General features: G+C 41.1%; 2 protein-coding genes and 2 long non-coding RNA genes across 4 annotated transcripts; 2 read left to right on the top strand and 2 right to left on the bottom strand.

Annotated features, from left to right (window-relative positions):
• The first annotated feature begins 5,756 nt into the window (after positions 1–5,756).
• Positions 5,757–7,760, top strand: LOC105920569 (frizzled-7-A). Its single transcript, XM_036124979.1, has one exon. The coding sequence runs from the start codon at positions 5,763–5,765 to the stop codon at positions 7,536–7,538; it is 1,776 nt and encodes a 591-aa protein (XP_035980872.1). The 5' UTR covers positions 5,757–5,762; the 3' UTR covers positions 7,539–7,760.
• A 1,576-nt stretch (positions 7,761–9,336) lies between these two features.
• Positions 9,337–11,917, bottom strand: LOC118556772. Its single transcript, XR_004927354.1, has 3 exons — positions 11,883–11,917; positions 9,731–9,836; positions 9,337–9,398 (listed from the first exon to the last, which is right to left on the bottom strand). It is a non-coding gene; the product is annotated as an uncharacterized LOC118556772 (long non-coding RNA).
• Positions 11,918–30,201: 18,284 nt separating this feature from the next.
• LOC118556773 lies at positions 30,202–31,902 on the top strand. The gene is made up of 3 exons (XR_004927355.1): positions 30,202–30,853; positions 30,936–30,998; positions 31,266–31,902. It is a non-coding gene; the product is annotated as an uncharacterized LOC118556773 (long non-coding RNA).
• An 8,981-nt stretch (positions 31,903–40,883) lies between these two features.
• LOC118556802 (protein NLRC3-like) lies at positions 40,884–55,463 on the bottom strand (the record flags this gene model as incomplete). Its single annotated transcript, XM_036125137.1, has 5 exons — positions 40,884–40,913; positions 43,316–43,436; positions 45,657–45,833; positions 51,492–51,680; positions 53,689–55,463. Coding segments are annotated over 5 exons (2,292 nt in total), but the record flags the coding sequence as incomplete, so codon positions are not given.
• Between the last annotated feature and the right edge of the window lie 16,626 nt (positions 55,464–72,089).

Below are 72,089 nucleotides of genomic sequence, written 5' to 3'. Positions count from 1 at the left end.
AGAGCTACAATTGAAAGCATTTTGCGTTTCAGATTGACAGTGTTGTACAGAGACTGCACGGCACAGGAGGGAAGGATTTAACATGGTTTTGGGGGACACCACAAGGCATTGTGGGATGCTGTCTACGGTTTATGTTACAAGAGTCCAGAAAAGTCCAGACGTATTGCCAGAAATCCCAGCAACCTGGCAACACATTGTCTGTCCCACTTCCATCAGGGAAACGATTCCGGAACATTAAATGAAGAACTAATAGAACGAAAAGAGCTTCTTTCCCAAAGCTGTGAGGGCTATCACCCCCTGCTGAGAATCAAATAAACCACCAGCCCAGTTCATAGTCTGTTACACGTATACAAACACAATACAGGTTACACAGGTTCTTGATTCTATTAAGAATTATTTACACTGTCGCTCACATCCTAATGTCTATTTACACACTTGAGTCTCTAAGGAAGAGTTTGTTTGGTCATCCATACAAACTGTCCAGTTTATATACCTGAACCCTTTCTGCCCTCTCACCGCTCCCTTATATAGAGTTCCCCTCTACAGCGCCACCAATGTGGAGGATGTCAACCTGCATGTAAACAAAACACTCCCACCAAAAGCAAATAAACCAGACCCAAACACCAAGAACTATACATGGTTCCTACAGGCTTGTAAACAGGAATTAGTTGAGGCAACCTGGACTTCCTTTGTGCAGTGCATAACTAACAGTGTCCTGCCAACACATTCCTGAATCTCTGCAGATCCTCCAGAGTCACCGTGAACGCTTGGCTTCTTCTCTGGTTATTGCTCTCCTTGCTGTCAGTCCAGGTGGACGTCCATGTGCAGGTGGGTCTGCAGGTCGTCCATCCTCTCTCCAGGTCCAGATGATGGATTGATCAGAGCTTTGGGAGATGTTGCTGTGGAACCTGATCTTGTTTTAAACTGGAACAGAACTTGCCTGAACCGTCTGCTGGGTTCCTTGGTTTCCATGGTTGTTCTCTGATGTTCTCTAAAGAACTTATGTGGCCCGACACAGAACACCCGGATTTATTCTAAGAACAAAATACACAGAGTTGGGACTTTGTCTACTAAGTTGGTGACTTCTGAGGCAATTGACCGCTCTGGATTTTATTTAGGGGCGTCAGAATTGATTAAATTATATTTATGCTTTCAGATTGTGTCCATTTCTATTACTTTTCTTATACAATTTAATTCACCACTTTCTGTTGGTCTAAGAACATAAAATACATAGCTTGCAGTTGTAAGATGGCAAATACGGAAACATTTTAAAGTGCACGGACACTTTTGTCCTAAAGGTCATGACACCCTTCACCCTCTCGTCCTCGCTATAGAAATGAGTTGCAACTGATTTAAAAAAGTTGAAAACCATCCTGATTCTGCCAACCTTTTATGTACAGATGATTCCTGGGAACAGGCCCTCCTAAAATGGTCACAACCTGATCAGTGTGTATTATTTGATCTAAATCAGGTTATTTTCTGATTTATACATGTAACTTAAGTCCACTGATCAGGTTCGCTTCTTGGTGGAGTTTGTCTCCCCCTGGCGTGTAAAAAGTGAAAGTGCTCACAGATGACTGCCTTTATATTGTTTCCAATTATTTTATTATACTATTATACTTTGTAATATTTTACAGAAATATTGGACTGGCACCAGCAGTGATGAGGTCCTGGGGTTCCACGTCCCCAGAGCTAACCTGTAGGTAGAGGGTTATTTATCTTTAAAGTCCAGGGGGAAGGTAAAACCCTCCCCTGCTGCCTGGCCGGATCGCAGCAGCAGACCAAACTGTTCAAGTCAGACCACCAGCCTTTATCCTTAGTTAATTTTCAATATGCAACAATATGCTAAATAATAATAAAAAAATGAAAGTTGGAGAAGAAGAGGCGCGAGAAAATAAGTTAAGAGAAAAATGGTGATGTTGAGTTTACGTGAAAAAATGTGGAACAAGTTATATATTTCCTTTCAATAATATTTACATTTTTACAAATAATATGATACATTACATTGACATTCAACAAAAAAAACTACTACCAACACAGCATGAATAATAATATCTATTCATTATCCCCTTTTTTAAAAGTGTGATTTAAACTGTAACCACTGCCTGAACTCCTCGTCAGCCGGTCCAAAGCTGCAGCCCAAACCACAGAAGTACAGAAAGTTTCCCTTATTCTGAGGGATGTTTTGATACTAATTAAACCTCTTATCTCCTGAGCTTTCTTTTCTGAAACAGTTTTTGAATAATTTTGCAGTACTGTTATTTTTGTGCTCTAAACATATTTTGTGCTGTTGTTAGATCAGCTAAATCAGGGGATTTGAATTCTGATAAAATAAATATTAGGTTAGCTACTGACTAATTGTGTCCCAAATCTCTGCACGGTAACTGAAAAAATGGTAAAACACGAAGCGCTATATGATCTAATACATGTCTGGGCTTTTTGATTGGTTGTTTTGAACACATTTGATATGAGTATTTCAGTTTTGTTCATAATCAATAATAATATCAATAATGTATCCTCATGTTCATTTTGACCCCCATTTATCTGTATTTTTAGCTTTGCAATTTCCAGGCACATTATTTTTGTTTGGTTCAGATTTAAGGATAATGTATTACTATCACCGTATGTATTTAATTCTTCTACATTATTTAACAGTTATTCTTGGTTATTTCCAACACCGCCTGAGCAGCCAAGCTCAGGGCAAAGCAGCCCTTCACACAGCCGAAGACAAAATGCTGATAGATGTTCCTCATCTCCATCTGCTGCTTGCTGTTGGATGTAAATCTGCTCTCTTGTTGATGTAAATATTAGAAATCCCTCTGGTCTGGTGTTTGCCTGTTAGGATTTATTAGCATGCCAGCAGACTAACGAGGGTTGTTTGTTCTCTGAAAGGACTCATGAATAAATAGCGCAGCTTTATTAAAGCTCCCTACAGACGCTCAATAACTTGACAGAACAGAGTTTTTTACCTCGCTGAATTTAAACTTTTAAACTTTTTTGAAGCCTCTGAAACAGAAACAAGCCTGATGTGTTAAAAACATCTGATCTGATCTGAGACCAGCCTCCACGGTTCCCATCTACAGACAATAAGCTTCAGACTCTTTTAGCTGAATTAATTTGTAATACTTCACGGTAGACTCTACTTGTCTTCTGATTAATGAAGACCTCGTGTTTCCTGATAATTGCTGCAGGAATTAGAAAAGTTTTCAGTGCGGGACCAAACTGATTTGTGTTCATGTTGCAGGGTGTAACGATCCTTTGAGTTTTATATTTCTGGTTTTCAGTTTAGAGTTTCTCTCCATTATCTTATATATAATCATATTTACGGTGTGTCTCTGATCCCAGCTTCATTTCTATCTGTTTCTCTGGTTTATTTCCCTGCATTCGGTGTGACCTAAACTCACCTCCTCCTGGTGTCAGTAAGCACTTTCCTCAGTTTAGATGCTCAGCCGGTACCTTCACAGATCCTTTTAGTCACCTACCTGATTCCAAGTACTTGAAATTTTGGTGAAAATGCTTGGTGCCTCCTTGGTGTTTATTCATTTTTTTGTCCTTTCTTGAACTAAATAAGCCAAACCATGAGGCCGTTATTTGTTCTGCCTCCGGCTGTGTCCAACTCCACCAAAATGAAACATGTCAGAATTCTTGACAGAAAGTTTGTCCGATTCTTGATTTATCTGAAAATGAAACTCTAGTTTAAAACACAACCAGCCTACAGATTACAGTTCATTCAGGACAATGATAAAATTTCCAAACTAGCTACAGTCTGTTTTGGAGTACCACAGGGCTCAGTGCTCGGACCACATGTCTTTACTTTATCTATGCTCCCAACTTTGTTACAGAGACATTTCTGTGATAATGATGATACCTATATTTACCCATAGACCCCAAAGGCCCAATCAGTTAAGGACAAAATAACTATGTTACAAAAATAAAAAAATGCAAATAAGTCTTTGTGCATTTCTTATTTCTAAGTTTGGATTCTGTAATTCTTTGTTTTCAGTAAATCCTATGAGTTTCCTGAAAGTAATTTAACTTTTCCAACTCTGGAAGTTTAATCCTTCAGGCAGTGATGTTGGGCTTGTCTCATATCTTTATTTATTTTTATTAGCTGTTGCGATGTCTCAGCTCTCTTGCGTAGAAACATCACCATCTAACATATTAAACCTTTTGTTTGATGCTTTTTGTTTATAACAACTGATTTTATAATTAATCAGTTTTTCTCTAATTTCTTTGTGGTTTTTATTTATCAAAGGAGTCAAATTATCATGTCTGCGCTCAAAAACAAAACTTTCAGAAGTTTGTTTTTGTTCTTTTGTTTTGAACAGTTCATGCATAATAAATATGTCATTGTGAATCTGACAGCGCCGCTCTTAGATCCTCATGACTGACAGGAAATCGAATCTACTGACGATGTTTGATTGATCGCTGAGATGAAAGAGACCCAACAAGTTTGGTGCATATTTAAATCTGTTTGTGTTTTTCTATGTTTCTGGGGAGAAAATGCATTCAAAGGATGGAGTAATTAATAAATGAAAAAGCTCTGAAGGCTCCGATTTCAGTGTTTGATTAGTTTTTAGAGTTGAGGACTTTGAGATGCTAATTTTATTTTAAACAACAGTTTTTTCTCCGCAGTTGTTTTTGTATATTTTACAAACTTTAGCTCTAAAGTTCATGAACATCCATCAGGAATCGAGCTTGTATAAAACCCAAATTAATCACATAAATTTCAATGTTAAAATAAGCAAAGATTAAGATAAGATGGTGCTGGTGTGTAAAAGTGAAGGATCCAAACATTCGGTTCACTTCACAAATCAGCAGCAACAAAGCAGATGGAAAACAGAAAACAGGTGGATGTAAATTAATCAATAATCAATCAAAAATCTCTTGTTTATTATTTCCATGGATATGTTTTTTGTCAGTTTAGTGTTTGCACAGATACGCTTCATGATTAATTAACTAACTGAATTGAAATAAAAAACATATTTATAAAAAACACAAATATAAAACTACACAGAAAGATAAAAAAATATATATGAATTTGGGTTTTAATAATAAGGCCATTAAAAAACTGAACCAAAGAGGAGTTCAGTTTTAATGAAAATATTTTGCTGATTTTATTTCAGCATATTATTTCAGCATTCCGAGAAGGGTTTTAGTTTTACTTTTTACTGTTTTCCTTCAGATTAATGTTAATTAATATTTTTAAGATAAAAGCAAACTAAATTGTATTTGTTTTTTAAGTTTAAAACATATTTACCATTTTTAATAAAAAAATATAAGTTTCAGTTTTTTTTCCATCAATCAGAATTTCCACATTTTTTGTGCTCTGTTAAGATGTAATTTTATATTTTTACTGCATCAAACGTCTTTTTGCAGTGACACACCTACTAGAATAATCGGCCTGTGATGCACCTGAAGACAGACGTTCAGTGGAGAAGCTCTGAGGTTGTAGAGAGGAGAGAATCATTCATCAGCAGGAAAATTCTGCAGCTCTCAGAGATTTTCAATCAGCAATTTCTCACCTCTGCACTCCACATGGACCAATCAGAGAAGAGACAGACTTGCAAAAACTTTCGGATTGGATGAGGATCCAGGAGACCCTGTCTACCCGCTCCTCCCATGTTGAAGCAGCTGATATATGGACCTTTGATCCTGATTCTGTCTTTCAGGATAAACTGGGAATGAATCAGGAAGAATGACAGTCAGCTGTGTCTCTGGCTGCTCCTCTGCTGTATGTCAGCGTCTCCCTGGAAGCTGAAATGATCCCAGTTCCTGGCCTCCGACCAGGACAGACTGCAGCCCACCTTTCTCTGGAGGAGCATCACAGGAAGAAGGTGCTCCTCGCTCAGTGGAAGAAGAGCTGCAGCTCCCTGAACGCCTCTCCTTCTAACTCGTCTGTGATGAGAACCTGCTGCTGGTTCTGGAGGACCGCCTTCGCTCTGGTGCTCCTCATCCTCTCCGGAACGGCTCAGTACGACGGGGGGAATTCTGTCCCGCGGCCCAGCGTCTGCCAGCCCATCTCCATCCCGCTCTGCACGGACATCGCCTACAACCAGACCATCATGCCCAACCTGCTGGGTCACACCAGCCAGGAGGACGCCGGCCTGGAGGTCCACCAGTTTTACCCTCTGGTCCAGGTCCAGTGCTCCGCAGAGCTGCAGTTCTTCCTGTGCACCATGTACGCGCCGGTGTGTACGGTGCTGGACCGGCCCATCCCGCCCTGCCGGTCCCTGTGTGAGCAGGCGCGGCAGGGCTGCGAGGAGCTCATGAACAAGTTCGGCTTCCAGTGGCCGGCCAGGCTGCGCTGCCAGAACTTCCCGGTTCACGGAGCCGGAGAGATCTGCGTGGGTCAGAACACGAGCGACGCCGAAGGTCCCGCCTCTGAGCTGATCCCGACCACGCTGCCTCCCTTCATGCGGAGCGAACGTCCCTTCTCCTGTCCCCCGCAGCTTCAGGTGCCCTCCTACCTGAGCTACACCTTCCTGGGGGACAAGGACTGCGGCGCCCCCTGTGAGCCCTCCAAGCCCGGCGGACTCATGTACTTCAGCGAGGAGGAGTTACAGTTCAGCCGGCTCTGGGTCGGAACCTGGTCCATCTTGTGCTGCGTCAGCACGCTCTTCACCATTCTGACGTATTTACTGGACCGGAGGAGGTTCCTCTACCCAGAGAGGCCCGTCATCTTCCTGTCTGGCTGCTACTTCATGGTGGGCCTGGCGTACGGCGCCGGCTTCCTGCTGCAGGACAAGGCGGCGTGTGTGGACAGGTTCAAGGAGGGAGGCTACAGGATGGTGGTCCAGGGCACAGAGAAGGACGTCTGCACTGGTGTCTTCATGGTCCTCTACTTCTTCAGCGTGTCCAGCTGCATGTGGTGGCTCGTCCTGTCCCTCAGCTGGTTCCTGTCTGCAGCGATGAAGTGGGGCCACGAGGCCATCGAAGCCAACTCTCAGTACTTCCACCTGGCCGCCTGGGTGGTTCCGGCGCTGAAGACCATCATGGTGCTGGCCGTCCGGCAGGTGGAGGGCGATCCGCTCAGCGGTGTTTGTTCTGTAGGCGTCTACGGCGTGGACGGCCTGCGAGGCTTCGTCCTGGCACCGCTCCTCGTTTACCTCCTCATCGGCACCGCCTTCCTGCTGACCGGCTTTGTCTCGCTGTTCCACGTCCGATCCATCATGAAGCACAACGGCACCAAGACGGAGAAGCTGGACAGGCTGATGGTGCGGATCGGCGCCTTCAGCTTGCTCTACACGGTCTCCCAGGCGGTCGCCATCGCCTGCCTGGTATATGAGCAGGCGTTCCGGCCGCAGTGGGACGCCGCCTGGCGCGCCCAGACCTGCGGACACTTCGCCGTGCCCTGCCCAGCCGGACACCCTCCTCCCGCCTCGCCCAGCTTCACAGTCTTCATGATCAAGTACCTGATGACCTTAATGACGGGGGTCACGTCCGGTCTCTGGGTCTGGTCGGGTAAGACGATGCGGTCTTGGCGGCGTTTTTCTAAGAGAGCGAACATCAGAGAGCAGCAGGTGGGAAGAAGCTGAAGCATCATCTGGGAACGGATTCAAACCCAAAGGGACAGGAACCCAAACTCAGTCTGACCTGCAGAGTCCAAACAAGCTGATGCAGCTTTTTACTGTAGTTTTTAGACGTTAAATCATGGATGGCAGAAAATATCTTGTGTTAAATCAGGACAAACTGACGATTTTAGTTATTTGCAGAGACTCTCAAAGGGAAAAACTTGCATTACAACTTTAAACTCTGGAAACAAGCCTTGAGATCAGATTTAAAACCATTTAAAGTCTTGGCAGAAAATCAACTTGGTATATCTGTGCTAATGTAACATTTATTAACTGTGTAACCCTGTTTGTGTGAAGCTTTGGGTGCTTATATATGTGCGTTCAAATGCACACACAATTACACATTCAACAAGACTCTTATGCATCTCAATAATTAAATACCACTAAAACACGCAGACAAAACTACATTTAACCACAGATCAGTTTAAACTCATTCATACTTCCAGGAGCTTCAGAGGTTCATGCAAACTCGGTGCTTTTAAATGCTGGTAGAAAGCCGGAGCATTTGCATTTTCTTCAGTCTAGTGTAATTTTCCTCTATAGTTGTGGACTGACTAGAAATTCATCTTTACTGTTATGTGTTTTTCTCTAATGTATTTTCCCGTGGGATTCTTTAAATCATCTTGATACTGAAAAGTGCTTTATAAATAAACTTGCGTCTCCTTTACTGAACAGAGAACCTTTGCTTGGACACATCTAAAATAATTAATTTTCACATGAAGTCTTATTGTCATGGTTTGTGGTGACGGACCAAAGCGGCAGCGGGACATCGATAGGCGCATAGTGGGAGGAACCATCTCACAGAATCTGGTAACTCAGAAAGAAGGATGGAAAACAGACGACGTGGGAAGAACGGAACCAAAACCTAGAATTTAAATACAACAGGGAAGTAAAACACAGGTGAGTGGGATTTACTAAGTCATGCTGGCTCAGGCTGAGGGAGAGTAATTAAAGACGACATGATCCTGGAACATAAGATTAAAAACCAAAAACACCCAAGGATCATGACACTGATTCTGTTTTAGTTCCTTTAAGGGTGGACATATTCAGTCTCTCAGCCTGATGAATACCTTTAAAACTCTTCTGGTCCACTTCATTAGTATCTTCTCTCATATTTGTTCCAAGGTGAGCTCATTTTAAAGCTTTAAAGCAAACTTTTCTTCTAAAAGTTAGGTGGTGATTAACGTTAATGTTTAAAAGCTTTTTAGAGTTGTACACATCTATGATAATGCCATCATTAAATGCAAAGATCATTGGATAGCTCATGTTGTCTTTGTTTTTTTCAACAGTTTGTCTGAAAACCCGATAATGTTTCAATGCAGAAATCCACGGAAACCTAATTCTACCTAAAAACATTTAATTTAGTAGCGGACACAAGTGGACAGACGGCTGTTCTGCTCCACAGGTAGTTGCTCCAGCATCACCTTTCCATCAGTCTTTCACAAACATATTTATGAAGCTTTCACACCTTTAAACTGTGCATCAGAAAATCCCAGTGAGATCTATGTTCTCCGGTTGGGCTACCTAGAGATGCTCTGCAGATGTGATGTTAGGGAGGTGCAGCCATGAGGTGGACCTGACTCTTTAGATGAGATGGAGGACGGAGGAGAGTCAGAATCAGAAATACTTTAATAATCCCAGAGGGAAATTATTTTGTTACATGCTCAAGATATACAAACAACACACACACAAACATACATATATATATATATATATATATATATATATATATATATATATATATATATAAACATTTACAAATCTAAAATATAGGAGGGAGGAGGAAGGTCAGGACATCTCGGCTGAAGTCCTTGGTAAATGGTCCTGTGGGTGAGAATAAAGATATATGTGATGTTATTTTTTAACGTAATAACTGTAAACTTATATTGACTTCTATATCGCTTGGAGTTTCAAGAAAAAAAATTCTCACAGAAATTCAGATGGAGCTACTTAATCTACCAAAAATCAACAGGAAGACAAGGAGCAGGTCATGGACTTGAACTCTTTTTATTTGATCGTTCCCACATTACTCCACATGTTTATATGTGGGGCAAAGTTAGCTTAAAGTTAGCTTTGCATTTTGAATTGTTTTGCCCTTCATTGCATATTAGTATATCTTACATCACAGCATGATGAGAGGAAAAAAAATGTATTACCTTTATTGTTTCATGAAACGCATGAACAAAAAGGCAGCTGTGCCTCCCAACAAAATGATTCCAACCATAACGGCCACAGCAGCAGGAGGAGGAATCCATTGATCCCCTGAAATGGAAACATGTTTGTTAAAGAAGAACATTTTATTTAATTATTTCTGATGTGCACTTTCTGGTCAGAAGTTTACATACTCTCATCATGTTTGTGAAAATTGACATGATGCTTTTATAAGGTTATGGTTTTATCATAATTTTGGTTTTATCATAATTTTGTGTTTAGTTTCTAAGTTTATTCCTGGTTCAGTTCCCTCTGTATTCCAGTTTATTCCCTTAGGTTAGCATTTGTTGTTTTTGCTTGATTAAGTGTTTCCTTTTGTCTTAATCAAGCTTGTTAGAGCTAATTAGTCTCCCTCGCTGCTTACTTTCTGCCCCAGCTGCTCCATTTTGTCTCCTGATTAAAACATCGGCTCCTTATGTTATTCTCCACACATCCCTCAGGTTATAAACTCTCTGTTTGTAATTCTGCCTTGCTGGACCCTTTTCTGTTACTTAAATGGTTTTCTTCCCCATGTTATCATTTGCTTTCTCCATCCATACTTGATGATCCGTTCCCCTCCTGGCACGTGTTAAGTTTATTCATTTTGTTGTAATTAAATCCTTTAATTCATCATGCCGCTCTCAAAATCCTGTCTGCCTTTTTGTCCAGCTCTCAATCCACAAACCATGACAAAGTATTTATCTATTCTATTCTATTCTATTCTATTCTATTCTATTCTACCAGAAGTTTGTTGAAGCATGGTTGAGGTGCAATGTGCTGTCGGTCACCAAATACTAGCGTGGCCACATGTTTATATTTGAGCCTGTATATCTCATGTTCTGAGAAGTTACTGCCGGACCAAAACGCAAACAGGAACTCTGGAGCCTCATGGTGAGTCAAAGGATTTAATGATAATGAAAAGATAAGTAACAGTGGAGGAAGAGGCGGGAAACCAGGGGCATGGATGGAATGGGCTAGTACAACAGACAATCCAGCAAAAACAGTGACAACCAGAAAGTATAAAGACAGAGGAAGAGAGACAAGGTGAACAGGTGGAGACGAGCAACAGCTGAAATTAATGAGAGCTGAGAACTGGAGAGGTAGAATAATAATTAAGGCAAGATAAAATTATTTGTATAGCACATTTCAGTACAAAGACAATGCAAAGTGCTTTACATAATTAACAGCATAGGAAAATAAAAATAGAACAAAAGTAAGTTGGTATTAAATGTAGAAAAATTTAAACAAAATGAAACATGGGAAAATGGAAACTTAAAGTAAATATTAAAAACAGCTGGACTCCAGCATTCTGGATCAGCTGCAGCGTTCTGATCCACTTTTTAGGCAGACATGTGAAAACACCGTTGCAGTAATCAGTTCTACTAAAGATAAACATGGATTAGTTTTTCCAGATTCTTCTGAGACATCAGTCCTTTAATCCTAGAAATGTTCTTCAGGTTCTAGAAGGTCCACTTTGTCTTTAGATTGAGGTTCAGGTCTGAGTCCATCACTACTCCCAGGTTTCAGGCCTGATCAGTGGTTCCTAGCTGAAGCAGCTGAAGCTGTGAGCTAACTCTGGATCTCTCCTCTATTGGTCCGGATATTATTACTTCTGTTTTGTTTTTATTCAATTGAAGAAACTTTTGACACATCCAGGCATTGATTTTTTCTAGACATTTCCTCAGTGCTTGAACTGGTTCATAGTCACCTGGTGACATGGTGATGTAGAGCTGTGTGTCGTCTGCATAGTTATGGTAGCTGATGATGTTATTTATTATCTGAGCTAGAGGAGCATGTAGATATTGAAGAGGAGGGGACCCAAGAATGGACCCTTGGGGAACCCCACATGTGATTTTTGTCATCTCTGATGTAAAGTTACCCAAAGAGGTCCCTAATTAACGGAGGCAGACAGGGAGACAACGCTAACAGAATATATTACAAAATGAACTTAAGAGTCAAGAACCTAATCAACCTAATTGTGACCGTTTCAACGGTTTTGACCTTGTGTGGATCAGAGAGGATCAGCTGTTCTGTTTTTTTTTAATTAATTTGATCAGGTTACTTATTTAAACATAGCGGTTCTATCCTGAAAACAACCCCACAATAACTCAGAGTTACCTTGATTTTTCTCTATGGTCAGCAGGATGCTACTCATCACCACCTCCTCGGTGTTACTGAGCTCACAGGTGTAGAGACCCTCCTGGTTGGAGGATAGATCCCTCAGCGTGAGGCTGCCTGACTCTGACACGCCCTTCACGTGTTTCCTCCAGTCCTCCGCCACGCTGTGGTTGGCGTCGGTCCTGTATTTGCTCAGGAGCACCCAGCTGTGGTTGAACCTCCAGACGAGGCTGGTCACTGTGAGGTTCCAGTCTGAGCAGTTGATCGTTGCCTCAGCTTTCGGCACGCTGACGGAAACTAAAGCAGGCAATGCAGGAATGTATATAAAAAGCATCTCATCAGGCCTGCAAGATAAAGCCATCACTAGTTGCTCTTTAAGGTGATTCTAACCTACAAAGGTTGTGCAGCATTTATCTGATAGACAATCTTACTTGGTCTGAACAAGGTGACCTTCCTCTTGCTTCTCCTGGTGCTGAAGCTGCAGCTGTAGACCAGGTAGGAAACAGCTTCTGAAACCGTCAGGGAGCTGTTGATGTTGTAAAGATGCTCTTCAGTCCGGCTGACTGTGATGGAGCTCTGGACGCCGGTCCTAGCCGAGGCTTTAAAGGACCAGCTGTGCTCAGGGTTGGGGTAGATCCCCTCTGAGCTGCAGCTGATTGTGTTTTCCACCTGTTCGATCTTTAATTTACGGACTGGAGCTGTGAAAAGGGAGGAAAGTGGCACGTTTTCAAATGTGCTGAGAGCTTTTGGGGATTTCTGCAGCAGTGTGTGCTTCTCATACCGTCCACGGTCACGCTGATGAACGAGTGACTGATTGCACCAGAACTGTTTGTGAAACACTCGTATCTTCCCTCATCCTCAACCTTCACGCCTGTCAGCAGCAGCGAGGCGTTTCCTCCAGAGATCTGATCCCTGAACAGAGACGACCTGCCTCTGAATCGCCGGTCCTGGAGACGCGGCTCGTTCTGATCGTTGTGAAAAGAGTGGACCCGAATCGGTCCGTCTGTCAGCTGGATCCAGTGGATGTGGACCTCACTGCTGCTCTGGAAGCTGCACGGCAAAAGGCAGCTCTCCATGAAGACACAGGACACGTCGGTGTCTGAGACACAAAGCATAGAGACACCAAGTTAAGATGTGAGATGAAATTATTGTGACAGACAATCTATAACAAAGCAATGTACAGAACATGTTCAAGGTTCAAGAAGGAGGATATAATGTGAGGAGTAATTTAAATTTTAAGGTATTACCAGCATGTACTACAAGGAGAACGTTCTGTGTCTCCATATGTAGAGTTTGGCTGTGGAATAATTTAAATACGCATAGCCAGGTTATTTACCTTTTTTATTTATTTATATGTCAGTAGCTCACTCTGGTTGCATACAAAGCTTATATATATATATATATATATACAAAGTTTATATATATATATATATATATATATATATACATATATATATATATAAACTTTGTATATATATATATATATATATATACAAAGTTTATATATATATATATATATAAACTTTGTATATATATATATATATATATATATACAAAGTTTATATATATATATATATATATATATATATATATATATATATATATATATATATATATATATATATAGAGAGAGAGAGAGAGAGAGAGAGAGAGAGTTTATTAATTAAACCATAAAAATGTGTGTTTACTTTTGTTCATTCCTTTTCAGACAAGAGAGGGGTAAATACTGGGCATAGAAGATGTCACTTATTAATTCATGTTATTATTTTGCTGATCCTGCTTCATTGTGTTTCTATCTGATTATTTGTTCTTGCGAAGGTCTAAAATAAACCAAAAATAACCTAAAAAAAGGAAATCCCATCACTGTACACAGGAACTATACATCTGTTTCCCGTTTAAGCTAATCAAACTTTATTTAACTACAACCTTAGAACGCAAGAACAACAAAGCAAAGCCTGATATAAAAACCCAAAACACACACGGACCATCAAACACGTTTAAATGCAGGGAACGAGGTTTTAATCCACTAACAGCAGCAGAACCGCTGAGGAGGAAACATCTCCCTGCAGCTCCATGTTTGGGACTGTTGTGGTTCTGTTTATCTGACATTTTTCAGGGATGTCTCTCAAGTTGATGGAAAATTACAGCTTAGGTTCGAAGACTACCTTTGACCCTCTCTGAGCAGCTGCAGAAGGGAGGGAGCGGAGGAGGCCAGGGCAGTGGCAGATACGGTGCCCTGCTACCAGGCGCCTCTCTCCCCTCATCCATCAAGGTCAGTGTCTGCATATTTTCTGCTGTGGGACTATCAGTGTCTGGGTTACATTCTGTAGTCTGATTTAGCAAAGTTTAAGATGTGGAGAGCAGAACAGAGCTGGGGGAAGTAGGGTGCTGGCTGTGCCCGAGCCGGGGGTGTGATTACTTTATCTTCGCTCTGTTTCTAAAAAAAGTGCTAAATCTTGATCCAATCACAGTTTCCTTTTATTTAATAAGTAACTCAGGAATAGGTTAATACTATTTCTTCGATCCCAGTTATTTTAAGGGCAGGGATTTAAGCTAAAAATTAACTGTTCATTCAGCTACATAAATATAGTAAAAAGGGCTAAACTACTTATACTAATCATAAAATGTAAATGATAATTAACTAACATTGAACCTGGGTCTGCTGCTCCTGCTTCGTGTCCTAAGTATAGGTCAGATCACAGGGTCCTGACCTAAATCATCCTTTGTGTTTTTATCTGAAAGAGGTAATTTTCAGCGACAACAAAGCTCATCTGCAGCTGCAAATTTCCCACATTTAACTAAAAAGCTGTTTACTGTCAGCTAAGATAATGTTGCTGTAATAATTCTAATAAAAAAATAATTACGATGGTGAAAAACCACAGATTAGCTGTCTCCATTAATCAGAAAGAGATCAAATCAAGCGTTTACTCACCTCCTCTGGAAAGAGCCCACATCAACAGAACCAAGAGAACCACCAATAACCCAGAACAGTTCTCCCAGAACATGTTCCTGCTGCATTTCATGTGACGGCAAACAGCTTATTGGGAGAGATGTATCCAGATTCAGTGTGAAGAGACGGTTCGTGGCAGGAGGACTGGTTTTTCTTGATCAGTATCAAATATATGATGTTTGCGTAAAATCGTTCCTTATGGGAAACCCCTGAGGAGAAACTAAAGGAAAGTCAATAATCAGCGGCTCTGTGACGCTGGTTGCCTCAGCAAACACACCATATGGGCCCGTTTTCCCAGAAACATCCTCCCTGCTCAGTACCTGAACGGTTATTTGATCCGTTAAATTACATTAGTCTTGTTAAGTGAACCTACATGTTAACAGCAATGATTTTTAGAAAAAAAGCCTCTGGAGTTTGATGATTTGTTTGTATATGTTAAATGTTTCAGATCTATGTTTGTTTAATGTTTCTACCCATCATCCACATTTATTGAATTAATTCACAGAACTGCTGAACTTTTTGTTTCACTTTGAAATCCAAGCTACAGGAATAGACAAGATAAAGAAATGTTTATCTTGACTTTCCACCTTTAACAGGAAAAGATGCACTAATGTGATCTGGGCTCAGATGATGTAAAACACTATCATCAGATAATAAAACAACTTTTTATCCTGCTTCTTCATCTCTTCACTCACTGGTTTTGGTTCTAAGGAACAAAAAATTATCTTTCGAGTGATTTTACTATAGTTGAAAACAGAAAACGATTAAAAAGAGTTAGAGTGGAGAGTCTGTGTGTGAAAATACTATGGTTTATTGCGGTGAAAAAACTGGAGAGACCAACATATGGAACAACATAAGATATCCAACAAAATATTTTACAAAACAGAAAACTAAGGCGGTTTAAAAGGGAACAGGAAGGAGGAATCACTTATCCTGTCCTGTCCCTGAATCTATACATCTGCAGATAAATGGTAATTGGACTGAACTTATATAACACTTTTCCAGTCATGTTGACCACCCAAAGCGCTGTACACTACAGCCACATTCACCCAGTCGCTCTCACTAACGCACACACATTTATACACTGAGACGCAGCTCAGTAGGCAATTTGGGGTTAAGTGCCTTGCCCAGGGGCACATTGACATGTGGCAGGGGGAAGCTGGAATTGAACCCACAACCCTCAGATTGCCAGACGACTACTCAACCCACCAAGCCACAGTCGCCCCTCAAATGTAGCCATTTATTTCGAAGGGTATTATATGTTCTTCATTTTATAAATATTACTTATGCAATCCTTTATATTTTCTCACATAAATGCTCATATGTAGTTGTAGACACATACATATGCATGTATAGATACATACATATTAGTCCTATAGCTCATATCACTCGTCTGATACAAACCCTTTTTAAAAAAAGGTTTGTATCAGACGAGTGATAAAAAACAACAATAAAGAAGGAAAAAAATAATCTGCTGTGCATGACTGTCATGTTACTTGCTAATTTTTCCTTTTTTGGTAACATATAGTAACAGATGGTAACATTAAAGTGCTTTTTAATTCTTGATTCCTACACATACATCTATGCAACTGCAGAAAAATGTAATCATTTAGTTGACATGATATGTTATTCATTTTTATACACATTATTAATGCGCTCTTTATATTTTCTCTTGAAATGTGCAATATGTTTACTTTGCTTAATTCCATCGCCTAAGGCAGCAGTTCTGTGTTCCAACCGGGTTGACGCACCCCCAGTCTTCCAAAAAAGAAAAAAATCAACAAGCCTGTTTAATCATTCTCAAATGACCAGAAGACACATAACAAAAACAAAGAAAAAAATTGCAGTTGTACTTACAATAACACCACCATCATAACAAAGGTCATGAAAAAAAAATTAGAACATAATTTGAATTAAATTGCGTGGAGCCAGAGCAAGAAAGAGGCAGAGACGCTCAGATTGGTTACACCTCCACATCCTGAAAGTCTCTAAAGCAGAGGACTAAACACTGATCATCTACCTGTGTGTGTGTTCTCACCTTATTTATTTCATGTAGCAGCTTCTAAATCTGAGTAAGACTCACAATTTTACGCATCAAAATACAAACACGCAGAAGTTTTGTTTGATTTGTGTCCGATGACCAGCGAGCGAGAGAGAGAGAATACACGTTGGTAGAGCAGCAAAGAGTAACAATAACGGAGCGCTGGCCACGAAAAAGCAGTTATTAATCAGAGAAATAAAAAGTTATTTCCTGATTGTTTCACAGCAGGTAAACACGCGGCGTAGTATGAACTACATGAGGTTATCTATGTGTAGGATGAGTTTAGTGGCACTACAATGCTCTATAGTGTAGTTATTGGCTATTAATACTTATAATAACAATGAAAAAATCTCCAAAAATAGAGTTTGGCCTATCTTCCCGAAGAGTTGTAGTATGAACTACATGAGGTTATCTATGTGTTTGGTGGAACTACAATGATATATAGTGTCGTTATTGGCTATTAATACTGCTTTGTTCTGATGCTTGTTCTCATAGCTGCTGTGATTACAGAACCTCTTCTGGTGTGAATTTTTACATCAGTCAGTGTTCAGCCTGACACCATTGCTCATGTTTATCAGCCTGTAGCTTATGCTGGACTTTTGAGTCCAGACACAGCGCTACTGGTTGCTGTATCTCACTGTTAGTTTCCAGCCCAAAACAGCATAAAACCTGCCAAATTTAAAAGAATAAAATAAGCCCAAATCTCAAACTCTCTCATGTTAAAAGCACAGAACTGTTAAACACATAAGAACATGCCATTAGCACACAACTGAGCTGAAGCAACGAAAAAACTTTGCACATACGGGCTCTGCACAAAATGTACAATCAGACAACCAACCAAATAACACACAAGATCACTTTAACAATTATGATATATCAACTGGAAAAAAAACTTTTATCAATAGATTCTCAACATGAGCTGTAAATCTACCATAATATAAACTTCATTTCTCTTACAGAGTAAAGCTCAACCAAACATTTCTCTTTCACAGCCATTAAATATTTTGATCAGTAGAACTCAACGCCTCTTGGGGTGTTTACATTGACAAATACAATTTCATAGTGACACTTAATTAACCATTATTCTTTTCTTGTTTTATTATAACAATCAATATTATTCATTATAACTATTATTCACTGATGATGTCAGATTCGACAGATTCGGCTCATATAAAAAAAATAAATTGACCAGTAAAATGAGTTCAAGGAGATGGCATTTTATTAAAATAGTTTTAGTTTTCTTCCAGACCTAGATGACTATTTTGATATATTTTGTAAATAAATCTTTCTAAAAGCTCAACAAATGTTGTGAAAAGCTTTCCAATTTTTCATAACCTGCCCATAAGATATTTTTGTTCCAGTTCAATGTGTTCAAAAGAATCGTAATTGGGTGGAAACCTGCCTAATTTGGCAACAATGAATACACTATTGCTTTTTGTTTGTTCGATTTTTTAGATTTTGGGATTTTATTGAGAATTTTTTTTTTCTCAGCACTGTAGGAATAGTCACAAATGTTCTTTTGAAAAAGTGTGCCCGCCTGGAAAAATGGAATGCCCCCCCTGTAATTTGTTTCTGTTGCCGGGTCTGCACCAGACCGATGTTTTGCTGCTAAAACTTTATTTTAGGACCCCTAGTGACAGGCCATGCACCCCTCTGGGAATCCCTGGTCTAAGGTATTCCACGAAAGTCTAAGGTATTCCACAAAATCACTTCACAAACTGATTTGCTTTGAAGAGTGCTGCAAACACATGGTTGCTTTAAATTACATTTCCCCCTAAGGTACCACCTTCCCTCTCTATTGTTGAACAGGTTTTGAATTTTTTTTGGAAGCTTATTATTTCTAGCTTTGAAAATAACCTGTGCAGTTTAAAATTGTACCAAATCCATAACTTTCATCAGTAGTGATTGGAAAAAAAAGTTGCTTCACGATACCAAACATTGTGTACCAGCCTTATAGTTCCTTTATGGATTGTGCATATTTTTTCTAGAGAGGTTTTGTATGTAGTAACCCAGACTTCAACACAATAATCCATCCAATAAAAGTTTTGTTATTCAAGATATGTCTTGTTTTTCCACCATTCTTACTGGTTTTAGCCATCTTATTAAATACATGTAAACAGACCTTATGGTCCAAAAATCATACCTAGAAACATATTTTCAAAGATATTAAGGATAAAAAAAAATACTGTTTTCAACATTCATAAACATTATTAATTAAAATGCTTGGAACCTTTAGATTTAGTGATTTAGAGAAATTAACCAACTGCTGTATTTTAAGATCCTGAACAAAATCCTAAATACAGACCCTAAAACATTTTGAAAGAAAACAAAAAAGGCTGATTAGTAAACAGCTTCAGTCACAAAACAACAAAAACAAATTCTAAAATAAACACCTAAATCCAAGGTGACACAATGAAAATAATGAAAGAAATCATGCAAACTTTAGTTATATTGTCCATTGAAACTATAAACGTTTTTTCTTTCAAACTTTGAGGCATGTGTGTAGAACGGTCAGCAGGAACAAAGCTAAAGCATCATGTTAGACAGTAAAAAACACATGGTGCTGGTAGATCTGTTGTCCAGGTGCATCCTTTAAGGCCTGCATCAATTGATCTGTTTAAAGGCAAAAATGTCTTGGTTCAAAACATGAGCTGAAAAACCTTCAGGCTCAAGGAAGAAATACAAAAAATTAACAGAAGACACTTTCTTGAGAATATCATGGTCTAAATATATATTTTTTGTAAACAGATAAAAGATGGAATAAAAACATTGATCACAGAAGCAAAGACAAACTGAACATAAAGCGTCCAGAGTCTCACTGCAACATTTCCTGTTAAAAGTGCTGGAGGAATCTGCGAGACTTCAAGTCATTTTAGGCAAAGGTTTTTTTATGCAATCACTGATTATAAAGGCATGCAGCAGCTTGAAATATGTGAGATAAAGCTCGGCGTGATAAAGCCTGCCTCACTGAGTCAGTTTCACTGCTGCTGCCAACATGACTGAGACTAAAACCATGAAGATAAAACAGAAAAAGAGCCTTTTCTGTGTAACAATCATGAATCTATGAGCCCCGATGAAAGCTTTAGAAGCCAAGAAGTTTTTAATGCTTTACATTTTCTCTACAAGATCCTAAAAATAAAGAACTTAGCTATTAATGTCACTTTCTCTCAGATATCTTTTCAAAACTGTTTCAAATGCATTATTCTGCTGTTTCTCTATAATGTTAAGGGGACATGTTTTTTCCAATGTGGGACAATAAAGGTATTTCTATTCTATTCTAAAACATGGCTCCATTTACGTAACCTGACTTCTGCCAGATGTATGTCGCTCCGCCTAGCTCCACTCACATACATCTGGGACACCGCCATAGGAATTGCCTTTATTGAAGGCTGGGCCTTATTAAAAATCCTTGCATATGATTGGATAAGCCACTTGTCTGTCATCTTTATTGACGTGCTATTTCAACCACTCACATCGAAGCCAACCCGTGACGCTGATGAGAGCGACGCAGGAAAAAAGGTCAGCGGCTCTAGTGGCACGCATTTTATTGACAGTGAGCTGACAGGAAGAGGGGGGGAGACAGGCGGCAAAGCGCTGCGGGTCGGAGTCGATCCCGGGCCGACCACGTCGAGGACTAAAGGCCTCCTAACATGGTTCACGCTAACCGCTAACCAACAAGATGTCCGCTGTGGACGTGCCCCGAAAAACAAAACTTGCCAAATCCGGTCGGGAGAAGGGCGAAAACATGGTTTCCACCAACAAAAGCCTTCAGAGCCGTTCTCTGATGTTCTTTTAATGAAACAATATTAGGTAGATTGGACAACACGGAAGAAATAGCAGCATCAATGTTAACGCTTGCTTCCTCGGCGAGCCGCCATTGCTATCAAAACAGTGTCACGTCATGGTCGCGTCTCCACTACGTCACATCTATGAAACTCCAGCCCTGCGTCCTGAAAGAGATCACTTTCTGTGGAAGATGTTCTAGATGGATGTAAGTGAAGCTGGGCGGAGCGACATACAGCTGGCGGAAGTCAGGTTACCGTTTACGGCCAACCTCCTCAAAGAAGCTGTATGAACAATTGATGATATAAATCCACTTTAAAAACGTTTAACTGAAAAAGTATTTAGTACATAACATCCTTGGCTGCTTTGAACTGTTATAATTTTAACATATATTGAAATACTACTACTTTTGCTTGGGTACATGTCGTGGCTACTCTTTTCTGCCTTGCTCTCAGGTAGCATCTCAGACATGAAAATAAACTCTTTTAAACAAACAAAATCTTTTTCCTCTACCTGCTTGATTCTTAAAGGTCTGTCTCCGTTCGACCCGAGGCGGCTACTTGCAGTCCAGTTTCAGCTTCCCTTGCTGTGGGAATGAAAAATAAAATAATAATATAGGTGAGAATACAGGCACCAAAATACAGGAAGTCAGTCAGTTTGTTATTTTACCGTTTTTCCTGCGTTTCCGAATGACAATGATGGCTATTATTATTCCTGCTATGATGACCAACCCGATAATCACTCCACTGATGATGCCCCCAACACTAGCTGGATTTTCTGAAATATAAAATAGTGAAGCATTACTAGAGAAATATTCTATATAAATGTGATGTTTGTCAATTTTATTTCAGAGAGTTGTGACCTTTGGGCTCACCTGGACTGATCCTCACAGAGATGTTTGTAATTATGGTCTCCTCTTCGTTGCTGACTTCACAGGTGTAAACCCCCTCCTGATCTGACGTTATATCCTGTAACGTGAGGCTTCCTGTCTTTGATACGTCCTTCACATGTTTCCTCCACTCCTCTGAAACTATCAGGGTGAGGTTGGCCTTCGTCTGGTTCAGAATGATCTGAGTTTGGTTGAACCTCCAAATGAGGCCTGTTGTAAAAATGTTGGAGCCGGGGCAATGGATTGTTGTTACACTGCTGGTGGTCTTGGTTGCTGTTGAAAGGAAGCAAACACATTTTTCATGCAGTATCAGGTGACAGTATCAATCCAGCACTCACTGCAGCATGCTTTGCTTCCAATTTAACATCCTGATCAACTTATTTTGAAGAATCTTGCTTTAAAATCAAGGCTAACATGGACTATTTTACAAAACACTCACATAGTTGCCTCAAAGTAGCTGTCTTCTTTTTCCACAGAGTGCTGACGGTGCAGCTGTAGGTCAAATCAGAACCATTGCCTGAAACCATCAGGGAGCTGCTGATGTTATAAAGCTGCTTATCAGTCTGCTGGACTGTGGTTCTGTTCTGCAGAGCAGTGGATGGAGGGTTTATGGACCAGGTGAGTTCAGGTTCAGGGTAGATGCCGTCTGAGCTGCAGGTAATCCTGTTTTCTACCTGGGAGAGGCTGACTTTAGAGACGGGAGCTGCAGGAGAACAAATGAAGAATGAGTAGAATAAAAGAGTCTGTATTTGATAAAAACTCTTTACAGCACTTTACAACATCAGTTCAATCATATAATAACGGCAAATTAGTACAAAAACGTTCTCTAATTAAATCCAGCAGGTTGCATCGAGTCATTAGCTATGTTGACATGAACAAAAGTAATTGGAATAAAAGGCGATCGGAATAAAAAAGCGTCATGTAAGCACGGCAATCGTAATATTATTATCGGATCAAACTCAATAGGAATAAAATTGTATTCCGAATCATAGTAGTTTAGGCCGATTGATAATCCGATCAACATGCATGTATAAACTTGTCAGCTTCAAGTTATTCTGAATGATGTAAACCTGACATATTTCCACCACTCAACAACACAGAAATACAGTAAAACTGTCGGCTTCCCGATACAGCTTTCTATTGAACATTAAAACATTAACATGAAAAGAGCTCAAAATTATTGTTTATTCAGTAATGTTTCAACCATAATTAGAACCTGATGCAAGTCCATTGTGGGAACGCAGAAGACAAGCAAACTTGTACAAAAGTGCTTTATTTGCTATTTTTTGTTGTTCAGTAAAGATGGAAGTTTTTCTTCTATTTTTTTTTTTTTGGGGGGGGTTGATAACTGTGCATGTCAGCACAGTGGTTCTATTCTGAATACAGCCAGGTGCATATACACACACATTATGATTAGATTATTTGATTTATATACTAGAAGTTTATATTACTGCCCATATAAACAGTAAAATCCAATTATTTTTGGGTTTTTAATAGGACTCATTTTTATCCGATCGTGAAATTCTGTGTATGTAAACATAGCAATGGACTTGCAGCATTCACTTCTCCTGGATGAGTATGGACCCTCAATGTTACAGTAACCTATGTTACTGTAATATTGAGGAAAGATCACTTGTTACTGTAACAAATGTATCTCAAACTAAACCAGGCTGCCAGTCCCTGTGCTGCAGCTTGGATAGAGACACGTCTCAGTAAATCCAAGTATCATCAAAAAGTATCCAAAACTTATATGTAATCAAGATCAATTTAAAACAGAGTTATACATTTCAAGCATTTATTTCTGTTGATTGAATTCAGTTTGACGTACCTTCAACTTTGAGGTTGATAAATAATTCCTTGTTTCCAGTGGTGGTGCTCATGAAGCACTTGTATCTGCCCTCATCCTGAATCCTCACCTCGGTAAGTTTAAGTGAATAGTTATGTCTGGGAAACTGGTCCTTGAACAGGGAGGTTCTGTCTCTAAAGCGCTGGTCTTGGGTTCCCAGCTGGTCTTGGCTTTGGTAGAAGGAGTGGACATTAAGTTCTCCTTCTGTATAAAACCAGTGGAGGACTAATTCATCTCCATTATTAAAGTTACAGGGCAGGATGCAGCTCTCCATGAAATGGCAGACAACCTCTAGAAGAAAAAGCAAAGAACTGCATCAACGGGGAAACCTTCCTTCTAAAAATCTAAAATCAATCAGAGGAAGATCTGATGCTAAAATAGCTCTACCAATAAATAACATCTAGCTGCACCAACAAATGTTTCTCACATTTAAATAATAAGCAATGCCATCTTCTGAAAGCTGGTTCTAACTTTGATGATTAAGAATAAAAATATATATAAAAAATGCAAATTGGTGGCGCTGCTTCTTTTTTAAATCATAAAATCATGAATTTGAAACAGATGCATCACATGTCAAGTTCAATAAACAGAATATGAATAACTTTATACTGCAGATAATCCAATGGACAACCTCACTGAGGAATATATGAAGGCAAACCTTTTTCCTACTCTCTGTTGTTTCTTCTTTTAGATTCAGTAAGGATTACCAAATCACTTTTATTCACGAAATGCTAGAATCTGTTTCTACATGTATTGTGTGTGTATAACACTTTTTCAGCCTCACTGTCATACTGTGAGAATGCTGTTTCTGTGTGGTGGGAAAAAATGCTGTTTTCCAGAAGTAATGGAGGACCCTCACTGCCAGTCTACCTGGTTGAAAAACTATTTCAATTTAACTCATAGTTATAGTTGGTAATTCTGTTCAAAAACACTTTTTGTAATTCTGGGTAAAATCATCCTTCCATCCTGAAAGTAATTAAGATATTATGTATTCAAAAAAGGAGATTATAGATTTGTTCTCTGTGAGACCTGGAGGCCTGTAAAAACTAAATATTTGTTGTTCGGTCCCAAGGGCCTGGCTTTGTCAGAATGTTACTGCTGTTCCTGTTCCTGTTCTCATCCATAGACGTTATATATTCGCCCCCCTCTGTCCCTCAAGTTCTGGATGTATCATCTTATCTACTGGTTGCCCCACATACCATCATTCTGACACGCTCATGTAACACCAGTGTCCGTGCTCATTCCTTCTGAGTTTCCACTTGCTGTCTGTGCATGCACACGTCTAGTGTTTATGTATCCAGTTAGCTTAGTGGCTAGCTTAGTTCATTTTAGTTCCGCTGCTCTCACCATAGACTTTGAACATGGCTGAGAGTCACAAGAAGCAAACCGCATCATGTTTATGAGAAGAAGAGGAAACCCTCAGTAGAAAAATAAGACCAGAGTGGATTAGGGAGATTTTTCATACGATCCCTTTGAAGAGCGGAAGACCAAGATAAGACGATCTTGTGCATGCACAGTTATAAAAAAAGGGACTTCAGGAAACTTCCGGAAGAATCAATGACATGCAGTACTTTGTAGAACCTAAAACTGATAACCCTAACAAAATGAGGTTATAATGAGTAAAACTTAAATACATGAACTACAAATGCCAAAGGTTTCCATTTCTATTAATAATATTTGATGGTATTTAATGAATCTCACCAGGTTTCAAACTTGTGCTCCTCTTGTTTTCATGCTTGATGATGGTGCATTTATGGATTTGATCAGAACCACGGTCTGAAACCTTATTAACTCCATGGACAGGAGCTAAAAGCAAACACAGACAAACAACATTAGGTAACTAGTTACCCGTGATCAATAAATGTTGGGTTTGACACACAAGCACCTGCTAACACAGTTGGCTGCACCAAGAAGCTTCGTGATTCAAAGTGTCAGCTGAGATGTTTCATTATTTATTTTGGATTTTCTGCCTGTGTTTAACTAGGATTTCTTCATCTACTTTGGTTTCCTCCCACTACCCAAAAACATGCAAGTTGGGTTAACTAACCCTAACCCTTAGCAGTTCTTTGGAACGCTGACTCACTGGCTGTGGTAAGCTGCCCAGAGGATATTTCACATTACCCCTCATGACACTCAATTGCAAACAGATGAACAAATGGATGAATCATTGGTGGAGGGATGAGCCCCCCCATTCTGCTCATGCTCAACACATGCAGGGTCATGGAAGCTGGTCTGTGGGAGGAAGAGTAGCACATACAGACAGAGAGCATGCAAACACAAATGCAATCAAAGTTACTAGAGCCCAGTTTTATATATTAGGTCTAAAATATGAATAAAATAGAGCTGATACCCTTCGTGTTCAACCCCCAAATCTTCATAAAGAGCTTATAAAAGTTGCCAAAGAAGAAAAAGAAAATCGTTTTGTATGAGGTGAAAAGCTTAACAGCTTAAAAGGATGTTATGTGTTTTCTGTATTGTTTCTCCAAACATCAACTTTCAGGTTATTAAATGATTTATTTTGTCCACTGTTGGAGCTGGTTAAACACTCATATCTCCCCTGATCCTCAGCTTTAACCCCCCGTAAGGAGCAGTGAGACGTTCCCTGTGGAGACGTCCTGCCTCTGAAACGCATGTCCTGGAAACTAAAATGGTCTTGGCCGTAAAAATATAGGTGGACGTTTGCTCCAGATGTTAGGTGGGTCCACTCAATGATAACAGCACACTCCTACAAGCTACATGGCAAAATGCAGCTTTCTACAGAGTCACATGACACCTCAATGCCTGAAAGAAACACATTAACTCTTGGCTTAGGAACATAATACTCTAAATCTAGAAGTAGAACAGAAAAACTTACCTAAAGACGACACAATAGAGTAAAGAGACATTGTGATCTGTAGAATCACAATGATTTTAAGCCCATAATGTTCTTGATGCATTTCATGTGCTGGTAGAAAGCTCCTGTGCCAAACTAAATCCTGCGGTTCTCATCGTCTACTCCCCTGTTTCTGACACATGTTGAGACAGCGGTGAAATCTGAGATTGGAATGAAAACACAAACGTTAAAGCTGCAGGGCAAAGAAAAGTCCCACCCATTACACTGTACTAGCGACAACATTCCAACATGTTGATGCTTGCTTACAGACAAAGTAGTTTCACACTTTCATTTCTTTCACACAGAGAATAAACAGGGGTTCATTTAAAGTATCGTTTAGCAAAAAGGGGATATTGTTCCAGCATAGATGTTTATTCAGAATAAAGGGGTCTTTATAGAAATACTCACCACACTTTGTTGATTTTAGTGCAAAAGAAACTAACAAAAACACTGAACACATAAAGTTTCAATATTTTGCATAATTAGCAGTGCATAACTCTGTAATAATTATACCCTTCTTTGTAGTCATCTATCAATGTTGCCACAAAGAAGGTAAAAATATTTAGCTAAAACAGGGAAATTCTGTTGAAAAGTTCTTAGGCAACCATCATTGGTCATATTTACCCCACTTATTAACGATAAACTCCGCTGTGGTATCATAGAAGTCAGAGATGCTCAATGGTTTTACCAGACATTTCATTGGCTCTGGATCCTTATTTGATGTTGTCTCTGATGATCAACCTCTCACTCCATCTATGAATCACTCCTTCAACAGAAACACTTTCTCTTTTTCAAATGTATCTGTCAGTGAAGTTTAAAAAAAGCTGAAGGGTTTCCATCCTCATAAATGTGCAGGACCTGGTAACCTTTCTCCTTATTTTTGACATTTAGCAGCGAATAATATAGCTAAATCAGTCTCTCATACTCTCAATCTTTCTTTGCAAACTAATGTCATCCCAGGTATGTGGAAAGCAGCTTTTGTTCTCCCCCTATTAAAAGGAGGTTATCCTAGCGTGGCCAATTATTGTCCCATTTCAAAATCTTGTGTTTTAGCCAATAATTTTGAAAACCTATGCAGAAATACAGGGGGTCCCGCCAGACCCCACCCCCCAGACGTTGCCCAGCCCCGTCTTCCCATCAACCTCTAGGCTTCTAAACCCACTCTGTAGTATGTGGTTACATGGAAAATAAGATAATTGGTGATAATATTCTTCTTATTCCCATGTTTGAGTTGTTCATATGAGTAAACACGTATTTAGTCAGTTTCTTTACACTGTACGCCGTTAGCTAAGTAATCACTTTAACATTTCTCTCTCTTTTTCACAAGTGTGAATGTCTCACTGTACTAGATGTTTTTGTATGAATATAATAGCTGGTAAAGATGGACACTTTATTTGCTTATCTTCAGTCCCCATGTAAAAGAAGGAGCAAAATCCCCTGCAAATGGCGTGAGGGATATTATCTTCTGGTCCAAACCCTGACTGATGATAGCCAATTATTGCTGTATTATTTCCGCCTTTTTCCATTTAATTGGAATTGGGCCAACATGTCAATCCTAAGATCTTTCAGCAACTTTCCTAGCATGTTGCCCTAAAACATGTTGCTCCATCATGATGATCATCACCAGATTTTCTCTGGATAATTTGACTCCATTCATGTTTCAGCAGATTTGTATTACAGCACGAGAATCTGGTCTACTATGGCCTGCCATACATCCACATATTGATTGTATCAAGTTTGCATCACCAAGAACTCATAGTGTTCTCCTTTTCAGTTCTGCTCACAAACTTTCTATGAAATTAACATCCATGCTTGACTCCATTATTCAAGGGAGTCCCAGAACCTGAAGATCAATTCTCTGTGAAGATGAAACTATCCACTTTGTTTCCTCTGGGAAAATTTAAATGTATGTTAAGACAGAAAGACAAATCTTATTTTGCAACTTGTTCCTGTTTTAAAGTCATATTTCATTAGCTCTTTTTGTTGTTTTGTTTTATCAAACAGGTCTCTCTTGAAAATATGATCTTGGATCTTAATGAAAATGTCTGTATAAATAAAGGTTAAATAAAAACAATTTACAATTCTGATAAAATACACTGAAGTTGGTGATTGTGATGTGAGAATAAGTTAGAGGGGTCTGAATATTTTTGCACAACACTGGAAGAGAAATGTTTGATTTCCTGTAGTCTCTTTTATTTTTTTCCACTTCTGCTTTTCTTAGTTTATCTTCTTGTCTCAAAATGCATTTTATGTGTAAAGTTTGTTTAGTTCAGCTGCCATATATCAGTCACCACAAGGGGGTGCTCCAACACTGACGGTTTGATTTATCTTGATCCTTACCTAAGTGATCAAGTTTGAACTGAAAATTAGTTAAAAGCAAAAAAAGGAAAAGTTTAAAGATCCAATTTAAATGGCTAGAAGTAAATATGCCAAAGAGAAACAAACTAACCCTAATGGTTTACTCCCTTATCTCCAGCTTTCACTGGCTGAGAGGCGACATACACCCTGGACAGGTTGGACAAAACACACACACAGGACTACAACCCTGTGTGTGTGTGTGTTAGTAGAGCTCTGAATGCCAGATGGTCTCTGTGGTCCCTAGGACTCAAATTGTGACCAGAGGAGACCCTTTTCAGCTACAGCTCCTGAATTCTGGGTCGGGTTAGTTTTACCTCTTCCGGTGAGCTCTGCCAGAATGCTTAGTAAATTTAAATCTCTTTAAAAAAACTCATCTTTTTACACTGGTCATTAACCTAACATTAACATTAACACGACCAGTAAGCCAGCTTTTAGACTGACTTGCAGTTTTATTCTTTATTCTTGATTATTTGTTTTTAATTATGGTATTATTCCTTACTTTCTCAAAACAAGGTAATGTCTTACAGCATATACAATTATTTGAACTACTGGACTTCTTTGGTTTCAGAGAATCTGGTGATTTCTGGACTCATCAGACGGACATTGGTTCGTGTTCTGAATGCAGCAACAACTGGATTCATTGTTTTCTTCAGGAGGAAAAAAAGGAAGGAAAATGATGCTGTGCACGCTTCACCACTTAACTTGATGGGGCCCATCTGCAGCAGTCATGGGGAATGAGGCAAAGTACACCTTGGGCAGGTCACCAGTCCATCACTTAGACACACTCACACATGAGGGTCATTTAGAGAGACAAGTTAACCTAACAGAATGTTATTGGGCTCTGAACTTCTGAATTCCTGAGCTGTGATGTAATTTTAGCTATGTCATGCATTTTTAGATATTTCTAAGATGTTTTTGTTCTAGACTGGAATTTTAAAACTATGGATCCTTGCATTTCAAAGCCACCTTTCTAATGAGGATTTCTTGAGATCTATCACATCAAATTATACTTTGCAATCATTTGTTGTTCTTAAAGTTAAATATGTATTAATAATAATAGAACTTTATTGATCTCACAACGGAGAAATTCACTTCTGCATCTTAACCCATCCCCTTGGGGAGTAGTGGGCTGCCACTGTGCGGCGCCTGGGGTGATTTAAATTGATGAGTGCACTCAAGGGTAATTCTTTTTTGTTAAATAACACCCAATATATTTGCCTTTTTTTTCTTAGATCTCAGATATTTGTTTTTATTTCGGTTTGTCGATTTGTGAATCTGAGAGTTTTCTGACCACTAGACATGTACATGACCAACCTCCTAGATTTAGAGATCTCATACCTCAGTGTCTTATGATTCACACTGAACAAGGTTGAGGTGGTGGGAGCTATGGATTTACATATTATCCCTATGCAAAATGTTAGGTCAGGAGCGGTGGCACGGCACACTGTCACTGGTTAGAGCGGAGTGGTGAATTTCACAGGATTTCAAATAATGCAACTTACCTTTCAAATCACGTCGCTGCAACTAATCACGGCCTGGTTGTTGTTGTGACACATGGTGAAGGAGCGCAGTGGGAGAAAGAAAAATTAATGTTGACATAACATGAAGTAAGGCATCCTCTTGAGAGTTTTTTGAGTGGCTTTAAAAAAAGTTGTTTTATTTAGCCCTTAAAAGGACTGTTAAATCATTCATCTCTCGTCTTCCTTTTGTAGCTCCTTAACTACCCCTACCCCAAGGGGTAATCTGTCTGTCGGCTTCTTTCTCTACTCTCTCCCGCTGCTCTGCCAGTGCTTCTGTCTGAGCTCCACAGCAGCCACGGTGTCGTGCCAAACGAGTTATCCAAGCCAGTGTTGGGAGCGTGCATTCAGAGCGAATCCAATCAACTCCGCCTCATTTTCAACCAACTAGATGAAGAAATAGAGATGTTTAACTTTTGTTGACGAAGTAAAATGTTAAAAAATTATGGGATCACAGAGGCTGGAGCTGCAGAAAGCAGATAACAGTAAAACAGCAGCTAACTCACATATGCCAAAGACTTCACAGTTGTGGCGCGGATAAATGTAACCTAGAGTATAAACTGCCTTTAATCCCGCCTTGCTGCTCCATTGGCTAGAATGACAATTGGTCACATGGTGCATTCAGCCAATCACTGCATCTGGAGTGGTTATTCAGGCCTGCTCCAGCTTTCCCAGTCAGGTGTGAGGGGGAGAGCTGGAGACAAAGGAGCTACAGGTTTGTGCTTTCAAACAATTAGTTCGACTCTTTGTTTATTAAGCACTTTTAAAAACTCACAGTATTTAAAAAAATCATACAGATCTGCATACCCAGTGAGCTTGAAGCCAAGAAGTTGCCTTTCACTGAACTATTTATGGAATTGGTGAGTAGTGAACAATGTTTGTTTGTTTGTTTAGCATGTTGGTGGTAGTAGCCAATGCTAATTGTTTGTTTTATCAATTGTCACAGTTTAACTTCTTTAATTCAAAATATGTGTTTAAGATGACATATGACATGATGATATAAATGCTGATATCTTTATTTTTTCTGAAAGACTAGATGTGGATGTAATGGCATTTATTTATGTAAGTAAAAAGTCTAGTTAACTAGCAGACTGGTATTTCACTGGTCCTGTTTTATTTTAATACAGGCCAGGTGATCCTTTTTAGGGTTAAAAGGATGGCAAGCTTTTCACAACTGGCTGGGCCAGGAGAACCTGATATTCCCTCCATGCTGATCTAGTAGGGGGCTGATGGTCTGTAGCATTTTTCCTTTCCTTCTCATCATACCGACACACAATTCATGATTCATCTCTTCTCCGTTGGACACAATTTGCGCTTAGGCATTTTTCACCTCAAATAACTGGACAATCAAACTATGGACTTTTGAAATGTGTGTCAGTCAGACATGGTGCTGACTGGTGGGGAAATGCAGGAGTTTTGTGCACATTCATGAAGATCTACTGCAGTGTTGTATGTATTTATATTGTTTGGGTCTATGTATGTTTTGTGGTGTTTTATTTTTTTCCCTTGCTTTAAAAATACATATTAAAAGCAGTTATTCTTTTGTATTGGTTTTTCATTAATCACTGACAACAGCTCCTGCAGACAAATTTAGACTTCTGATGTCATATGCGTTCTAGTCTTTAATATCTAAATTAGTGTTACATAAACAAATGGACAGTCATCTCGGGACAGAATGGACACGTGGATATCCCTTGAGCCAGGCTAACAGTGACACGTAAACCAAAAGACAACATGGGAGGAATCAACCAATCCTGGAGCAGGTCTTTGCTGAGCCATATAAACTGGTGTAACTGTGAGTCTGGCACGCTCGCTTCTGGATCTTAACCTGTCTACATGGTTTTATGTATCAGAGTCTACAAAAGCTGTGAACATCCCTCTGCCTTGTTAAAGGAGAAGTCCGGTCAAAATCAGAATTCAAACTGCTGAAAGTACTTTAAATATAAAACTAATACATACTGTGCAAAAAATTATATGTTTTTTTTAATTATGAATAATTTTCATTTAATCATGTTTATGCGGAGGAATCCATCTTGGTCAAGAATAGTACTGTCACCTCCCATTTTTTGACGTCACTCGGCGGACCCGCAGTTGAGCAAGTTTCAACGCTCTGTTTGTCACGGCGCACTATTTTCCAACATGGTGACCACTGGTGTTCTGTACGAAGCAGAGAGTGATGAAGTACTTAGTGACAGTGATGGGAGTTCTGTGGAGCTATCATCATCTGATAGCGATATGGATTTTTTTAGAAGAGTTTCTTGACAGAAACAGGACTTTTGGCGGAATCCAGCCTACCTATTTCCAGTGCAAACTCAGTCGGGTCCTACAGTATATATGTATACACGCGTGTGCGTGTGTGTGCGCGCGCTCCGCCGCAGCACGGCTTTGCCGGCGCTGCGGCGGAGCGCACACAACCACACACACAGCGGAGGAGAGATCGCTGAAGTGACTTAAGTCAAGGGAAAATCAAAAAGTAGAACTCTGAAAAATGAGCCTGAGCTGAACAGAAAATGAGAGAACAAAGATGTTTGAAAGGCCATATGACTTGGAGAACATTCACGCTTCACTGCCAAAATTAAAATACAATCAATAGTACACGTCTGACTTTAACATCTTTGTACTGTCATTACAAATATGTAAATTTTTTTGAATTATGGATCCATTTCTGTAGAACTTAGATCTTTGTTTGCAGTAGATTTGGAGGTTAAGATGAGCATCAGCAATGCCTCAGGTACACATTTTTGTAACAACCCGGATCAGCTAGGTCTCCAGAACCAGAACTTCAGTGGCAGGACGTTCCTTTTTAATGATCATATCTCCAGAGAAAATGCCTCCCTGCTGCTTAAAGATGTTCAGAGTCAAGATAGGGGACATTTCAGTTCTACACCCTCACCGATGAAGGAATCACTGTGTTGGATATGGAGCGCACTGTGTACGGATACGAGCTACAGATCATTAAAAGAAGAGTGACCTTGGTGTTACTTTGTTGTTTATGTGCTGTACTTTAATTTTCTTAACCTTTACCAGCTCCAGTCTCTGAAGTCATCATCTCTTGAGAAGAAAACAGGATCACCTGCAGCTCAGGCAGGATCTATCCTGAACCCAGTTTCACCTGGTCCACCATCCCTCCATCCAGTTCTGCTCTGCAGAGCAGAACCACAGTTCAGCAGACTGAGAAGCAGCTTAACCTCCATGATGGTTTCAGGCGATGATCCTGATCTGACCTACAGCTGCATAATCAAAACCTGGAGGAGATCCACATTCTGGCAGCTTCGTAAGTATCAGACTCCACAAGAAAACATCCAAGGAGATTAAACTGGTACTTTCCTCTGTTCCATATTAGTTGTGTATTTCTTGTAGTGACTAATATAGTGAAAGTTGATCATATGATCAATTACTGATGTAAAGAAAGAAGGTGGTTCAGCAGTGAGGGCTTGTTCACGTTTGACTAATAGAATCTGGGATAATTTCTAAGATTACACTTGAACATCTTTTATAGATTCAGTTACCAGGACGACAGTTGAAACAATACCCCCCTGTCTGGCATTGAAGATGTCGTTGAAGAAACTGGATTTTGGGTTTTCATTCTCTGTTAACCAGAATTAAAAAAATTACAAGAAACAAAGGTTTAAGATATTTTACTTTGTCTATCATATCTGAGTTTCACTTTCTGAAATGAGCGATGGATAAAAGTTTTTCCCAATATTATTCTTTTAAATGTACTTGTAAATAAGTGTATTTTATTTTTATAGAATTCTAATTATTCATATATTTTCTCAAAGGATTTTCTTTAAATGAAAGGTGTTTCAACAAAATGAAAACTGAAATTTTCAGATGTAGTGCAAATTATATGGTGAATATTATTAATATTCAGATATGTGGACTAACTCAAGGAAACTAAAGTCCTGTTGCAATTCAATTTTATTTATATAGTGCCAATTCATGAAACATGTCATCTCGAGGCACTTTACAAAGTCAAAATCAATCATATTATACAGATTGGTCAAAACATTCCTATATAAGGGAACCAGTTGATTGCATCAAAGTCCCGACAAGCAGCATTCACTCCTGGAGAAGCGAAGAGCCACAGGGAGAGTCGTCTGCATTGTCCATGGCTTTGCAGCAATTCCTCATACTGAGCAAGCATGAAGCGACAGTGGGAAGAAAAACCACCCAAAAACCACCTGGGAAGGAAAACCTCCAGCAGAACCAGGCTCAGTATGAATGGTCATCTGCCTTGACCGACAGGTGGTTACAGAAGACAGAGCAGAGACACAACAAGAGAGACAAAAAGGCACAGAAGCAGACATTGATCCAGTAATCTGTTGTACATTAAATGGTATCTGCCTGGATCTGGCCTAACAGTTTGGATCCATTTAAGATTCTGCTAATGTGGCTCCATAGAAACCTGTAGCTGCTCAGCAGCACCACCTGCTGGTCTCCTATCCTGATAGAAACACAATGAAGGCTGAAAAAAGAGAAAACAAGCAAAGAGAATAAATGTTTCAGAACAAATGAACAGAAAGAGAAATGTTCCTCTAAGGTTCCCACATCAGATGAATGTTCTCTAAAGCTGCTCTGACTGAATCACACTGGCAATCCAGCTTTTCATTTCCACTCAGGGATTTTAATGGGGATCAAGTGAGGCAGGACCTGCTGATGTTTGATTCTAATGAATGTTTTAAAGCCATAAACTGTACCAAAGGATCCAAATAGCTTGTTAAACTTCTGGTTTAAACTCAGTGTTGACTAAATTTAGTAATCCGTGTTTGATGCATGAATCATTCTAATAATTTCTCATTTTAACCCCAGCTTTAACTTAAAAATTCAACACATCAAACATTCTGCTGTCCATCTACACCTTAAAGACAAAGGAAACTCTTTTAAGGACCAAAATGTTCACATTTTGGACAAAGAAGACAGTTGGTTTGAAAGGGGCGTGAAGGAAGCCATCTATGTTAAGAGAGAAAAACAACCTTAAACAGAGGAAGAAAACTTACAATACAGCTATAGGGTTGACTCCTCACCTCCATACGGGTAATCAACATAGCTCTTGTAAGCCAGGCAAATAACTATCCTAACGACTCCCCATTGCAGAGGCGTGGACCAGTTTGGGTTCAATTTGCATGTTAACTAAGCCATTACAAAGTCTTTGTTGGGCAGTAGTGTAAAGCTTGGAACTCCACACTACTCCAGAGTTTTTGAATTGAGAAAGCTTTCTGCATAGGAAAGCAAAACATCTTCATAACTTCTGAAAAAGTTCAGTTGTTTTATTTTTTAACTTTTTTGGAATGACCATGACCTGGATGACTGAGAAATTTCACCAGCAACACATCAAAAAATAATTTTCTCTCTTTCTGCCTGTCTGCTTGGATGCCAGATGTCGTCTTTCTCATGTTATAAAGTTATATTTGTAACAGGGAGACGATCTAATGATCCAGGTTCTGTAGAGCAGCTTCTGGTTCTGGTCCGTCTGAAATGTCCGGACAGGAAAGGAGAAAAAAAGGAAATGATTCATGTTTGAATTTATGATGAAAAGAGAAAATCTCTTTTCCTTCTTCAAAATCCACAGTGGACTTAATGGGGAGCTGCAGGTGAAGGTTTTACCCCCACAGTCCCTAAACAGGATTAAAATCTATGTTCTGACCTCAGCAGAGCAGAGCTGCATGATGAGCCACAGATCCAACAGAACCAGAACCGTTCTGCAGGAAGAACAGAGAAAATCCTCCAAACAAGATCTGAAATTCTCTGAGCTGCTGCAGAAAGTGTTTCCATGCTCACCAAAGGAGAAGCTAGAGCAGATCAAACTTTATCTTAACTCAGTTTTAGATTTTACCTTCAGAAAGAAGGAAAAAAAAAGATTTGATTTAAAATCATGAAGAAAAGCTTCATCCTCTGATTGAAGAAACCATCATTTACTCACTGAGGTGTTTGCAGCAACAGATAAAATGACCATAGCTGCCTAAACATTTGCAGAAAACAGCTAAAATATCATTAAAAAACTCCAGAAACTGCATCACAACGAAGCAAACATGCAGCCTGAAAACTTTAGAGTTGAGCTTTATTTCAGATTTCTTGGTTACAGGCTGAAAATGAACCAGAGAGAAAAAATATCAACTTTCCAGTTTCATCAGTTTCAGATCAAAACTACATGGAGCCACTAAATGCAGCTTAGTTTTCATTTCATCCTCATTGGTCCACAGAGACAAACAATATCAGACACTAAATGACAGACATGATCAGATAAACAGGATCAACATCTCTAAAGTCAGAGTTCATCATCAGGATCCAGTCAGTCTCTTTAAACTCAAACTGCTGCAGCTTCAACCTCTGGATCATCAGGACAGCTCAGCTTCTCTCCTCTACTAACGTCATCACCTCCACCTCCTGCAGTGAGAAGAAGGAGCAACAGAGGAGATCAGTGAGTGTTTCCAGCCTCTGCAAGCTGAACATGGACATCTCATCTGTTTGTGAAACATCAGCTGACTAAGAAACATGGAGGCTGTCCCTGAACACATCTGGATAAAACTACTGAGAGAAGGACACATGTCCAGATGTGCTGAGTGGACTTCAGCAGAGCTTCTGCTCTGTAGAAAGACCACATGGTGACTAAACGTAATGATGGGCTGTGAAATCAGTGATTTGCAGGCTGCAGTCAGACTGATCTCAGAGCTGTGACTAAGATGAAACTGATCAGCTGTTTCCTGTTGAAATGAGAGAACAAAGAGTCTGAGATCAGATCTGATGAAAGCTGCAGCTTTACTGGAAACACTGGATCTTTGCTTTGGTACCAACTGGGTTCAGAACGGTTCTGCTGACAGCAGCTGGACTCACTCCAACCATCTACTTACACAGATTTCAGTTTGTAGTCTGGACTCTTTACAAGATCCTCCAGTTGCTGAACATCTGACTCCTTCAGGCTGTTGTACTTCAGGTCCAGTTCTGTCAGCTGGGACAGGTTGGACTTCAGAGCTGAACACAGAGAATCACAGCTGATCTTCGACAACCTGCAGCTCTTTAGTCTGAGAAAAGAAAAAAACAAGATGTGAGCTGAAGCCACCAGGATGCAGGTTCTAACAGTCCAAAAGAACCAGTTAAAGAACTCTCATTAATATTAATGAAAACAAGCTGCTGCTCAATAGAGACCTGCTGACTTTAGCTCTTCAACAATCAACAATATTAGAACTTTCAATAGTTAAAATTTGTTTAGCAATTTTTACAGTATTGGAGTCACAGCACTGATCTCTATTTATTCACTAGATTGCTGATGGGCCGTTGGTAGTACACACCGCTGTGAAGCCACCAGTTGTCATATTGGTACTCCCCATTTACCTCCAGTAACAAGGAAAAACGTGTTAGTACATCCACCGAATGTAAAATTACCTGTGAAACGTTTTCAAACATCCAGAAAACTGCTTGTTGTTGCAACCAAAGCTATGGGGTTTGGAGAGATTAGGAAGTAGTAAGATGCCAGACAGTGACTTCAGTTTTTCGGGCAAATCAGCAATCTAGTAAATAGAGTGGGTCCCAGCTGTACCTGTACAAGGTTCTGGCTCAGGTTCTGCCCTCTACACGCCCAGATTCAACCAGAAATGGTCGATGCAAAGCACCTCATGAATATCAATGTGTATAAAATGTGTCAGCTGATCATTTTTTCATTATAGTGATGTGGCAGCCACAGAGAAAAAGAAAATAATATCTCACAGAGATGTTTATTAAATTTAGAAATCAGAGGTAAAAGCACAGTTGTGCTTCCGTATTTTAGTTAGTAAAAAGCTTCTAAACGTGCTGAAGCATCAATCAGGGATTATATATTTGTTCCTGTCAGACAGATTCCAGGAGCTGAAATTCACTTTTCTAAACTGGGTTAAATTCCCTCTGACCCGCTTCACATGAGGGAGATTTATACACACTGGGGGTCCAAATGCTGTCCGGTTCTGACCTGAGATCAGGGCTCAGACTCAGCTACACAGAGAGACAACATTAAAAACTGGCTCCAAGTCCATGAACAAAGTCAGGAAATATTTTTTAGGATAAAAGATCTGAACTTTGATTTTCAACTTAATTTATCCAATTCACATAAATATAAAGTCAGCTTTTTAAAAAATCGTCATCAATTTAGAAAAACTAATCTGAAGAAAGTTTAGAAACATTAGAAAACCTTCAGAAAATCTGTTTTTCATTTCTATCTTCCTCTCTCTCAGTTCTGGATAAAAGCTGTAATTCTAAACTGAAATTGAGCTCATAGTTTCATATTTTCTGTTGATTATTAAATAAATCCTGGCAGGAAGTTGGAAAATGAAAGAACATCTAACTAGACCAAAGCAGTGAAGAAGAAAGCAGACTTTACCATGAAGATCCTCAGTTTGGATCAGTAGAATATCAGCCAGATGTCTGCAGTTTAGGGTCAACACAACTTTCACATCACAGATATCAGAACTAAAACATGGAGTCTGACCTCAATCTCTGTAGTTTGCAGAGGGGAGTCTGGAGAAAACCACAGAGCTCCTTCACTCCAGCATCTTCCAGGTTGTTGTAGCTCAGGTCCAGTTCTGTCAGATGGGAGGGGTTGGACTTCAGAGCCAAAACCAGAGAAGAACAGCTGATCTCTGACAAACTGCAGCTCATCAATCTGAATAAAGAATAAAAGATGTGAGCTGAAACCAACAGGATGCAGGTTAAAACTGAAATATGAACAGATAAATCATAAAATGTCAAAAATTAATTTCTCTGAATGTAAAAGTCCCAGAAACATGATGAACTGATGTCTGATATTTGATCCAGTAGAACTGATTTAAAGTGTTAAAACCCAGCAGAACCAGAATATGTTATCATGACGTGTTGTTAGAATATTTCTGTTGGGTCTTCAGTGGTTCTGAGCTGGAACCAAACTGGACTTCAATAACCAAACTGTGACTTCAGAGCTGTTAATTGAATGGAAGAAGCTCAGATTTCTTCATCCAACCATCCAAGCTGAGATTTAACTGGAGGCCAACAGTTCAGAGCTCAATGTTGCTTCAGTCCAGAAGGTGGAGCCCATAATAAATGGACCTTTTCCAGTTTTTACTCTGCAGAACATCTGGACCACATTCAGACTCTTCAGGAAAAATCCTGGTAATTTTTTCCTGGACTTTCCTGCTTGTGTCTATGACTCCTTTATTGTCGGCTATATTAGATGATGCTGGATTCATGGTGAGAATATTTACAGAGAGTCTGCAGTCATTTCAACAAGTCCTCCCATTGTTTAGATCCTGGCTCACTGAAAAAGGGTTCCTAGAAAGTAGAGCTGAACAATATCAGGAGAACATGGCTGTACAACGAGCAGACAGGACCCACCGGACTCCAGTTAGGAACATTTTTACTTCAACTGCCCAGAAACCCCTACACCACTCCCATATCTGTCATGGTGGTTCATCTGGACCTTTTCTCTCCATGGTTCTGACCTCCTCAACCCTCTTTCTCCTAGAACTCCATCATCCTGCCTGTCTGGATCATCGTGGGGTTCTGGGACCTCCTGTAGTTTGGCTGCTGGGCCGAACCAACAAAATCCGGCAAGAAGCTCCATCTAACAGCTCCAGCACTGAACATATCTAGCTGGGCAGTCTTTCCATGAAGCTTTCTTCCTTCAGCCACATCCACCACACTCTTTTCCTCCCAGCTCCTCTGGCTTTGGTCCCGTTCTGACTGCTGCCGGGTCTGGCTCTTTATTTTTCTCATCTTGGTCCTTCTGGCGTCCATGTTGGAGCTGCTCCCCTCTGCTGTGTTGCTGAGCAGAACTGTTTTTGGTACTTCACAGTTTCCCTCTGCTGGACTTTTCCTTTGGCCTTTGTGAGCGTTAACTCAGAGACCATTTGTACCGGTTCAGACAGCTTTATGTCCTTTTATCCCAGCTACAGTTCTGGCCCATATGAGTTCTTCTTCCAGTTCTCCAGAACCACAGTTTCCTGCCAGTTTGTGTCCAGCTGTAATAAATGCAGTCATGACATCTGGAACTGAACTGGGCTCTTTTAAAGATGATGGAGTATTTCCCCACATAGTGCTGCTCAAACACAGATTTTCCAGCTCCAGTTATCTTTTCTCTGCTCTAGTCAAAGGTCAAACAGCTAAAATGTCATCTGCAGCTTCTCCCACAGCAAACAGGAGTGAACTAACTTTATCTTCCTCACATTTCTCATCTAGAGCTTTTGATGTCTGAGACCTCTCCAATCTTCTGGCCCACCTCGCCCGTTCTGCAGGACAGGAGAAGTCCAACGGTTCTGGAGGGGTTACTTGTACTGCCGTCTCCATCTTTGTTCTTCTATCCCTGGTTTCCTCACCTTCAGGATGTAAACCTCTGGATGTGTTGTCTCTTGGTACCTCTCCCTCAGCCCACATGGGCCTGTCAGGACCACATCCTAGCAACACCAGCAGCTATAGTGAGGTGGTCAGCTTAGCGATGGCTTTCAGTAGTGATGGTCTGCTTGAAGCTGAAGCTCTGGAGCATTTGTCAGACACAGCAACACAGTCCTTCAGAAGAACTTTGTTGGGGCTTGATTCATGGGGCCGGGTCATGGGTCAATGAAGTCCAAAGCTTCATTTGGGATGCCATTGATCTGGTGGTTCAGCACCTGCTTCATGGCTTTCAGCAGAAGTCCATCATGTGTAACAGCTGCTCCATGTAGCTCTATAATGAACCAGCAGGTTAAATAGGGATGTAGTACTATGGACCGGGCCCTGGAACCTTTAATCATGGCTCAGCGTACCACCTATTCACAGGTGGTGCTGTCTTCTGCTACCTAAAGAAGAAATATACCGGATGCCTCATTATGTGCTGGAGCACATCCTGTATCACCGTCATATTGGCTGGGTCTTTTCTACTCTTGGCTCTCATAGGAGCTGACTGCAGTAAAGGCAGAGGGAGCAAATTTGCCTGTATTTTATGCAGCTTATGGTTGCAATAACCAACAATAACTGCTGGAAGTAGAGTATGTGTTGTAGATCACTATTTTTGGGCTAATATTCTGAAAATGAGACATTACACACTGATAATATTGCAGAAATGTAGCCCATAAAACATACTTTAATGTTTATCAATTTGTTGTCTCTGTATTTGACAAACTAAGGCTGAATCACATTGCCACATGAAGTACCCTGGAGTTACAGGGTCAGCACATCCAACAAGCTGTGCCAAACGGTTCTCTTTAAAGGATATTAAGCTCCTGCCTCAGTTGCAAACAAAGTGTAAGATGTGATTCACCTAGAAAGTTATAAACCCTTTTCCAGGCCTTTTTTTAGAACTGTGTGCATGTGTATATAAACAGCAATCTGAAGAAATTATTGATGCTGGAGTACAGAAAGGTCAGGATTGGATGATTCAATTTAGGATCAGATTTGTTAGACAGACAGTGAAAAAAGAACAATAAAAATTTAAACAATAATTAACCCATGTATGAAAAAAGTATTTGGGCATGAGAACACATTTATTTACACATAGTGTTTACATCATGGAGTGACGTGTCTATGCATACTACGTCTGAATCCTCCCCTTGCCACCTGCTTTGGCCGTGTTTTTATAGCTGGTTGCTTGTTTGTCTCACAAAATCTGGCAACACTGTTCATCAGGAGAGGAGTATATCAGCAGTCTGCTGCTAGCACTTCTTCTCCTGAGCCACTATTGAGGTCTTTTCAGACTCTAGTTCAGACTCCTTCGTGACCTTGTGTGTGCGTCTACTTCCCAGGTTGCTCCTGAGTTCTGGATTCTGCTCCAGTTTTGTTCCTGGCTCCAGTCATTTAAAATAATTCAAGTTGTCTCTGGACTGATGCTCCTAGCAGGCAGCGTATGGGCTCCAACTCCCCTGGACTCTCCTGTGATCAAACCTAGCTCACCCTCAGTCGTGCTCTTCTGATCAGCTCCACGTCACATAAACCAACTGGACTCCCAGACCTCACTCATTCCTCCCTGGTGGTTTCAATTTCCCCTTAGGTATGCAAACTTAACCAAACAATTCTCCAAATTCTTCAGCATCTTCATTAACTTAACTGTCCTGTCTGTGAGCAGTTGAGGATCCACCCAGTGTTCCTGGTTCCAGAAAACAAGTTCTCAAACCTATTTCAATAAAACTTTTAATCTTCACCAGTCTTCTGAGTGTGTTTGGCATGTGGGTCACAGCTGTTAAAACCATGACACACCAAATGTGATCTCAGCAGTGCCACAATAGTTTATAACAACATTCACCTCTCAGCTTTATCAGGTCAAACTGCTCTCAGTCTAAAACATCACTTATCAGCTCAGGTAATGGGGGATCCCTTTAATGTGCAGCTGATCCAGATAAGGAGGCAGGTGGGGGCAGAAATATGTGAAGCTAAATCAGCTGAATATCCAATGTATGCTCTTCCAGTTGGTTGAATTATTTACAAGACTAATTATCTTCTCATATTTTGTAATTAAGAGTTTAACTGGCCAGCAAAGTTAGAAATATTAATCCATCCATCCATTTTCTAACCCGCTTAATCCCTCATTGGGTGACCAGGGGTGCTGGCGCCTATCTCCAGCGTTCAATGGGCGAGAGGTGGGGTACACCCTGGACAGGTCCCAGTCTGTCACAGAGCAACACAGAGACAGACATGACAAACAATCATTTGCAACTAATATAGCAACCAACTTTAACTTTAGTAGTAGACAGCTTTGATCTGTCATTGTCATAATTCTACTCCACACTGGGCCCTTTGATTTGTCTGCTCAAGCCTTGAATATTCTCAAACATCAGTCAAAGCAACTTTATAAGGATTAAATCTAAGGTTAGCAGATTTTCACAAAGTTTCTGTGAAAACGTCCCAACACCTGATTCAGAGGTCTATATTTTTTATCTATATTATTTTATTTATCCAGAGGTCTTTGACAATCGTGGAGGCTCTCAGTTGAGCAACATGGGTTTTAGGAGTTGCTGGTTCTAGGCAATAAATCCCGGCAGGAAGTTGGAAACAGAAAGAAACTTTAAGTGGAGCAAAGCAGTGAAGAAGAAAGCAGACTTTACCATGAAGATCCTCAGTGTGGATCAGTAGAATATCAGCCAGATGTCTGCAGTTTAGTGTCAACACAACTTTCACATCACAAATATCTGAACTAAAACATGGAGTCTGACCTCAATATCTGTAGTTTGCAGAGGGGAGTCTGGAGAAAACCACAGAGCTCCTTCACTCCAGCATCTTTCAGGTCTTCATTCTCGCTCATGTCCAGTTCTGTCAGATGGGAGGGGTTGGACTTCAGGGCCAATACCACAGAAGAACAGCTGATCTCTGACAAACTGCAACTCCTCAATCTGAATAAAGAATACAAAATGTGAGCTTGATTGGATGCAGGTTAAAACTAAAATATGAACAAATAATTAATAAAATGTAGAAAATTTATTTCCCTGAATTTAAAAGTCCCAGAAACATGATGAACTGATGTCTCATATTTGATCCACTAGAACTGATTTAAAGAGTTAAACCCAGCAGAACCAGAACATGTTATCATGACATGGAGATTACCACACAACAGTAATCTCTACTTAAACACAAATCCTTCAATGATAACCTGCCACTTGTGGACATTTAAGTTTAATCCATCTGCCATCCGTTGAAAATGCTGCTGTGTTCTAATCTTGTCAGGGTTCTGGTAGAACAGTGGTTCTCAGACCCATAATGTTCTAAATATGGATCATTTAACAGAGTTTCAGCTCAGATTGTTCTGGATTTATCTTCAACCTAAACCAGCAGCCTGCATGGAAGGTTTTATCTAAGGAAACATGGCATCTGTTTAAAGTTCTGCTCATTCAGTCCCTGATCACTGAACTTTGGTCTGATGTTCTGCTGCTGGGCTCAGATGTTCCCCATCATACTGGGTCAGTTGTTCTTAGTGGGTCTCTGTGTGTCTGTTGGGTCATTCTGAGAAGTAAAACATACGATGAGGAGACTTTATCCACCTTCGGCCTTCAGCTGTAGATCAGACTTTCTGAAGACCTGATGGCAGCTCAATCATCTTGATTTTTTATTACATCTTTTTACAAACCAATGAAATAAGAGTCATTCCTTTATTCTTTTGTATTGGTTTTCATTAATCACTGACAACAGCTCCTGCAGATGAATTTAGACTTCTAAAATATCATATGCCTTCTAGTCTTTAATACCTAAACTAGTGTTACACACATAATATAAGATGAGATAATCTGGCAGTGAGCAGGGGAATGAGGTAGGTCTAAATAGGCAGGGGGACAGGTAAGCAGAGTTGGCACTAATTTACTGCAACAGCTGGAACAGATAAGGTGAAAAGCAGGGGCTGGTAAGTGGCTGAGCTGACTGGAGGATGAGTGGTGGCTTGATGGAGTGGAGTCCAAATAACACAATCAAACAACTATTTATGACAGTATTCCTCTTTGCAGCGTATAATAAATCCAGAGTTTTATTATGTCTTGTTTTGCATGTAACATACAGTTTAAATGTGGGCAGGGTGGAGGACAGAGTCACATAATTAAAATCTCCTGAAATGAGGATGAGTGCCTGGGGGTGCTTTGTCTGCAATCTAATCACTGGCTGCGGATGACGTCACAGGCTGCCTATGCATTTACAGACAGGGGTGAAGGCTGTTAACTTGCTATAATATGTACTCTGAATTTTACCTGTCTCTTGGAGAGCATTGAGCTGCCATTTGGCAGCACCAGGGTAGCATTGTTGGTCTAAGGGTCTTGTTCAGGGACCAGGGGCAACAGTCTGTGGGATTTAAACCAGCAAACTTGCAGCCTTCCCAAAAGTCAAACACCCAACTCTAACCATTAGGCCATCACGCCCCATATATAAATATAAATATGATGCACATAAAAATTGGGTGTTTATTTTCTCTTGTTTATTTAATTCTTAAATATTTTGGCAACTTTAATATTTTCTATATAGGGTTTATATTGTTGCTGTTTTAAGTTAAAAATCAGGGCATGAATCGTCCTGTTTTCATTCGGCATGCAAGTTATCAACTAAAGATTAATTGATGAGAGGACATTTTCTCATAAATCCAAGTTTATTTTATATCAAGAGATTCTTTCCATAATATAAACGGCTAATTTATTTTACAATATGCTGAATTTTAAAATAGGCACATCATTAAATTTTAATTTTTTTGATGCACCTGTATGGAAAAAAACAATAGAATAAACAAAAAAAAAATTGGTTTTCTCACACATTTTTAAACTTGAACATATTTATAAATTCTAACAAATCATGAACCTGTTGGGTTACTAAATAGAAAAAAATAAGTTGAATAGAATAAAACATAAGAAACACTAACAATTCCCACAAAATCCCTCACCATCAACTGAGCTTTTAGAATTATGTTTTTTTCTAACATGTTAAACATTTGTTTTGTAATGCCCTCCACTTCTATGTTATCACAATATTTTGGTTGAGAAGTTGAATGGTTTAAGTTGCCTCCACCATGAAATGTTTCTCTTAGTATTCTAGAAAAGCAATTTTCACATCACAAATATCTGAACTAAAACATGGAGTCTGACCTCAATATCTGTAGTTTGAAGAGGGGATTCTGGAGAAAACCACAGAGCTCCTTCACTCCAGCATCTTTCAGGTCTTGGTTTCCGCTCAAGTCCAGTTCTGTCAGATGGGAGGGGTTGGACTTCAAAGCAAAGACCAAATGCGTACAGCTGATCTCTGACAACCTGCAGCTCCTCAGTCTGAATAAAGAATAATTAAAAGATGTGGGGTGAAGTCAACATGATGCAGGTTAAAATTGAAATATGAGCAAATAAATTATAAAATGTAGAAAATTAATTTCCTTGAATGTAAAAGTCCCAGAAACATGATGAACTGATGTCTGATATTTAATCCAGAAGAACTGATCTAAAGAGTTAAACCCAGCAGAACCAGAACATGTTATGTTGCGTTAAGGTCCAGAACAAGGTGTATTTCTCAGCAGTGGTGGCTGGTGATGAAGATGTTCTGGGGTTGGGTTGGGGCGGGGTTCATTAGGAGATGGAGATTACCAGCCAACAATAAACTCAACTTGAACATAAATCCATCCATGATCACTTGCTGCTGCTGCTGGATATTTAAGTCTGATTGCTCTGGCGTCTGTTTAAAATGCTGCTGTCTTCTAGTCTGGGTCAGGGTTCCTGTAGAACAGTGGTTCTTAGACCCATAACGTACTAAACATGGATCATTTAACAGAGTTTTAGCTTAGATTGTTCTGGATTTATTTTCAACTTAAACCAGCAGCCTGCATGGAGGGTTTTCTCTAAGGAAACATGGCGTCTATTTAAAGTTTTGCTCAATTGTGTCACAGATCACTGAACATTGGGTTGATGTTCTGCTGCTGGGCTCAGATGTTCTCCATCATACTTGGTAATTTGTTTTCAGAGGGTCTATGTGTGTCTGGTGGGTCATTCTGAGAACTAAAACCTACGATGAGGAGACTTTCTCCACCTCAGCTGTGGATCAGTATTCCTGAAGACCCGAGGGCAGCTCAGAGGTTTGAGCTAAATAAAAATCATATTGACTTTTGATTACATCTTTGTACAAACCAATGATATGTGTCCTCTGCATTTAACCCCCTCAGGGAGTTGTGGGCTGCCACTGGGTGGCACCAGAGAGGTCTTGCTCAGGGACCCAGGCCAGAAGTCTGTGGGATGTAAAGCACCAAAGTTGCAGCCTTCCCAGGACACATGCGTCTTGGTGTATTTACCAGGGCACCGTTCCCCCTTCAATAAATAAATGTAACTAAATATGATGTAGCCCTTTAATACTCACAAATTAAATAAGTGGGCTCCAGGTTCTATCAATCTCTTCAATGTTTACTTAAAAGTATTATTTGGGATCTATGCACAGTATTAGGTTTAAGCACTAAACACTGAGCACTGGAATAGTCGGGCACAGAGCAAATCACCACTTGACACAAGGTATAAAGTGTTAAAAATACCCCCTCCCCTTTATTCAGGAAAATAAAAAGGCGTATAAAATAGATGTACTTTAGGACCTTTGAATAAAGACAAGTAAAATCCATCTATCCATTTTCTATCCCGCTTAATCCTTCATGGGGTCGTGGCGAAGACAAGTAACAGTTAAATAATATTTGCTTAATTAGATGGCAGCCTATAGTCCATTAGCGAGATTGTTAGCATCAGCTAGTTACTATCCAAAACACAGTCCAGAAGGTTAGAGTGTAAACTACACTATCTTCTACCTTGGACTAAAGCACACTTACTCACTGTGGATTATCATGGTGTGAACTACGGCACAAATTACTGTTTATAGTACAAAGACAAGCCAACTTAACATGGGAGATGTTGACTTATGGCCACCAAACCGGATGCCTTGGCTTTTCGAGCTGTGCTCTCTCACCCAAACTCACTCGACATTCAATGACTACCTCTGCGTTGGAAAATACACTTCTCACATGTACCATTATTTAAATAAAGTCCAACTATGCAAAAAGAAGTTTAAAAACGTTGTAAAACACAGGTGGATCTGCCTACAATCTGTGTTCCCAAGTCCTGTGAGGAGGGCGTTCAGATGAGACCGCTTACAGACTGCAAGGAGGGGATCCAGGGGGATCCATTTCCTGTCTGCAACTATGGGTCTCGTCAAGAAGCCAACCATCAGGGGTCTCGTCGAGACACCAAGCATCGAAGGTCTCGTCAAGATGCCAAGCATCAGGGGTTTCTTCGAGATGACAAGCATCAGGGGCCTCGTCGAGGAGCCAGGCACCCAGGGCCCCATGGAGACTTTGAGATCCCCGGGTGTTGTGAGAAGCTCCTACCCCCACACCTTTTTCTAGACAGTCAACTTTCTAAGTGGTTGCACAGGCTGTCTTTGTCAGAAGTGCTGGAGGGGTTGTTGCTCTCGAAATTTAGCCAGAAGTGTCAAAGGCCAGTAGCCAGGTGCCGTCAGAGGACAGTAGCCAGACGCTTTTAGACGGCAAGCTTCAGATTAGCAACTGTGGTAACTTAAGGGGTGGTCAGCTCTGTTGTTGATGCCCGACATGGGCCTGCATTGATGTCGACGCCCGTCAAGGACCCTGCTCCGCTGACGCCGTCCATCAGGGGCCCTGTTCCATTGCCGGCCGCCAAGGGCCCTGTTCCGTCGCCTGCCGACAAGAGTTCTGCAGCGTCTCAGTCGTCAGTGACGCCCACTAGACATCCTGACACACCGGTGTCATCCTATGGGATGCCCGCCGGACATCCTGAAACACCAGGGTCGTCCTCTGGGACGCCCACCAGACACGTTGGGGTCTACCCCCGGATGTCCGCCAGACTATCTGCCACACTGGGGTCTATCCCTGGGATGCCCCCATAGACTGAGTTCGCTCTATTTGGGTTGTTTTTTGTTTGAACATTTTTTGGACTCTTGCCCTCCATCCTGTACCTCCCTTTACCCAACACAATCGAGGGTTTTGAAGGGGTCGTTCTTTCATACTTTGGGTTTTGTTTTAGTTTTGTTTTGCACTTTGCTTCATTTTCCTCAGTTCACCTGCCAGTGTTTTGATCTGTTCACCTTCCAGCCACTAGCCACCAGCCAATCAGTTCTGTTCACTTTCAGTCACCACCCTACTAGTCTGTGGGCCAGAATCTGTAGGACGTCTCCTTCAGAACTTTCGTATGAACTGTCAGGGGGCAACTTTCTTTCACTTAGATAAGTTACTACACATGGCAGTGATCTCAAAACACCAATGTTCCCACATTTTCACTTGCACCTTAATAAGTTATAGCTAATAAAAAAAACTAAACTGTTGCACTCCGGTGTAAGAGGTTATGTGATTTGAGTTTTACCGCCCAGCCAATCAGATTGCTGTATTGTCAGCTGTGCGAGTTCAACTTGTTCATCATGGGTGTGCCCGTAAGGTGTTGTATGCATCTGTTTTCAGATGAAGAAAGCTCAATAATACCATGTTTGGTGCCAGTTGGCAGAGATCTTGATGGCAAGGAAAAAGAAATAGCCCAGTCCATCCATCCATCCATCCATCCATTTTCTAACACGCTTATCCCTGCTGTGTTCGCGACGGGTGCCGGTGCCGAGGCGGGGTACAACCTTGACAGGTCGCCAGTCCATCGCAGGGCCAAAGTAGCCCAGTCTTTTGCTCAATTTACTGTGGTATCACCAAGACATGATTCACTAGGATACCACAGGCGACAGGTGTCGCCGTGCAAATGACCTATGTTATGGGAAATATTACTCTGCAGTCAGAGACGTGATGGGTGTGTATAAGATCCACTGTTTGCTGATTGCAAGGCTGAATGCTGCGTAGAATAATTATTGTCTAGGATAGACTGTGTTTGTTTTGTCTCAAGCCAAGGCCACTGTGCAGTATTAGGGAGAGCAGAAAAGCGAGACAGGCAGAGACACGGCAGACGCAGACTGCGGCAGGACCATGGGGTGCGATTACTATCCATCTATGTGATCTCTGCTCTGTTTCTCAATATAAGTGCTGGAACTTCATCACCGTCGTCTCTTTAATTAGTAAAGATGGGAACTCAGTTATTATTGTTTCGAATTCCCATAACACTTATCCCCACCAGAATTTGTATCCCCTGTGTCGGGAGAGTGCTTGAAATCAATAAAACGTTTAACCTCCAGCGTTGTAAAGTCTAAATATTTTTCAAATATCACATTCTAATAAAATGAAATAGATTTTTTTAAACTCCTATTAGATTGTTCTATTTTTAAAAGTGACATGTCTAATTTTCTTACTGTTTAATATCTGTACATGGTTCTTGGTTGAATTAAAATATTATTAGATTTGAAAATTTTGGCTGTACCTTTATTCAGTGTTCATTTGATCACATGTGAAATACGCTTTATATGATCCATTCATAGCTACCAAAGCAAGAAAAAAAAGACGAACAAGAAGACAGCTGTGATGGACTCAGGAAGGTGATTTATGGTTTTAGCAGACAGACATGCGACAATCTAATAACAAAGACGTGTTTTCAAGACACGTCTGGAAATTACCACAGATCCATTTACTTTCTCTGACCGTGTTATATTGAGTGATCAATTGAGTTTTAATCGACATAGAAAACCCTTACCATAGCACTTACAATTGTTACATTTTCAGTTTTATCCCACTAACTGAACGATAATGTAACAACACCATTGCTATATTTCATTAAGAAAAGTAAAACATCTTGATTTCCACTCCCAATAGTTTGGAAATGAGGCGGAATTGAGTGAATTCATTCATCCATCTGAATGTGCTTCCGACGCAGGGGATACAAATTCTTGCGAGGTGCAAACACCTATCACCTGTGCTATCCTAGCGCAGCAGGTCTTGTATTCGTGATACCACAGTAAATTGGGCCAAAGACTGGGATATTTCTGCCCTGCGATGGACTGGCGACCTGTCCAGGGTGTACCCCGCCTCTCGCCCATTGACAGCTGGAGGTCGCGTAAAATAGCCCAGATGGATGGACTGGGCTATTTTTTTTCTTTGCTCTTAGGATCTCAGTGATATCAAAAATGGTATTATTGGGCTTTCTTCGTCTGGAAACAGATGCATACAGCACCTAACGGGCACAGCCATGATGAACTGGTTGAACTCGCACAGCTGATAATACAGCGATCTGATTGGCTGAGCAGCAAGACCTGAATGTTGTCGGATGTTTCACACTATATCTAAGAACATAAATAGTGAAGCACCTGTCTTTTTTATCTTTCTCTTCTTCCCCAATGTAAAATCTTTCTTCAACAGATACAAAGGGCAGCGCCTGTGAATTCCGTGTAAGGCGGGGTTGGGGGCAGTTTTGGAGGAATGCACCTAACGGCTGCACTGAAATAGCTGCGTTCCTTAACAAACGCAAGGCCTCAGTCAATCGTTCCCCCAAATTGTTTATTAAGTGTATGTGATGAACGGTTGTACTGGAACTGAATTTTTTATTGCAATGCAAATTGTAGTTGACAATAAATAAAATTGATTGATTGATTGATTGATTGATTGATTGATTGATTGATTGATTGATTGATTGATTGATTGATTGATTGATTGATTGATTGAATCACGTGACCTATTGGACCGGAGCGCAACAGTTTAGATTTATCATCTATAACTTATTAATGTGCAAGTGAAAACGTGGGAACATTGTTTTTTTTTTTAGATTACTTCTATGTGTAGCAACCAAGTGAATGAAAGTTGCCCCCAGACAGTTCATACGAAAAGTCATCCTACAGATTCTGGCCTATGGCCTATTCCTTTGATTATTTCCACCTGTCACTTGTGATATCAAATAAGAAAATAAAAAAATTGCAAGGCAAAACATTTGGACAGCAGGTTTTCTTTAAAGAAAATATGTCAAAACTAAATTATTAATTAGCAGTGAATTAGCAGTGAAGATAAAACCAACCTCAGCTTCTTTACTTTACAGATTGGAGTCTCCAGGATCTCACAGAGACGCTTCATCTCAGGGTCTCCAAAGGTTCTCCCTACATTATGAATGTCATCGATTTCCAGTTGAGTCAGATGGGAGGGGTTGGAGTTCACAGCTGAGGCCACAACTTCACATGCAGTCACTGATAGACTACAGCCCACAAGTCTTTGATCAAAGAAATAATAATGTCAGTTCTAGTTAAATCAGGCTAATAAACACTGATAAACAGTGACACAGAGAATCTCTTCATTCTCTTCAGGTCTTGGTTTTACTGCAGAGCTGCGGTGTCTCTGGTTTTGTTAGAACATTCATTTACACACAAAGATGAAGAGAGATCATCTACAGTAAAACAACAGAATTGCTTAATAGAGAACCTTTCTCTGTTGTCCGTCAGAAATATGGATCGAGTTTGTTTGTGACGGACGACGGAGAGAAATATTTTGTAAAATATTTGGCCATCTCCTATGTCTAGATAATCACCAGATTATCTCTAGAAAATATTTGAGTCTAGTGATAATACACTATGGTTGTTTTGGCTTCATCTCACTTACAAATCATCTCTAACTATACATGCAGGTGACACCTCTTACTTTTACTGGAAGTGACCAAACTGGGTAAAATTACTTGTAATGTATCAAAAAGAAAAAAAGGCTCCTGTTTTCATTTAGTAAAAGAGAGTCATAACTTAATGTAACAGATAATTGCGTTATGTTACTTACAATATAACACAGTGTGTTACTACAACTCCATCAATAAAGTAGCTTTTATTCAGAGCATGATCTCTCCACTGCAGGAGTTTACCAGTGGGTGACTTAGTTTTGCACTTTACTTCTTTAGTGGTATAATACCTGAAGTACATTCTACCTGGCTGCTGTCTGCAGTGTGGGACCCCTATTTCATTTCACTACAAAGTGTATATTAGTTTGATATATTGCTTGGGGAGAATATTTTGTTACAACCATTTTCTATTCAGTTGCAGTTTGTTAATATGAAATAATGATCAAGTTCAAAAACATTTGGCTTATTTTATTGTTATTCTATGATGAAGATTGAGTATAGTAATAATCAACATATATACACAATTATATTGCAATTGATAAATGTCTTGGCTCTTGACCCACTTTGGTGGACAAAGTTTGCAGATTTATACTCCATTCACTTTTTATTCATTATTATGCATTTTATATTTGACACTTGAACTAAAATATTTTTTAAGTTTCACTAACAGGAAAGTCGTCTGAGCCACTCTGACCGTTAAACCGACTCACACCTGCAGATGGAGGGAAAGGAGAAGGCCGGCTCAGCTACAGATAAGGTCCAGGCTGCTACCAATGGTGAGTGAATAGTTCCATGGATAACCTGCCTAAGGCCACTGTTGTGTTACATGTACCTTTGAGAAATATAGCTGTCAGTGTGCATTACAGTCACCAACAGATTTTGTAGTTGTGAATGCGTCCAGTTTAACATTTAGTCTACATATTGTAACCTTTAAATATGGTATTCTAGTGCGGGTTGAAAATGTAATAAGACAGGAGATGCGTACGTTCTTGAGACGGCGTTAGATCAGATACATTCATAATTTCATATGCCGTGTGGAAGCTGCCAATTCATTGCTTACCAAGCACAGGAGAGGCCGCAGTCAATCTCAGTGAGTTTTTGCGAAGCTGCTAATGTGAAATGGGCGTTGACGTAGCAGCAGCGTACCTTAACTTCCGTGTCAGATTATGAGCGTGGATTAAGAAATCTGTCATGATGATGAAACTCAGCTAAATTAACTGTCACATAGCATCAAAATGTTTAATGCACCTTATTGCCATCCTCATCATTATTTACATTTGCTTATGTTCACTCACCAATCATTTTATTACTTTATCTATTTGATATTAATGCACAATCACTTTTCAGCATTTTACTGGGATTGCCTTCTTGTACAAAGCTGTTGGATGTGAAAAACCACAGAGGTAAAGTAGAGGAAAAGGATGGAAAAACTAATTGGACAGCATTGCATCTATCCGACAGCTATGGGAGTGTTTAAAGGTAAATTGGTCCCTGATTCACGGCATAAATATGAAGATTCATCATTGCAGATCATTGCATCTTCTCTGTGTGTCTTGGTGATTTTATGCACTTGCCTGGAAATTGAGAAAAGCTCAATCAAGACATCTGGACTCACCGAGCCTTTCTGCAGTTCCTCACAGCTGGAATCAGTCTCAGTCGTCCCTTCTCTGTTGTGTTGTACTTCTTCAGGTCCAACTCATCCAGAACCTCCTCTGACATCTGCAGCATGAAGGCCAGAGCTGAGCACTGGATCTCTGAGAGCTTCTCTGATCTGTTCTCTGATTTCAGGAACTGTTGGATCTCCTGAAAAACTGAGAGGTCCTTCATCTCCACCAGACAGTGGAAGATGTTGATGCTTCTGTCAGGAGAGACATAATCAGTGTTCATCTCCTTCAGGTTGTCAATGACTTTCTGGATGGCTTCTGGACTGTTCTCTGTCTGACCCAGCAGGCCTCCCAACAGTCTCTGGTTGGACTCCACAGAGAGGCCATGAAGGAAGCGAGCAAACAGGTCCAGGTGGCCATTTTTACTGAAGAGGGATTTCTCCATGATTCTCTCTAAGAAGTCATGCAGGGAGTAATAGTGTCCCCCCAGGAACTTCTCCATCACCTCTGTGGTCCTGCTGGTGAAGCAGTGGAACATGTAGACTGCAGCCAGAAACTCCTGAATGCTCAGATGAACAAAGCAGTAGACTGCTTTCTGGAACATCACACTCTCTCTCTTGAAGATCTCTGTACAAACTCCTGAGTACACTGAGGCCTCTGTTACATCCAGACCACACTGCTGCAGGTCTTCTTGGTAGAACATGATGTTTCCTTTCTCTAGATGTTCTAACGCCAGCCTACCCAGCTTCAGCAGAACTTCCCTGTTGGCCTCCACCAGCCCCTTTGGACTCCTCCCATGTCCTTCATGGTACTTGTTTTTCTTCTTTCTGATCTGGACCAGCAGGAAGTGAGAGTACATGTCAGTCATGGTCTTGGGCAACTCTCCTCTCGGTTCTGTGGTCAACATGTTCTCCAGAACAGTAGCAGTGATCCAGCAGAAGACTGGGATTCCACACATGATGTGGAGGCTCCTGGAGGTCTTGATGTGGGTTATGATTCTGCTGGACAGCTCTTCATCACTGAACCTCCTCCTGAAGTACTCCTCCTTCTGGGCGTCGGTGAAGCCTCGTACCTCTGTTACCCTGGCAACACATGAAGGAGGGATCTGATTGGCCGCTGCAGGTCTGGAGGTGATCCAGACCAGAGCTGAGGGAAGCAGGTTCCCCTTGATGAGGTTTGTCAGCAGAACGTTGACTGATGACTTCTGTGTGACGTCAGAAACCAGCCGACTGTGGTTGAAGTCCAGAGAAAGTCTGCTTTCATCTAGGCCATCAAAGATGAAGAGAAGTTTCTGGGCAGCCAGCTGCTCTACTGGGAGCTTCTGGAGGGTTGGATGGAAAACATGGAGCAGAGTGAGAAGACTGTGCTGCTCACCTCTGATCAGGTTCAGCTCCCTGAACGACAGCAGAACCACCACACGGACATCTTGGTTCTCCAAGCCCTCGGCCCAGTCCAGAGTGAACTTCTGCACTGAGAAGGTTTTTCCAACACCAGCAACGCCATTGGTCAGAACCACTCTGATGGGTTCATGTTGGTCAGGTAAGGCTTTGAAGATGTCGTGGCACCTGATTGGAGAGTCATGGAGGTTCTGGATCCTGGAAGCTCTCTCCAGCTGCTTCACCTCATGTTGGGTATTAACCTCTTCACTCTGTCCCTCTGTGATGTAGAGATCAGTGTAGATCCTGTTGAGGAGGGTTCTACTTCCTGGTTCATCACTTCCTTCAGTCACACGTTCACATCTCCTCCTCAGACTGATCTTATGTTCCTCTAGAACCTCCTGCAGACCAATATCTGCTGGAACAGAGAAGAAAAGACAACTGAAGGAAAAACCTAATTTAGTGATGAAGTTGAAACAGAGCATAAGAGTGTTGAAACAGAGCATAAGAGTGTCCACATGTGCTCTTGGCACCAGGACACCCTAGGCCGCAGTTCAATGATCGACTTTGTTCTCGTTTCATCTGATCTGCGGCCGCATGTCTTGGACACTCGGGTGAAGAGAGGGGAGGAGCTCTCCACCGACCACTACCTGGTGGTGAGTTGACTCCGATGGTGGGGGAGGAAGCCTGGCAGGCCTGAACGTATTGTGAGGGTTTACTGGAAACGTCTGGCAGAGTCCCCTGTGAGACGGAGCTTTAACTCCCACCTCCGGGAGAACTTTGAACACGTTCCGAGGGAGGCGGGGAACATTGAGTCTGACTGGACAATGTTCCGCGCCTCTATTGTTGAGGCGGCTAGTCGGAGCTGTGGCAGCAAGGTTGTTGCTGCATGTTGTGGCGGCAACCCTTGAACACGCTGGTGGACACCAGCGGAGAGGGAAGCCGTCAAGCTGAAGAAGGAGTCCTACCGGGCTTTATTAGCCTGTGGGACTCCGGAAGCAGCTGATGTGTACCAGCAATCGAAGCGGCAGGTGGCTCAGCTGGTCGCCGAGGCAAAAACTTGGGCGTGGGAAGAGTTTTTGAGAGACGTGGACATCGGGGGAAGTTCCCATGGATTGGCAGATTGGGGTGGTGGTCCCCCTATTTAAAAAGGGGGACCGGAGGCAGTGTTCCAACTACAGAGGAATCACACTCTTAAGCCTCCCTGGTAAGGTCTTTTCAGGGGTTCTGGAAAGGAGGAATGTCAAATCTCGGATTCAGGAAGAGCAGTGTTGTTTTCGTCCTGGACGTGGAACACTGGATCAGCTCTACACCCTCAGCAGGATCCTGGAGGGGTCATGGGAGTTTTCCCAACCAGTCTACATGTGTTTTGTAGATCTGGAGAAGGCTTTCGACCGTGTCCCCCGAGGGATCCTGTGGGGGGTACTCCGGGAGTATGGAGTACCGGACCCTTTAATAAGGGCTGTCAGGTCTCTGTACGACCGGTGTCAGAGTCTGGTCCGCATTGCCTGCTGTAAGTCGGACTCCGCCAAGGTTGCCCTTTGTCACCGATTCTGTTCATAAATTTTATGGACAGAATTTCTAGGCGCAGCCAAGGTGTTGAGGGGATCCGTTTTGGTGGCCTTAGGATTGCGTGTCTGCTATTCGCGGATGACGTGGTCCTATTGGCTTCATCAGGGCGTGATGTACAGCTCTCACTGGAGCGGTTCGCAGCCGAGTGTGAAGCGGCCGGGATGAAGATCAGTGCCTCCAAATCTGAGACCATGGTCATGAACCGGAAAAGGGTAGAGTGCCTCCTCCGGGTTGGGGAGGATGTGCTGCCCCTAGTGGAGGAGTTCAAGTATCTTGGGGTCTTGTTAACGAATGAGGGGAAGGTGGAGCGGGAGATCGACAGGCAGATTGGTGCGGCTTCTGCTGTGAAGCGGGCGCTCTACCGATCCCTTGTGGTGAAGAGAGAGCTGAGCTAAAAGGCAAAGCTCTCGATTTACCGGTCAATCTACGTTCCTACCCTCATCTATGATCACAAGCTTTGGGTCGTGACCGAAAGAATGAGATCCCGGATACAAGCGGCCAAAATGAGTTCTCCGTAGTGTGTCTGGGCTCTCCCTTAGAGATAGGGTGAGGAGCTCAGTCATCTGGGGAGGACTCAGAGTACAGCCGCTGCTCCTCCACATCGAGAGGAGCCAGTTGAGGTGGCTGGGGCATCTGGTTAGGATGCCTCCTGGACATCTCCCTGGTGAGGTGTTCTGGGCACGTCCCACCGGGAGGAGGCCCAGGGGAATCCCAGGACACGCCTTGGGATTCCCCTGGAGGAGCTGGCCCAAGTGGCTGAGGAGAGGGAAGTCTGAGCTTCCCTACTGAAGCTGTTACCCCCGCAACCCGACCCCAGATAAGCGGAAGAAAACGGACAGACGGACGGACGGTTGGAACAGAAACATCTGGAACCTCAGGAGGTTTTATCATTAGAAGGTCTCTTAGTTCACATGATATGATGCTAAACAATGGGATCCATCCCTAGAAGCAGAACCTTGTTAGATTGTCAGACAGCAGAATTCTGCCTCTGCTTTGTGGCCAGTATCTGTTCACTGTCAGGATCTGATTAACAAAGCAGATCAGATGAAGAAATACTGACAGAAACATGTAGCAGCTTTCAGCAACATGAACTCTTTAGCATCAGGTCACCATTGTCCTCATTTCTCTGTTTCTATCTGACCTTCTCCCACAAACACAGCAGCTACAGAAGAGGCAGAGAGACAGAAAATGATTCCTGGCAGCCTTTTCAGCCTTAATGAAGGAAATCTGGAGGAAATGCTCTAATCTGCCAGAGAAACAGCTCATTGGATTTGATTTGGCCCTTTAGAAGTAAACAACAGATAGAAAAATTTCATGTTTCTACAACTATATCTCGCATATTATGGGATCTATTGTCAGAGTAAAGAAAAGTTTCTGTCTTTCAGACTTTCCTTCTGATTGGATAAGTTCAGTCTCACCTGGAGCACAGCTGCTGTGCCTGGCTGCCAGCAGTTCAGCTCTTGTTCTGGGTCTTTCTCCACACTGGGGGCAGGAGGAGGGTCCTGATGGAGCAGACTGGACCCAGTATGACGTGATGCACTGTCTGCAGCACCAGTGTCCACAGCTGGTAGACACTGGGTCCATCAGGACCTTCTGACACAAAGCACAACAGGACCACTGCTCCTCCTCACCAACGCTGCTCCTCTTCCTCCATCTGTGAAGACATTTCTTTTTGCTTTTAGATCTCTTCTAAAAACACATTTATACTCACTGGCTTTTGACACGGTGTGAGAGCTTTTATCTTCTCTTTCTTTATTTGAACAGGGTTTCTATTGAATTATTATTGATTGTTTTTCTCTTTTATGTGCAGCATTTTGACCAATGGCAGTTGTTGTTATATGCACTATGTAGATAAATTTGATTTGATGACTGATCTTTTATTGTTTTTTTTTAGTAGTTTAAATAACACATTAGTGTCAAAACCAAGAGTTTCTCAACTCTTTAAAAAAAACTTTGCATTTGAACACCTGATAATATCTGGATTTACTTCTGAATTTTACAGATAGATCTGAGTTCAGAACTAGTACCAAGGACCACAAGGGTTACCAAAATATCTAAATTAATAAACTTTAAAAAAAAATTGAGTTATTCAGTGTTGTGTCTGTTAGAGATTATGTGACTACAGAGACTAGACAGCAATATCGGTTACCATGGAAATCACAGATAAACGGACTCTGGAGGCCAGAGCCTGACATTCTTGGATTGGACAGAATTATTGATTAGGGGAAACATGTCAGCTAGGACACGTCTGCATTATAGTATCCTCTCCATCAGTGTGATGAACGGAACACTGCAAACGCCCTTCAATGGGTGTACACAATTGATCCTACTTTATTGATCCTACTGGGAGGAATGAACAAGAGGCTCGCTCTGAGTCTCACTCTTTCTGTCTCTCTCTTTCTGTCACAGATGTCTAGAAATGACGTCAGCGTTGTTGTGTGAGAAACCAGTACTGGAACTGAAGCATCCCTCTACTTTCAGATTACATATGGTAAAATATAAATGTGGTTTTATGATTTTTTTTACTCATACAGAAGTCTACAATAGAAACACCACAACATTCAGTAAAATAACCTGGGGTGACCACAGCAAGGTCAAGAGTTGTAACATGTTATGGCTCAAAGGAATGATGCAGCGTGAATGTAGGGTGTGTCCAAATTCACACACAAATACAAATTCAGGGGCAGACGTTTAAGTCACAGCAATGCACCGAAGGCTGTCCAAATTTGAAGTATCCTTCAAATCCAGCCCACAAATGCGATTTGAAGGATGGGTACGGTGTATCATTTAAATTTAATTTAATTTAATTTAATATCCCTTGTGGCTAATTCTATTCCATGATTCATTGCAATTTTGAGGAGGATTGTTTAACCTGAAACAGTTGTGGTGGATGGGATTGAAAAGCTGTGTATAAAGTTGGATATATTATGTGTTCTTTGACATAAAATTAAGTTTTTTACAGTAATGTTAATTAATATAAATCAGTTGCTTGTCAGTAGGTAACTTTACATGAGAGTCAACAAAAATCACATGTGGGGTGCATCTTGAGTCCCTTCCTATTCAATATCTACAAGCACCCTATAGCTCAGATTATAATAAGACAACATCATCAATCACCATAATTATGCAGACGACACACATCACCATGTCATCAGATGACCATGAACCCATTCAAGTGCTGAGTAAATGCTTAGAAGAAATTGATGCATGGATGTGCCAAAATTTTCTCTAATTGAGTAAAAACACTACGATAGACTGACGGCCTGTCCAGGGTGTGCCCTGCCTCTCCCCCATTAACATCTGGAGGCAACCGATCGGCCGGGCTGTCGAGACTGGCCATGTTGAGACGGAGCACCTGTCTCCCGCCACATTGGTTTTAATCGCCCTCACCTTCCCACTGGCTTTCAGCCATCTAGCCAGCCTAGACGCAAGCGTGAATGCTGCCCATCAAGACTTGATGCAATCTGCTGTGTTTCCTTAGATTAGTCTGTATGATTTGACCAAATTTGACTTTGTAAAGTGCCTTGACATAACGTGTTGTATTTGGCACTATATAAATAACATTGAATTGAATTGAATTCTAGAAACGGTTATTGGTGCAACTCCCACAGACACCAGAGCCCTAGGAATATGGAAAATGTTAGAGCTTCAGAAACACACAAAATAAACAATTTATGATCCCTACAATTTGTTCTGTTCTTTCAAAGCCCAGTTTAAGTCATAACCACACAGAGAACTAAAACAATTAAAAATTCTGTTTTAAGTCTCCCTGCATCAGTTTCTGACCAGAAATCAAAGTTTAAACCCTAGTTGGTCTCTTCAGAGTCAAATCCATCAGTTAAAAATGTAGTTTCTTACTCTGAGTATGAGGGTCCAGGTTCAGGACTGAAGTGTGGAGGGTCTTTTTTGAACCGATCATTCCAGACAGATGGACAGCTGGATCCTGGAGGTTCTGCTCTCTGTCTGTGGTTCTGACCTCTGAAACGCCAACATATTGTTATTCAGATCACATCAATCAGTGAGAAACTCTGTGATAAAAACCAGTGAAGAAGCTCTGAACACAAACTGCTGCAGAGAAGCAGAAGGTTTAAAGATCCAAAGTGAAACATTCAGACGGATCTGTTGGACCAAACTGAACATTATCTTAATAACCGGGTTCTACGGGTCTGGATCACATGGGTCCAACCAACACCTGCAGGACAACAGGCTCATGTCACAGTTTAATGGAGCTGATGAGATCAGATTTATATTAATTATTCTACAAAGTACTTCTATAGTATACACTACTAATACTACAAAGCCCAGAAAGTTCTGGACACGGTCCGATTGATCACATCTAGTCTGAGAAGGTGGAGAGCAGAGGATCTGGTCCCTGATACCAGAACTAAAGCTGTTGATCTGGTCTGAGGAGCTGATGTGGCCGTCATTAAAGAACAGAACACATGAACGGACCATGAAACAGAACCTTAGAACAAGAACAAAGTTCTGGACAGACAGGAGACATTTAGGGAACCAGGATAGTTAAAATGCAGTTTGGTATCAGAGCAGATCATGTTCATCAGAGCAGGATGTTAAATTGAAGCTGATGTTCAGAAGACAGAAATCAGTTCCTTTGTTTCCAGAGGGAGAGTTTATCAGAAGAAGAAGGATTAAAAGGTCCAACTAGATGAGAACAGAATCAAAATCAGAGGCAGGGTGACGTTAAGGTTGGTTTCATTTTGGGAGGAAATCTCTGAGTTCATTGAAAGTAAAGGAAGAAACGCCACAGAGCTGCAGAATGAACAGCTGCTGTGTGAGTTTTGGTTTCTGAGCAACATGATGAACGGACTCAACCTGCAGCTGCAGGACTGTGTGCAGACAGACAATAACAAGCACGCTGCATTGAGGGCTGCTTCTAAAGCCTGATTCCACCTGCTGGAAGGAACCGTTCTGCTGGTTCATGACCCACTGAGTCTCTATTCCGGCTCATTTAGTTCAAAATCTGAACAACATCTGGGATTTATGAAGCTTGAAGCAGAGAAACTGACTCCGAACCTGTTGGTTATCAGTTTGATGCTGATGTGGAACATAAGAATGGAATATATTAGAATAGCTTTATTGTCATTATGACATAACCTAACAGATGCATCACCTGCTATGTCTCAATATACATACAATGCTAAAGTAAGAACAGACAGAAGGAAAACTGAAATAACAAAACTGGATGAGATCTAGATGAGACAGTCCTGATGATAGCAGCAGCATGGTGAAGGCCAGCAGCAGCCACAAATGCTGCTCATCAGAAAAATGTTCCCTATAGGAGAATTTGTCCCTAAGGTCCAAAACAGTGAGACGCTGAAGATCAACTTATTAGTATTCTATATATTATATCTCTTTGGAGTCACATGGATTAGTTAGAAACTGGGTTCTTACTCTATGAGTCCAAGATCTTTGAATGCTAGTGGAATATCTTTGGACCAGTCCCTCCTCATAGATCGACAGCTGGATCCTGAAGGTTCTGCTCTGGCCTCCTTTAGATCACAATCCTCCATCTTCTGGACTTCAGTCAGCCTGAGAGAGAACCCAGAACCAGTCAGTTCCCAGTGGTTCAGGTCCTGTCAGTGTCCTGTAAAGCAGAAAGCTGATTACAGAGAAATGTCAGTGTTGCATATGAGCTTGTAACTGAGAGGACTTTCCTGTTGAATCTGACCGAAGACACCTAAATGTGGTCTCTACATTTCCTCGGTCGTTAGGAGCCAACACTTACGACCAAGACAGACCTGAAACCAGCGACTGCAGCATCTGGGCAGGTAGGCGACGTTTATTTGGATTTTTCTCAGCAGCTTTAAAACATCATAAAACCCACGAGGGGCGTTCATGTGAATTTCAGTGTTGCATTTAGTTTGCTTATTATTGTTGTGCAATTATACACTGTTTAAAGTTATTTAATTTTTTTTTGAATAACCCTCTGTCTGTTAAGTATTGTCTGGTAATAATCAGCTGCTAAGCTGATATCAAGACAATGGTTGAAATGGGTGAATTCGAGCACTATCGATCTTTTAACAGCAAAACCTGTACACACACAGAATAAAGGAGTGACAGCTTCTTTTCAAGTTCAAGAATTTAATAACAGAAATAAAATGAACATCCAGAGAACATCACTATGTAATGCTGTTTATCTGAATTAACTAAATATTTCGATTAACAAATCCTCTCTACTAGGCTAGTGAAACCTAACTAAACTACTAAGCAAAATGAAGATAAAAAAGCTAAGGAACTAATTACATGCAAAAACAAACATTTCCTGTTAGTTTTTTGGTTTTGTGCTTGGATGTCTGCTCTGTACCCAGCTTGGATTGTTTTTGCCTGCCTGCCTGATCCTCCCCATTAGTGATGGGTCGATGAGGCGTCATGAAGCGTTTCGACACATTCCCAAACTGTATTAATACTGTGCCGATACTGTGTCACTGAATACTGACACCTGCTGGACCTTAAAAATCCCTACATGCAACCTATTTGACAGCGTTAACTGACACTGATTTGATGACCAAGTATACACAGTAATACAATTTAAGTCATTTTATGTTGCATGCATTATTTAAAATTTTCATTTGAATTTAAAATATATTAGATTTTTTTTAGATACAGTCAATAAATAATATGAACCTGTATTGTAACGTAATAACCTCTAAGTAAACATCTTGTGAATGAGGATGCTTGTGGACTGGCTTATTTATTTATTTATTCTTACAAATTTTTTGCTGCCATGTCCTTTCATTGCACCCCCCCCCCTACACACACACACACACACACACCCTTTTGTGTTGAACAGTGAAGTATGAGAAAACAGCTTTAATTCTCCATCATATAACTAACTTACTGCGCAGCATAGCTTTGCTGTGCGCGCTGAACCCAGATGCTGTGCACGAATGCACACGCGCGCAATTTAGAGGGAACAGAAACAATTTGGCGCGTCAGTCAGTTCGAAACAGTTCCTTTGTCGGTCACTTGACTCTCCCATAGTGATACGCTCATCGACACGAGTTTTGCTCTATGAGCTCGACGCATGCGCCGACACATCAGTGTTGCCAGACCCACCACTACTCCCCATCATCACTTCAATAAATCCTGTTAAACATTACCTCAAGTGTCTGGCTGAATACCGGGTTCATCTCCTCCTAAATCATGACATTAATGCGATTCACCCTCCGGGCGCCTGGGGTCGCTGTAGCGCTTGGTCGCTAAATCAGTTAAAGTCTAAAGTTATCAAAATTGCCTTTAACACTAGAAGTCCCAGAGAATTTCAGTTTTCTTGCAAGCCCCCCTCCCCTCTGCAATTTTCTGTATTCACTCAACCTTGCTAACTGTCCCTATTGTAATGCAAATAACCTGTGATCAGCCTTTCTACATGAGACTGGATAAAGGCTGAAACAAACTGGCATCAGAACAGGAGCATGTTCCAAGCACTTTTCATTACCTGCCCCTGCAACATCAGACCTTTTTGCAGGAATATATTGATAATTCGTATCTAAATCTTTTTTTTAGGCAAACCTATTGAACAATCAGATTTCATACGGGTCCTAGTTCCTGAGCTGAGAACAGGTCATAACTATACTTTTCCAACAAGGCAAGGCAGAGCCTATTTATATTGTTCATTCACCAACAGACTAGTTTATATTGCAAAGCTGACTATGTGAAAGAAAGAACAACTTAGAGAATATGTAATAATTTGTGAGGAGATGAACCCGGTATTCAGCCAGACACGGTCTCACATGAGTTTAACGGTGTTTATTGGAGGGAAGGTGATGAGAGGGAATCAAACGGGCAAACAAAATCCAACAGGTGGTAAGGCAGACATCCAGACAAGAACTTGACAGCGAACAGGCAAACAGAACTGGGTAGAAACAGACAGATCGGGTTACAGACAGACAGGGTCAAGGTGCTGGTGTGTATAAATACCAGCTAAATATGTGCAATTGTGAAGTGGCGTACGATGGTTTTCTTGCTGGTCTTCCGCTTGTTTTCATGGATCCAGTAGATTTTTTTCTCTCATGGTGATCAAGCAGGAAATCCCAATAAAATGCTGACAGGTCAGCTACAGCAGTTAAAATGGTAACATAGCAGAGAGACTGCTTTACCTGCTAACAGTGACATAACTCCACATTAGAACCTCAGAGGCACTAACTGGACCTGTTAACCCAGAACCAGCTGGATGGAAAGATGGAAATCCAGCAGCTCGTTTAGAACCTTCAGTTTGTAGCAAAACCCTGTTTTTGCTTATACCTCGCTTGTTTGGTTGAATTCTGGGTTTTCCTGATTCACGTTCTTAACACCTGGTTCTGATTACATTCCTCCATCTTCTGGCCTTAGGCAGTCTGAGAGCAAACAGGAACTCACTATGGACTCACAGCTAAAGAATCTGAACAAACGGGTCAGTCCAAGATTCCCACTGAGAGAACAAAGGTTTTAACTTCCTGCTTCTCTGTCAGTTTGAGTTCAACTGTCATAAAATAAAAACATCTTCCTGTCCCTGTGAAGATATGAAGAATTAAATCTGAAGCAGACCAGACGGAGTTCTGGTTCTGTTTACAGAGATAAAACCCAGTAAGGAAAGCCAGAAGACGTTAACTCTCACCCTGATCCAGGTTATTCTCTTTGCTCTGATCTAAACCGACTAGAGTCTGAACCTGACTAGACCTTCTTCTCCTGGTCTTATCATACATGACTCATCTAAGGCTCCACCCCTTCTCACAGAACAGGTGAGTCCACCTGTGTTAAACAAAGTTTTATTCCTTTAACGTTAGATGACACCTCCCAGTCAAATATGTGTGTGTGAAGAGGAGACTGGATCTGAATGTCTGATTACAGGAAGATAATTGACTGTTTTTGAGTGTTTACTGCAATGAACTCTAAAATAAGTAAAAGCATAGGCCTATAATATAATATATTTTTTTTCTTAGTATCAGCTGTAATTTTACGGGTTTCTTCCTCGGGTTTTATCATTTGTGAGAGAGGACAGCCTATCCTATCTCTCTCCTAATACTGCTTTCTTTCCGCCCATTCTGAACCCTTTACATTTCAACAGGGGCGCTGGGTGACATTAGGCAGACCAGGATATTGCTTGGGGCCACCAGGGGCCCCCAGAGGGCCAACAAACTTTGATACACAACAGCAGAAAAGTTTAATTGACAGCGTGGAGTCCCTGACCGAGCTCCTCCCTCCTCTTATAGAAACTGTTGTGTTATTCAGGAAACAAAATTCTCTGTTTACGACCTCAGACCAGCTTTTCGTCTTCAGCCCATTCAGCCTGTCTATTTCTGCTGTGACAAGCCTTCAGTCTTGCTGTCTCCTGCTTACCCTGGACACTCTCCTGCCTGCACTACATTTGGTTGCTTCATCTTTTCAATAAACCTTTGAAGTGCAACACCGTGTCTGGCTGAAGCATTACAGTTGGTTTGTGGAGCACATTCTTAATTTCCATTCATCACTTTGAAAGTCTTAAAGGCATACTATGCAACATTTTTCAGTTAATTAATGTGTTCCATACCGTTTTGGATGATTAAATGAGTCATTTCAGGTCGAACAAAGGTTTTCTTGGCTGCCCTGGTGGTCTGTGGGGTAAATACCGTACTTGCAATTGCAAGAGCCCTCGGCCCGCACCCACAGGCTCAGTAGTCTCGTGCAAGACCGCGAGCCGGTCTTTATGTGTTTTTGCCCTGCCATTGACTATATGCACGCACGAAAGCAACAACAAAGAACCGCTTGTTAACGTTAAATAAACATGCAAGCATATCGAGTTTTTTTATTATTATTTTATTTTATTTTTATTTATTTATTTTTTTTGAATGTTGGCAAGGCGGTAGCGTGAGTTTAGCGAGGCGGCCGCTTTGCCAAAATAGCGCTGCGGGAAACCCTGATGTTCATACTTTCACTGTGTTAGTCATTGTTTGTACTGCCGTTTTTTCCACTTTTCGTTGCGTTCGCCTGTCTGCTAAACTCAAAACAACCGCGCCTGGCTTGACGGAGAAACCAGAACAGCTGAGCATCTTTGTGATAGTGCACTTTTACTTTCGCCCTCTGGGGGGAGCCTCGCTGGAAAATCAACCCATAGTATACCTTTAAAGATCATCATGTTTGTAGCAAAGAAGAACAAAGATGCTGCAGCTTGTAACTTCTCTTGGACCATGCTGCAGGTCATTCTCCAGAAGAACAGCAGAGATGTATTTATCTGATTGAAGATTTTACCACTTGATGTGCTCAAACAGAGTAAAAATGTTCCTCTCAAAAAGAATTTATTCACCAGGAACATTTTGGTGTTTCAACTCCTGTATGACCAAAGTTATATTCTGGTTGTCACGACTTAGTAGGCAGAGCCGTGCAGTTTCTGCCGGTTCTGCCTTCTCTGCTTCTTCCACAGGTGACTGCAGTTGACAGGTGAGCGGGGCACACACACCTGCAGCGTGTTTAGCAGCGCTCTGCTGCACTATAAGAACTGCGCACGGACAGCAGGAGGATGCCAGAGTGTTAATCGTTGTGGTACACCTCAGTGGCCACTGTCTCATGACAGCTACCTTCTTCCCAAGATAATCTTTGCTCTTTGTGTCTCTCAGGTCCCCTCTCGTGCTCCCTTGGGTTCCTCTCGTGTTGGGTCCTTCAATTGAAGCTCAGACCTTTCAAGCCAAATCCTCCGATACCCTTTGCTCTGAATTTTTGCTTCGGACTCCCTCTCGTGCTCCTTTGGTCTTACCAAGCCAGGGTGAGAAACCTCACTGGATCTGCACGTGACCCTGACTAAACTCTCTCTATGCCCCTAGTGTGATCCTGTGCCTCCACCACCCTCTGACGTCCCATGGAGGCCCGCGACCTCTCGTTGTTGTCGTTATTTAAATACATATTTCATAAAACCTGCCAGATCTGTCTCCTCGGTGTGTTCAGCATGTGGGTCAAGAGACTCCGCAACATGGCAGTGTGTCCTTTTGCCGTTTTGTCCAAGACTTCTTCAACTTTTAGTATCTGACAGTTATTCAGTATTAATTGTGTCTCTGAGTAATAACTTTTTAAAGGGCAAAGCAACAAACTTCAGGCAAGTCCTGTCTGCTGAATAGACACAATATGAGGGTTAAAAGTGACGCTGTTACAAACTAGTCTGCATTAGCTGCTGAACAACATTTCTGTGTTTTCATTTCACATAAACTTCAATATTTGTCAGTTAGGGCAGCAGTGTAAAGTATTAAACTATTTAAAATATAATTTATGTGAACAAAAACAGGCGATAATAAAACATGCTGCAGCCGTACAGAAAACCAGGAAACTAGGAAATACAAGGAAACGTCTTTGAAGGAGCAACTGGATCCAAAACCTGGAGAGAACAACTACAAATGGCCATATTCTAAAGGACTCTTATTGGTCACCTTCTGTGAAGTCATCAGAGGCTTGTTGTAAAATAACTAAATACCAACCATGACATGTTGTTCTGCCGGAGACAAACTGTCTCTAAAGAGATTTTACAGAAAGGTTCGGCTACTGCTGCAAAGAATCAGAGATCAACTGAGAACAAAGTTTGATTTTCAGCTTTTATTCAGCAGCCAAATCAGAATCTGCAGACTTCAAAGTTTTCTTCATGGAAACCAGTTTTCCTGATTCAGCTCAATTATCTATCTAAAACAGGATCGGAGTCTCTGACGGTAAGCTCCTCCCTGTTTTTCTCTTTCGACAGCTTCACATTTCTCCCCTCAGGTCTGGGTGTCATCCTTGATAGTTCTCCAACCTTCACGTCTCAAATCAATATCACTTGGTCTGCATATTTCCATCTGCACAGTATTAAACACTTGCGTCCTTCCCTTTCCCCTCACTCTGCTCCATACTTGTTCGCAGTCTTGTCACTTCCCGTATTGACTATTGCAACTCCCTTCTGTTTGGTCTCCTCCAAAAAACTCTCCATCAGCTCCAACTGGTTCAGAACTCAGATGCTCCAGTCATTACAGGTACGTATTCATTTCATCACATCACCCTGTTTTACAGCAACTTCAGCAGCTCCCTGTCAAATTCAGAACTTCTTTTTCCATTCAAGGTCGTCCACAACCTCGCCCCTCCTTACTTATCTGATCTCCTTCATGTCATTTCAGCCTCCTGCTCCCTCAGATCTTCCTCCTGAATCCACAGTACCTTTGGGAGCAGAGTGTCCCAAATTCTGGTGTTCGCTCCCATCAGACTTCCGTAACTTTGACTCTCTGCACCTTGACTGACAACACACCTCTTCAAGACTTTATTCTCTGATTTTAACTTTAATTGATATTTTATTGTTTTTGTCTTCATGTGTAAAGTGACCATAGGTGTTTTGAACGGCACTTCTAAATAAAATGTAATAATTATTACTATCTAACATTATGAGGAAGAAGCAGCAGAGCAGTACCAGAACTGATACCTGTTGCATTGAATGAAAGAACCGCGGCTTTAAAATTGTTTTTAGAAATATTTTCTCCCATTTTCTCAAATTCAGTTTTTGTCTTTAGAAAAGAGACTAACGAAGAAAACTGGGCGTTTTTTGGTTCTGATAATCAGGAAATCAGACCCTGTTACCATGGTTACATGAAGCAGCATCTTGGTTCTGAAGGAGAACCAGATTGAGTTCTGCTACTGGTTTTGTTCACAGTCCACAGAGAGAAAACCCACTCAGGGGAAAACCAGAACAAGTTAACACTCACCCTGATCCAGAGTCTTCTCTCTGTTCTGTTCTGCTACTAAATGGAATCGGGACCTGTTTCTCCTGATCTGATACATAACTGACTCACCTGAGGCTCCGCCCCCTGTCAAGGTGAGTTTACCTGAGTTTAAACACATTTCTTACCAGTTATTTTTCTCTTTGCATCAGCAGTAACCTGAACTGTAAAACTCTGAGGTCAGAGTGAACCTTATGTTTTTTCAGGTTTCTTCTCAGTTTTCAGCTCATTTCCAGTCAACATTTTATTGCATTCAGTAGTTTTGTTCTCTGGAAACCAGGAAGTGATCAGCAGAAACTCTGGGAGGAGATCTGACAGCTTTAGCTGGACTCTAATCTTTCTTTATTTCTACGCTGTAAAACATTCAGTCCTGTTTCTACGTGGATAATTTTCTCCCTGAAATCATCTGGAACTGTTCAGCAAATGTTCACACTGTCAGCTTCACTTTCTCCCAGCTTGGAGTCAAAGAAAAGATTAATTTCATCTCTGACTGGGAATCTTCTCTTGATGTTTTTATTGAAATCCAAACTGGAAGCAGATCCCAGTCAGAGCTCCAGGTCCAGTAAAGTTCTGGTCAACAGACAGCAGGTCAGATCAGTCTGCTGAGGATCTGGAGATGTTGAGGCTCTCAGCAGCTTTAGGTGAGTCTGATTCCAGGAGATCTCCTCTCCAAAGTGTCTCCAAGTGTCCTGTCCTCCTGAGATGTTTCAGAGCAGCATCCTAACAACACAGCTGAGGAAACGTGTTGCTTGGAGATGTTCAGGAAGGAAGCAGAGCCTGTGTGGAGGTGACTGCTGTCACTTCTTCTTCCATCCACCTTCATGCTGCCAAGCCTCCTCTGAAGCTTCTGGGACAGAAAGCAAAGCAACATGTTGGTTTTGCTGAATCTCCTCCAGCTGCAGCAGTTTTCCACCTTAAAGCTGCTTCAGGGCAGATCTGAGGGAAAGAGGAGCTGAAGAGTTCAGCAGATGTTAAAGCTTCATGTCTTCCAGCTCAGCTTCATGCTGCTCTTCATGTGTCCCTGCAGGAAGCTGCTGCTCTCCCTCTGTGTGCCATGCAGCAGCGCCACCTGCTGTCCACACCAACTAACTGCAGCCATCAATCCTTCCTGTCTGCATCTGCTTCAGTTTGTCTTTAAACCATCATCTGTGTTGCTGCTCTGCTGGAATCAGACAGGAATCATGGTGGAAAGTTCAGATTTCTGCAGGAAGGAACTAAAAGATCATCTGAACTGAACGCAGTCAGAAAAAGATGGAAAAGCTGCAAATATTCAGCAACTTGGGGATCATGATTTCCCTGCTGTAACCTACCTGACCTTTGACCTCACAGAGCCCAGCCTGGAGGATCTTCTCCACCATCACTGTCACTATTTAAACGAGCAAATCAATCATCTGTTTGCTCAGATAGAAAAGTTCAAACTGTTATGTTGAGTAAAGTTTCTCTCCTATCCTTGCTTTCTAAATGCCAACAGCCTGACAAAAGGATTCAATCTATGTTGCGCGGTTGAAGGCCTGATTGTGTTTAGTCTCAGAGAGAGAGCCAAGGTTGAGGAGCACAGATAGCGGTAGGCAGAAAGGAAAGCTGCAGGCGTCGGGGAGTCGCTCTTGAAGGCTGCCTCTAGTGAGCCAGATCTAGAAAAGAACATTTCTCTGTCTAGTTAGAGCAGATTGAACATCTTCCACAGACTGGTTCTGTTCTCCCTGCAAGGATACAATAAATGCTGATTAATGAAGACCACCCATCTCCTCCTTGTTAATTCAAATTGTCATTTATTTCCATCAACATGTCAATAAAGTCACGTCTTCATCTTCAAATGTCCTTGATCCTCAGCGAGCTCTGAGCAACCAGAGCTAACCTTCTGGTCTGAGCATCAATTGTTGGAGGAAAGAAACCTGCCTAAAACCAGCAAAGTTCAACCAGAAAATAAAGCCACAGAAGTGAGAAAGTTTCCTTTAGACCTCGTCTACAAAAGCTTTAGAAGCCAAACTGTCAGATATTTAGCAGATAGAAGCTGCAGCCGTAGAACAGGATCCTAAAGAAGCACTTTGCAGATTTTCCTGCTTTCATTTCTAATCATCAGAGGATGGAACAAGTCGCTGCTTTGCCTCTTTTTTCATCACTCCACCATTTGGACTTTTTCCCTCGGCAAGGTCTGCAGCTGGAAAGTTAGTGAGAACTGCTTTCCAACTATTGCTCTGTTTTCTTTTCTGCTCGGGAGTCCAGAGTCCGTCTGAGCAACAGAACCAGTTCCCTTTCATTTATCTTCTTGAATGCAAACTAGCAGCAAGGTTAGAAAAAACAGCATTTTAGTAAAACAAAAAACCTTCTTCCATGAATCATCTCTACAAAGTAGCTAAAAGCTGACCTCATGGTCCTGAATCCGCTTTTATTCTGTTTTGTTGTAGATCCGTTCAAAGCTAAAGATGATATTTGTATTTAAAGTTCACATGGGGTTGAGATGTAAAATTATGGCACTGCTCTGCTGGCAACCCAGACTCCTGTTCTACTGATGCAGCTGTTTTTATAGTTTTTATTTTATTTTTGCTGTTTTGAAGCTTGTTTTCTGGAGTGATACTTACACCTTCCTCTGTCAACTCCTCCCTGCCAGAAGGTCTTACTTCTCTCTTCTCTGCGCTTCTCACTCTCTTCTTGGATCGCTCAGTGTGATGTTCCCTGGTTCTACCAGCTTATATGTGCTCAGCTAGCTGGACTCTTCTGCTAAGGTTGCTTGTGTCGCATGTTGCAGTTCTGCCTTTTTCCCTGTGA

The sequence above is a fragment of the Fundulus heteroclitus genome, chromosome 21 (genome assembly GCF_011125445.2).
Source record: "Fundulus heteroclitus isolate FHET01 chromosome 21, MU-UCD_Fhet_4.1, whole genome shotgun sequence".
In the NCBI taxonomy this organism is placed as follows: domain Eukaryota; kingdom Metazoa; phylum Chordata; class Actinopteri; order Cyprinodontiformes; family Fundulidae; genus Fundulus; species Fundulus heteroclitus.
The sequence above is the reverse complement of the archived record's forward strand: the minus strand, read 5'-3'. Positions and strand labels throughout refer to the sequence as shown.

Excerpts from the sequence above, each read along its gene's own strand:
- LOC105920569 (XM_036124979.1), top strand. The coding sequence starts at position 5,763 with ATGATCCCAGTTCCTGGCCTCCGACCAGGACAGACTGCAGCCCACCTT.